Source organism: Peromyscus eremicus, chromosome 19 (genome assembly GCF_949786415.1).
Source record: "Peromyscus eremicus chromosome 19, PerEre_H2_v1, whole genome shotgun sequence".
NCBI classification, from domain to species: Eukaryota; Metazoa; Chordata; class Mammalia; order Rodentia; family Cricetidae; genus Peromyscus; species Peromyscus eremicus.
In genome coordinates, this window is record NC_081435.1 from 54,967,386 (window position 1) to 55,030,366 (window position 62,981).

At 48.2% G+C, this 62,981-nt stretch overlaps 1 protein-coding gene across 1 annotated transcript; it reads left to right on the plus strand.

Moving 5' to 3' along the window:
* Positions 1–19,097: 19,097 nt before the first annotated feature.
* Impa2 (inositol monophosphatase 2) lies at positions 19,098–51,746 on the plus strand. Its single transcript, XM_059246285.1, has 8 exons — positions 19,098–19,335; positions 31,726–31,859; positions 39,192–39,296; positions 41,748–41,793; positions 43,583–43,691; positions 48,777–48,885; positions 50,032–50,183; positions 51,562–51,746. Exons 1-8 carry the CDS (start codon positions 19,231–19,233, stop codon positions 51,675–51,677), a joined length of 876 nt encoding a protein of 291 aa, XP_059102268.1. The 5' UTR covers positions 19,098–19,230; the 3' UTR covers positions 51,678–51,746.
* The last annotated feature ends 11,235 nt before the right edge of the window (positions 51,747–62,981 follow it).

Below are 62,981 nucleotides of genomic sequence, written 5' to 3' on the forward strand. Positions count from 1 at the left end.
ACACTATGAGAAGAACATGACATCCTGGGGCAGATGGCTGTGCTAACTTACAGCCTCAGAACAAGACTGCTATTGGCTCAGGGCAGACTCAGAGTAAGGCCACCATTGGAAAGATAATCAGAACAAGCCCCAGCTCTAAGTGTCCCAGGGTACCGTGACACTGAAACACCACCTGGCTGTTCATATAGGAATTCCCCAGCTGTAAAAGCAGCCACTAAGAATGCTTCTGTGCACAGAGTTTCTCTCTCCTGCCTTTCCCACTGCTTCTGTACCACAAAGGATCTAAAACCTCTGCACGCTTGCCTTGCTCTACCATGGAAAATTTTTTAACATTGGCCTATTCCTGCTGTCTCACACCATAGAGAGAGAGGGAAGGAGGGAGAGAGGGGAGGAAGAAGGGGGAAATAACAGTTGTGAATAAACATGGATCTTGTGCTTTTCTGCTGGACCGTGCCCTACAGCTAATACGCTAATTCTCCAGTATCCCTAGAGAAGCATTATGAGCACTTCATGACCTGCGTCAATCTCACAGAAACACACAGTCTAATTCTAGACAGCCAAGTTTCCCCACCTGCCAAAGTGCCTTTCTGTTACCATGGAGACACCCAAAGCTCCTCATCCTTATTCCTTTCCTCCTCCCCTCTCACCTCATAGTACTCCTGACACTAGCTGACAGGTGTGTGGGAGGTGGGAGGGGACAGAGACACAGACATTCTCCCAACCCCAACCTGATCCTGTGATTTAAATAGCCCAGCTATCAGGGGATGTATAAACTTCAAGAATAAAGTCCCCATCTCCCAGGTGACTTTGAAGAAACAACTTTCGTCTGGGAAAACTAACTAGAGAGTGATAGGGTTTCCTGCAGCCCAGGATCATCTTGAACATACTTTGTGGCTGATAGTGACCTTAATCTTCTGATCCTCTTACCTCCAAGTGTTATGTTTGTAAGTATGTACCAACACACACACACACACACACACACACACACACACACACACACACACACACACTATATATATATATATAGTATATGTATATATGTGTATATATGTGTGTGTATATGTATATATGTGTGTATATATATATATAATTTTACATTCATTTATGTTTGTGCCTGCATTCATGTCTGTGTGAGAGTGTAACTCCTGGAGCTGGAGTTACAGACAGTTGTGAGCCACCATATGGGTGCTGGGAATTGAACCCAGGTCCCCTGGAGGAGCAGCCAGTACTCTTAACCACTGAGCCATTATCCCCAGCCCCCAAACTCAGGTCTTAAGGCTTGGTGACCAGCACCTCTTACCAGTTATACCATCTCACCAGCCAGTTTCTAGATCTCTAACTCCACCAATCTACTCAAACACAAATATGTATATTATAGCCTTCTGAGTTGTTGGCCCTTCTAAAGTACTCTCAACATCTTTATTATTTTATGTGTATGGGTATTTTGCCTGTATGTATGGCTGTGCACCCTGAGTGTGTGCAGTGCCCATGGAGGCCAGTTACATATTTTTAGTATCTTCAGCACTCCTGGGCTACAATATGAACTCCTGTCAAGAAAAAAAAGAGAGGGAAGGAAGGAAGGAAGGAAGGGAGGGAGGGAGGGAGGGAGGGAGGGAGGGAGGAAGGAAGGAAGGAAGGAAGGAAGGAAGGAAGGGTGGGTGGTGGCTTGAATGAAAATGGGCATAGGCCCACAAGGAGTGGCACTATTAGAAGGTGTGGCCTTGTTGGAGTAGGTATGTCTTCATTGGAGGAAGTGGGTCACTAGGGTATGAGCTTTGACGTCTCAGATGCTCAAGCCAGGCCCAGTGTCTCACTGTCTCTTCCTGCTGCCTGAGGATCCTGATGTAGACCTCTCAGCTGCCTCTCCAGCACCATGTCTGCCTGTGTGCTGCCATGCTTCCCACCATGATGATAATGGACTAAACCACTGAACTGTAAGCCAGCCCCAATTAAATGCTTCCCTTTATAGGCGTTGCTGTGGTCATAGTCTCTTCACAGCAGTAGAAACCCTAACTAAGACAGACAGACAGACAGGAAGGAATGACAATTAGATAGTTAAATGAGACACAACCAATAGAATGAAGCTACTACCCTCAGTACTTTACAATAAAATGAAGAAACTAAAGTTGAGAAGGGCATGTCACCTTCCCAAGGTCACACAGCTGGTAAGTGTGACAGCTGGGACTCCTTATGTTTCACTAAAATGCTATCTATTCGAGCTTTGCTTCAGTGTATATTAATGTAAAATGTCAGCCTCTGAAATCCTTAAAGAGAGACCTGTAAGCATGTAGAAGTCTTTGTTCCCTTCGCCATGCCCATCATTTCCTTCGCCACGCCCATCACTTCCTTCACCATGCCTATCACTTCCTTCGCCACGCCCGCATGTCCCTCACCAGGCCCATCCCTGGCTCATGAGAAAGCTCTCTGTGTTCTAACACTCCGATGCTGTAGATTGAGCTCAGAGTCTTTCATCCACTAAGCACAAACTCTACCACTGAGTGACTCCCCCCGTCCTGTTATTCACTTTGTTATGGTGATTACAATTTTTTTAAAATATAGAGTAATAGCCTACAGTCTTGGATCATCTGCATCTTGGATCAGGAAATGCACACACACTAACACACACATTCATACACGCATATACACATGCTCTCACATGCACAAGCCAAAGTGGAGGCTGCAACACTTGGCTCACACCACAGTAGGTGTAAGGAATGAAATCAAAGCCTCTGAGAATGTATGAACAATTTTTCTGCAGATAGAACCGGCTCCGTTGAAACCACTTCAAGTTGTCATAACTTGACGAAAGAACGTTAAGACAAACACTACTTTTTATACCGTGGAGATGTCCAAATACGAATGACCTCCTCCAGCTCTCCCGTCAGGCATAGGGCACATCCAGCCCCAACCCCCACATCGCTAACACCAGGAAACCGGAATAGAGCTTCCAGGCTGCTCAGCAACACACAACGCAGGGTGCCCTTCCCTTGCCTTACCTCACTCTCATTTCCAAAAGATCATTAGACATCATTCCTATGGAAAAGCAGGCTTAAGGAATTAGGTCCTTGCCTTTCCAGTTTGTATCAAACCAAGCAATTTCCTCAAGTCTCTGCAAGAGAAGTTCACTGGAGTCATAAATACAAACTGTTGTGACATCCAAAAGAAAAGCAGGAGTCTAGGCAAGCTGGCTCCGGTCGCAATCCAGCAGAGGCAGCTAAGGATCAGGGACTCAACTCATAGGGAGCCCTGCCCCAGAAGGTCACAGCTCAGTGTTCATCCAAACCTGGGACCCAAGGAATCCCAAACCAGGAACCCCAACAGGGGATACAGCTCCTCAGGCCATGGAGGCCCACACAGCTGAAAGCAGGAGATTAGTAATGTCGCCACTAGGTGGCGCAAACTGCCTTCTGCTGTGAGAAGACACTAACAGCATGGAAAATTTATTTGTATTTTTTTAGGTTGTTTTTTAACTTTCATATTAAAATCAGCTTCTCGAATGTGAGTTAAACAAGGTATTGATCTATGGGTATAGCAGTGCGTCATTAGGAGTCATTTTATTGCTATATTCCTTTAGGAGAATAATAGTAATCAGTGTCCCCCAGCCTGTGAGCTATTTACTCTCAGGTTATTGACCACTTTGGCAGTGGCAGGTATGGGCTCCATTTCATGGAGCAGACCTTAAGTCTAATCAAAAAGTGGGTGGTGACTCTCATAATAGTGGTGTCACTCTTGGACCGGAATCTTTTGTGGGCAGGTCAGTATTGTGTAGCTGGGCGATATTGGCGATTACCTTCCTCCTTGGTAGGTAGTGTGCATGGTACCTTCCAACACCAATGACCACTAGTCAGTGAGGGTGAAGCTTCTAGTTAGTCACTGGCTCAATATCTCTGTGTTGGATGCCATTAAATATTCTTTTCAAAGAGACATTAAATGTTATTTTCAAAGAGACAATCAGGCCTTACTGTTAGGTTGTGGAGAGTAACCAATAGTCTTGGGAAGAGCCTGTGATGTTTGGAAGCTTCTATAGGGCCCCTTTGGATAATGATTCAACACAATGTGAACCCATCCCAGGCACTGGAGGTTTTGCTTGGTAGCATTGTCTCCCTGATTATTTGGTGACACCATTTAGATTCCTTTCATATGTGTCTGTATTTTACAAAGCGTCTACAGTAGTAGACTTCCATATGGCTTTTCAAATGACATTGGTCTTCCTGGATCTGGGTTACCTCACTCAAGATGATTGTTTCTAGCTCTGTCCATTTATCTGCAGACCTTATCATTTCATTTTCCAGGAACGGCTGAATAATATTCCATTGTGTAAACGTACCACATTTTCATTACCCATACATCAGTTGATGGACATCTAGTCTGTTTCCAATTTCTGGCTGTTAGGAATAGAGCAGCAGTGAACATGGATGAGCAAGTGTCTCTGTAGTGGAATGGAAAGTCCTTTGGGTGTATGCCCAAGAGTGGTCCATCTGCATCTTGGGGTAGATTGGTTTTCAGATTTTGGAGGCACCTCCACACTGATTTCTATATGTCCATACCAGTTTGCACTCCCCCCAGCAATGAGTAAGTGTTCCCTTCCCCCACATCTTCGCCAGCATGAGCTGCCACTTGCTTCATTGATCTTGGCCCTTCTGGCTGGGCTAAGATGAAATCTCAAAGAAGGTTTTATTTGCTTTTCTATGATGGTTAAGGATGGTGAACATTTAAGTGTTTCTCAGCTGGGTGGTGGTGGTAGACAGCTTTAATCCCATCACTTAGGAGGCTGAGGCAGGCAGGTCTCTGTGAGTTCGAGGCCAGCCTGATCTACAGAGTGAGTTCCACGACAGCCAGGATTGTTACACAGAGAAACCTTGTCTCCGGTTGTTTACATGATGTGCAGATTTTTTTGTTTAGTTTTATGTATAAGTGTGTGTATGTATATTAGATGTTAAACCTCTATCAGATATGTAATTGGTAAAAATTCCTTTCCCATTCTGTAGGCTATTGTTTTGTCCAAATGATGATATCCTTTGCCATGCAGAAGCTTTTTCATTTCATGAGGTCTTTTTGTTATTGTTGTTTTGTTTTGTTTTTCAAGACAGGATTTCTCTGTGTAGCCCTCCCTGGCTGTCCTGGAACTTGCTTTGTAGACCAGGCTGGCCTTGAACTCACAGAAATCTGCCTGCCTCTGCCTTTCAACTGCTGGGATTAAAAGCATGCGCCACTACAGCCTGGCTAGTTTTAAAACCACAACAAAGAAATAACAAAGAGATAACATAGGACACAGAAATTCACAACTTAGACCATGGGCTTCTGCCAGACATGCTCAATTGTAAAAGCTTGCCATGTCAAGGTTAGCATGTGGAGATCAGGAGCTCAGTGGCCTTTGGTGGGATCTAATGGGTATAGCCACTCTGGAAAAGCACGTGACATGGCCCACAACAGTCGAATACATACACCTGCACTGTGACACAGAATTCCTCTCCAAAGACGTACCTACAAATGTACACATCTTTGAATCAAAATTAATGTGCAAAGTACTGGAAGCAGCATGGTATGCAATAGCCAAAGTCTACCCACAGTATCTTAGGGTTTCTACTGCTGAAATGAAACACCAAGATCAAAAAATAATTTGGGGAGGAAAGGGTTTATTTGGCTTACACTTCCACATTGCTGTTCATTATTGAAGGAAGTCAGGACAGGAACTCAAACAGACCAGGATCCTAGATGCAGAGGCCATGGAGAAGTGCTGCTTACTGGCTTGCTCATCCTGCTTTCTTATAGAACCCAGGACCACCAGCCCATGGATGGCACCACCCACCATGGGCTGGGCCCTCCTGCATTGATCACTAATTGAGAAAATGCCTTACAGCTGGACCTCATGGAGGCATTTCTTCAGCTAAGGCTCCTTCCTCTGATTATTCTAGCTTGTGTCAAGTTGACACACAAAACCAGCCAGTACAGTAAGTAAGTAGGTAAAGAATGCTTACACAGTGGAGTACAATACAGTCATGAAGATTAATGAAACCATAGCTATCGAAAGTGTATCACTGAGTCTCACTAAGTGAATCAAAGAAGCTGAATTTTTAAAAAGAATTAATATCAAGTGTTTCTATAGTCAAGGTCCATAGAAAGGATAGAAACCGCTCCTGGTATCCCAGTGCAGAGTGTAATATGAGCAATCATTAAGTAGACATATATTAACAAAATAACTTAAAATTTTTTTAAAGATAGTACCTACAGGGTCCTACTATACTGCCAGATGAGGAATGAAATAAAACAGTTGGGATTACTAAAACGTCATGTAAGCGTGAGGAGGGGGCCACTGTCATGGTATACTGAGGCTAATAGGTTCTGCTAATACTGGAAAAACCACCCAGGAAACTTCAACTGTTGGGGCAAGAAGAGGTTGCCCTGCAGGGGGCAGCCGAATGCGTTGGGTGGAAAGGGGGAAGCGTGCCTCCCTTCTGCGGCTTCTAGAACTGCTGTTCCCCACCATAGACATCTGGTGGCGCCGAGGACGGGGAATGGGCTGGCGCTGGCCGAGAGAGAAGTGCGTGTGTGGTGATAGCCTGATAGCTAGCACAGGGTGTTTAAGTGATGCTCAAATGAAAGCGGATGGCTGGTGTCACTGCGGGGATAAAGGATACCTGGGCAAAGGGAGACCGGAGAGGCTGCAGCGGGAGCCAGGTGTCGGTGATCGCTTATGAGCGACGGGCCGAGGATGTGCGAACACAGCCTTGAGCTAACACCTCACCTTCTGGGGTCTGCTCTGCTGACTGACCCAGCTAGCACACAGGGACCCTCCACTAAGCACCGGGGCAGGCAGGCCTCTCTGCTGCTCGTCCCAGATTATGTCCTCCCTCCCTCTCCCACCTCCCGAGGCTTAGACAGAAGCCTCCAGTGGATGCTGAACTAGTTCTACCAATAAGGCTTTGGCACAGAACCCCAGGGTTCTCTCAGACCCCCCAAAGTAGCGTAGCTGGAGGCTGGCACTGATGGTGCCGGTGAATATGTTATCTGATGGCGAGCTTCAGGCGGGAGTTAACTAGCCTCTCACCCTCCCCACAAACCACCGCCAGCAGATAACCAGGAACTTGGGAGAAAGAGCGCCCTTGGGGCTATTGCCTGGAGGAAGGCCGGAGGATGACGCAGGGCAGATCACCTGATTGTAAACCCAGCGCTGAGACCTCTAGGAAAAGCCTTGGGTGGACACTGAAGTGGAGCCTGGAGAGGAGCTGCAAGGCCCAGCACTCCGTGAGACCTTTGCCCTACTTGTCATGACCTGATTGGCAGCCTATGTAGACCGGGCCATTTGGGGACCTGTTCGCTCAGTTCTCACGCTTGAACTTGAACACGCACTCATCACTCACCAAATGGCCCTTTCTAGAGCTCCTCAACGCTTCTGCCAGACTATTTTAATCTGCTCCTGGAAGTTCCCAAACTGAAGCCCCCGAAGTCTCGGGGACCCGCCGGTCTCCCCCAGGCCCTGAGAAGCCGCTCCCACAAGGGGCGCGGGGCTCCAGACTGCAGCGGGCCCCTGCCCAGGACAGAAAGATGGCTCAGCTGGTTTGTCGCCAAGTCTGCTGACCAGAGTTCCATCTCCAGGACTTAAGTTATGGTAAAAAACTGACACCTAACATTTATTCTCTGACCTACCCCCTCCCCAACACACTAAATGAATAATGCAGTAAAAATTATCATAGTATTTTTATTAATTCTTTGACAACTTCATACATGCATAAAATGTATTTTTATCAGATTCACTCCCCCTTATGCAACTTTATAAATCCCTTACTTAACTATATGGAATATTAACTCAAATCAAAGGTCTATGACCATATAACTATCAGAAGAAAATAAAGCACAAAACTTTCATAGCACTGGATTCATCAATGATATTTTTAAACATTCTTTTTTGTTTGTTTGTTTTGTTTTTTATACTTTTTTTCATCAATGATTCTTATAACACTAGTAACAGGAAACAAAAGAAACATGAAAATTTAAATATCTAGAGCCAGGAAAAAGGTTCAGTGAATGAAGGTGCTTGGAATGCAAGCATGACACCTGAGTATAATCTTCAGGACCTGAATAAAGGTGGAGGAAGAGTCTGCAAGGTTACCCTGTGACCTCCAGTTTCATAAATATTGTGCCGTTTAGCAGCTGGCATCCCTTTTAGGGAAGTGTAAGGGAAGATGTAAGGGAAGATGACCTTTGACTTTTCGTTATTGATGGTTCTGGGCATTGAACCCAGGTCCTCATCTGAGCTAAGCAGATCGACTGTTGAGTGACATCTCCAGGCCAGCCCTTGTTTTTAAACACGCCCAGACTCAAGCTCTGGGTTGCCGTGTTGGTGACATGGACAGCGCTGTAGGATTTCCCAAAGGCATCGTCCAGCAGTTGGTGGCACACTGGTGATAAGGGATCTACAGTATAAATCCAACCCTTTGGGTACTCCCTTGTCTCAGAGTAGTTAGGAATATTGTCACCCAACTTGCTTTGTGCCGACTCTGTTTCTTAGTGCTGTGCCTTGTCAGGAGGCCTGAGCTAGTGTCTGTCACATCTGCCTCTGTGCAGGCAGCAGCTTAGTGAATGTGTCGTGAAGCCTCCTGCTCCGTGAGAGAGGTTGTGTCATGGTAGCTGGTGACATTAGATGGTACTTGTAGGTCATTGGGAAGAGAGGGAAATGTCCACGACTGCATTGATTCATTTGGGCTGCCTTTACAGAGGGGTAGATCTTTGGGAGGAGGGTTTAAGTAACTAAGTGGTCACCTCAAGTTCTGAGGCCACCACACCTGGTTTATGTGGTGCTGGGGGCTGAATCTTCGGTTTTGTGCATGTTAGGACAACACTGCCATCTGAGTTACATCCCCAGCCCTGCACACACTTTTTTCTTTTTTCAAGACAGGCTTTCTCTATGTAGCCTTGGTTGTCCTGGAATTCATTCTGTAGATCAGGCTGGCCTCGAACTCACAGAGATCTGCCTGCCTCTGCCTCCGGAGTGCTGGGATTAAAGGCGCGTGCCACCACCACCCAGCTCTGAGCACACTTTTTACCTTTGATGAGGACTCGAGAATTTGCTTGCATGAGTTTAAACCCACCCTTTGTTCATTCACACGTATCTCATGGCAACAAATTACCCAACAAGTTACTTAAGCTGGGGTTTCCTCCTAAGATGGATGTAATAGTAGCAATCTAATGGGGTTTAGAGATACTCTGTATATTTCCTGAGGTCATTGTAGGCAGGTGCTTTGGAGCCTCTTAGCTGCTGCCTCTGTGTGCTAATATCTTTCCTCTAGTGTTTTATGCAGTAACTGATGCATCGGCCAGTCAGTCGTCTCCTTAGGTCCTTAGTCCCGTGTGAAGCTGTGCATGTCTTGCTGACAGCATGCAGTGGTGCATGCTGGACATGCTGCTCTCTGTTTATGACAGACACACAATCAGCAGCCCCACCACCCACCCCTCCCACCCACCCCCGGGAAACGCTGGGGCAAGAAAGAAAGAAGATTCTCACTGGTGGCCCAGGTTCCACAAGGTTTGTTTATTGATTTATTTAGTCTTTAATAAGTGTTGTGCTTTGCATGTTCCTTCATCTATGTTCTGTGTGGCACATAATTTGATCCAAAACCATTTGGTTGACAACTTGATTGAAAACAGTATTTGACACCACAAATCATGTATGAACAAATGTATCTTCTACTACCTTTTCTTAAAATTTTCTCACTTGATGTGCTGGAAAAAGAGATGGTTTAGCAGTTAAGAACACTGGCTGTTCTCCCAGAGGACCTAGGTTCAATTCCCAGGATTCACATGGCAGCTCACAAGTTCCAGGGGGTTCTGACATCCTCTTCTGGCCTCATTGAGCACTACATGCATGTAGTATACAGATAAAAGAGCAGACAGACCACCCATACACATAAAATAAAAGTAATTGAATCTTTTTAAAAATTTAGCCTGATGATGGTGGTACACACCTTTAATCTCAGCACTTGGGAGGCAGAAGCAAGCAGATCTCTGCAAGTTTGAAGCTAGCCTGGTCAACAGAGGCCACACAGTGAAACCCTGTTTCAAAAAACAAACAAAAAATTAAAAAATATGTTTCACTTGACTTTTTAAAATTCATTTAGATCAGATTGGACTTGAACTCACAGAAATCTACTTGTCTCTTGCCTCTGCCTTATGACTGTTGGGATTGAAGACATGCACCACCGTACCCACCTTGATTACATTCCTTAACTTTAAATGCAAGGCTGGAGATGTAGCCCAGAGAAAGAGTGCTCACCCAGCATGGAAGGGAACTCCAGTAACGCAGCAAAAGGGCTAGGATTTCGGCGCTGGGATTTTGGCGCTGGTCTGTCTGTAAGAAGCTTCAATGTGCTGGCTTCTACCAACTGCACACAGATAACTCCTTCACTGGGAGCTGTGCGCAGTATGAGTTTCTCTTCTGTATTTTTTTTTTTTTTTTTTTTAGGCAGAACTTGCAGGAGGGCAGCGCCTGACACAGGCTTGCTCTACCACCAAGCTGCATCCACCAGAAAGTGAGGTTCCTGCCCCCTGCCTTTGAATATAGGATTCTGCCTTCTTCTTGTACTCTGTTGCCTCTCGGTGACATGATGGAGCCCACCCCCAGTGACACACTTCCTTCTAATTCTTCTCAAACAGCGCCACTCTCTGGTGAGTTAACATTCAAATACAAGACCCTATGGGGCCCGGTTTTATTCAAACCACCACAGACCCACGCCCTCACCTTGGTGCTGCCTTTGTCTAGTCTTCTTAAGTCAAGGGCTCAGTCAGATGTCTGCCTCAGATGCAGCGCAGACCAGGCCCTCTTCCTCTCAGATGCTAATTACTTTGAAGCACTTTTGTGTGGACCCAACACACAAACTCTCCAGGGCTAATGAAGATCATTTTCTCTTCTTTTTTTTTTTTTCTTCTTCTTTTTTGGGTTTTTCGAGACAGGGTTTCTCTGTGTAACTGGCTGTCCCTGCAACTTGCTTTGTGGACCAGGCTGGCTTTGAACTCACAGAGATCCTCCTATCTCTGCCTCCCAAGTGCTAGGATTAAAGGCATACACCACCACTGCCCGGCTCATTTTCTATTTTCTCCTCTTACCTGTAGGAAAATATACCCAAATTGAATAGAGTCCCGTAACAGTCTTTTTTTTTTTTTTTTTTTTTTTGGTTTAAAAAAAAAAACAACTTTCATGCATACAAATGGAACATAACCTTTCAGTTAAAAAAATACAAAAGAAAAAAATTCAGAGAAGTATCGCCCAAGAGCAATCTGGTTTTAAAATGCAGAAGAATTTTGTGAGTCCACTTGTTGGAAACCAGCGGCTTCAGCAACTCAGCTCCAGCAGTGACGTCATCACCAGCCGCCAAATGCAGCATGTGTCCCCTAAAAAGGTCCCTGCCACCGCAGACCACTCTCCCTCCGTCTGTCTGTCTCAGTCTCTCTCTTGTCCCCGCTCCGAGACAGCCTCTCGCTCCCCCGTCCCCCCATAAATCTCTGAGGTATTCCTTGGCTCCGATCTGCCAAGGTACCCTGTCGCCTAAACCCTAACATTCCATCCCTGTTCATTCTCATCCCTGACTCCAGTCTTTCCCATGTGGGCAGAAATCTGAGGGTTCTCTAGAGTTCCAGAACACCGAAAAACCACCCGGACTCTATCAATAGATTTTAATCAGCCCTTGGTCGGATTTGGGACTGCTGCCCCTGGCTGGAGCCAAGTGTGGGGGCGAGTGTTAAAGGCAAAAGTCACAATTCATCGCTGGGGACGTGCGCTTCTGCGGACGCAATTCCTGGGGACATGCACCCTGGCTCTTTTGCATTCCTGGAATTCCTGAAATGTTGTAACTGACTCAAGTTGCTGACCAGCCAGTCTCAGACCTCTAGAATGGTTGCTTTAGCCAAAAATGGAGTCACTTTAGCTGCTACTATATATTATATTAAAAGGGGATTTATTAGAACGGCTTACAGGCTGTGGTCCAGCTAGTCCAACAATGACTGTCTACCAGCAGAAAGTCCAAGAAACCAGTTGTTCAGTCCACAGAACTAAATGTCTCAGCTGCTCTTCAGTATGTGTTAGCATCCCAAAGAAGTAGGCTCTAATACCAGGAAAGGAATGCTTCAGCAGCAGGATAGATGAACTTACCAGCAAGAGTGAGGGCAAGCAGGAAAAAACCAAAAGCTTCCTTCTTCCCTGTCCTTTTGTGAGGCTGCCATCAGAAGGTGTGGCCCCAATTTAGGGTGGGTCTTCCGACCTCAAACGAGCCAATCAAGAAAATTCCTCACAGGCACGCCCAGCTGCTTAAGTTTTGGTTGGCTGCAGATGTGGTCAAGTTGACAAGCAGGATTAACCATCTTACCTACCCTGCAAGGATGGGGCTGGCATTGGTTGGAGGAAGAACTCAAAGCAAAACCGTGCCCTATGGTATAATGCTGATAAAGAAAATAAAACAATCTGACGAAGATAAGAGGCTGCGTGGGAAAGTATATGGGAGCTCTCTGAACCTTCCTCTTCAGTTTGCTGTAGACCTAAAGCTGCTCTTAAAAAAAAAAATATATGGGCTGGAGAGATGGCTCAGAGGTTAAGAGCAGAAGTACCTTTACAAGAAATTAAAAAAAAAAAAAATAGTGCCGGGTAGCAATGGTGCCTTTAATCCCAGCACTCGGGAGGCAGAGCCAGGCAGATCTCTGTGAGTTTGAGGCCAGCCTGGTCTACAGAGCGAGCTCCAGGACAGGCACCAAAACTACACAGAGAAATCCTGTCTCAAAAAAATCAAATAATAGTAATAATTATTTATTATTATTAATTAATTGAAAAAAACAGTGGGAAAGCCTCTGCCTTGCACACATGGGACCCTGGCTTTGGTTCCCAGCACCACAGGAAATTAAAACATATCTTATAGTAAAGACAAACTAGGCTCACTTCTATTTATGATTAAACCTCTGTTTCTCAAGGATTGGGCTATGCCCCACCTGTAACCTTAACTACAAGTGGTTCTGTACTGACTGTGCCAAGAATGGCAATCAGGTGTTCGTTTCAAAAAGCTAACAACCATCTTGCAACTTTTGTTTCCAAAGGGTTGTTATGACTACCTGCTGTATGCCCACCTTGCAACCATGTCTTTGTTTCTGAAGGTCATTAGGACTAATTGTTATGATGTTCTGCTTCTGTAACCCTGCCTATTTTGCCCCCAAATCCCCCATCTGGAGACCCCTTAACCCCTGAGCTATAATATAAACCCTTGTTTTCCTCACATCCAGTGCTGACCTCTCAAAGTCTGCCTTAAGGGGAGGCAGTCTGTCTACATGAATTTTTAAAAAGCTAGCTTTAATCAATTGCTTACTTTCATTAATTTGGCCATGATGATTTGGGTCAGTGGTCTTTCTCCACCCATCTTTGGGGTTAACAGAGGAAGATGTACTGACACAGTCCATCCTCTCCTCCAGTGGACCAGAGTCAGGAGAGGTAGCCACAGGGCCACCATGAAGCCAGAGAGGCTGAAGACCAATAGGTGAAGGGTGATTGAACTGCAGGATAACATTTCTGGAAATATTTAGGTCTTGGGAGTCTGTTTATGATACCATGGAAGCAAGCTTCTGGTTTCCTTTAACAGGATACCAACATGAGAAGGGTGAACAGCAAAATGGAACATCCCATCCAAAAAGTGTGGCAGGAATCCCAGGCACTTGAAGGGTGGATCAAGGGACCAGAATCACATAGATCAGTGGTTCTCAACCTTCCTAATGCTGTGACTCTTTAGTACAATTCCTCATGTTGTGGTGACCCCCAACTGCAAAATTATTCCCATTACAACTTCATAACTGTAAATTTGCTACTGTCATGAATCATAACGTATATATCTGTTTTCCAATGGTCTTAGGTGACCTCCGTGAAAGGGTCATTCATCGAGACTCATAGGTCGACAACTACTGCTCTAGAGAACCTTGACTAATACACACATCCATCATCAATCAAGGAAACACCTCACGGATTTGCCTGCAGGCCAATCACATGGGGGCATTTTCCAACTGAGGTTCTATCCTTCCAGAAGACTCCAGGTTATGTCAAGCTGACAAAAAATTAACAGCCTACCAGGGTAGCTTGAACCTGTGTTCTTGTGTCAAGTCACTCATATTTAGCCAGAATTAACTACTTTCTATTTTTCCTTTAAAACAGAGTCCTTGCTTTCTATTAACAAGATTGAGTTTTCTGAGAGCAAACAGTTTGTTTTCATCCTACCAGGAGGAAGGCAGGCAAGAAAGTGAACTTCAGCTTGGGGAAATAAAGAGAGCTACATGCCATACAACTGAGTCCGTGGAGTGCAGAATGCAATACACTATGAGAGCGTTGTTAATTTCCGTTAACGTCATCATGAACAATTACAGGTGTACAGGACTGAAAATGTAGAGGACTAAGGCCTTGTAGTTCACTTTAATAGAACGCAGTAGTGGCAATAATTGAAGGGCCATTTCAGAACATCTGGGATCTACAAATTTAGGAGACCGAGGAGTGACTACAGAGCAAAGCAAACACAAAAGACAAGTCCAGGAAAGGTCTGCACTGAGTTCTCAGGGAGAATCTGGAACAATTTTACACTCAGCAGGAAGGAGACTGAAAGCCATGTTAACCCCTCTTCCACAAGGGGGCAAAAAGTGCTATGGGAAATTTTCCCAGAAGAAGAAAAGTATCTATAGTTTTCCAGTGGAAGTAAATGAGAAAAGGACTAACCAATTCGGGAGAATTCTTTAACAAATGACTCTTCTAGAGGAGAGATACAAAGGGGTTTCCAAAACTGTTCCTGTTGCAGACCCACGCACAGTGTGAGTAGTGTGTTCCTGCACAGCATTTGTTGGCAACCATCTGACTTAATTTAGTAAAACCTCAGAAACCAATTAGTTCAAATAACCAAGTGACTCTGGGCTCTTGGGCCAGGTGATGGTAGGCAGGGGTCTGGCTCTCCATTGCAAGACTTCTCAGGGGGCAAGAATTCCTTATAACCTGTCGTGTGAGTGCCCAGGGCACACCGCCTTAATTCCGTATGTCAGTCAGTTTGGGCTGCCATACCAAGTGCCATAGCCTGGGAGGCTTGCGTATTTGTGATAATAGGGTGGAAGCCAGGACCTAGTGCATACTAGGCGGACACTCCACCACTGAGCTACATCCCCAACTAGGAGGCTTAGACACCACAAATACTATTTTCTTGATCTTCTGGAGGCTGCTTGTCCATGATCAAGGTGTGGACAGAGTTAATTTTTCCTGAAGTGTCTCTACTTGGATTATGGGTGGCTGCCTTTCTCTATATACAAATTCCCACATTGTATAAGAACTCCAACCAGTCCCTGGCCAGCTCCAGTTCAATTTAACTACCTCTTTAAAGCTCTGTCTTCAAACAGTCATATTCTTGGATTAAGATTTCAGCAAATGAATTTATTTATTTATTTATTTATTTATTTATTTATTTATTTATTTATGATGGGCAGGTTGGGGGACACAATCAACATACAATTCAGCCCCAAAGAGCTTTTTACATATAAAGTTACAAATGGTCAGACAGTATCAGGAGTCCACTTCGAAGGATGTGATAATAAGATGAGTTCAGCCAGGCTGTGCTGGCACACGCCTTTAATCTCAGCACTCAGGAGGCAGAGGCAGGCAGATCTCTGAGTTTGAGGCCACCCTGGTCTACAGAGCGAGTTCCAGGACAGCCAGAGAGCTACACGGAGAAACCCTGTCTCAAACAAACAAACAAATAAATAGATGAGACCAACCAAGAAGTGGATACAATGTCCAGGCCAGTTTCTTGGACTTCTTTGGCCCTGGAGGATAATATCTAATTTCAAAGCATCCAGTCGGAGAAGCACATAGAAGAAACCTTTGCCTGGCATTTTGTTTCTTTAGCCTTTACTCTGCTCCAGGAAGGACAGAAGGACAGTCCTTGCACACTGCCCTCTTCTGGCTTTTGGGCTCCTGCCCACACACTTTGCATGAGGCCTCCTGGTGACCAAGGCACACATGGAGGGGGTACCCTGGGGACATCAAAGGAAGGGGAAGTTGAGAAAGAGTTTTTAAGGCAGAGCACATGGTGGTTTGCTGGTTAGCATGGCTTCCAGCCTCTGAATGTGGTAACATGTGGACCGGAGGCAGGCTGGGTGAAAAGCTGTCTCACACGTCCACTGAGACTTGCCATTTACACATGGAAGGGGTGTGTTATCCATCATAAAAGGCTGATTTCAGTATTCAGTGAGTAACAGATCTATTAATTTATTTAATTTTTTGTAATGTCAGGGATTGAATTTAGGGCTTCAAGCATTCAAGGCAAGTAACTTAGGCTTATTTAATAAGTCTATATATCAGTTATATGGTATATTAATCTCTTGAGGCTATGTTGGTGCATGAGTGAGCAGATTTTGTTTGTTTGTTTTGGTGCTGAGGACAGGACTCAGGACACAGGTTAAGCATGAGTTCTGCCACTAAGCTACCTGTTATAGGGTATGGCTGGCATACCCTGCCCTCTACTCTGAACTCTCCAGCCCAGGGGCTGGGCTGCAAATGCATGAGCATCAAGCACAGAAATATTAACTCATAAAATAGTCACAAAGACCATTCTGTACTTGAATGGCGGTAAGACAAAAGAGAAACTTGGCTGGCTTCAATCTTCATACCTGTCAAAAAACACACTATTCTGCATTAAGGGATTTGTCAGTTAGACAAGGAAGTTATCAATACTTTCCTCAGATGGGTTTAGGTCTGTAATAAAAGTTTTATGCCATGTTATAACTGAGCCTCCAGATTAGATCACAGAAGGGGAGGTGAGGGGGGTGGATATGTTCAGAAAGGGGAGCTAGAAAGGGCCAAAGTTAAGTCTTCTTTTTTTTTTTCTCCCAAGTCAGGGTTTCTCTGTGTAGCCCTGGCTGTTCTAGAACTCACTCTGTAGACCAGGCTGGGCTCGAATTCAGAAATCCACCTGCCTCTGCATCCCTAGTGCTGGGATTAAAGGTGTGCACCACCACCAGCTTGCCAAAGTCAAATCCTATCCTAACTTTAATCACTAATGAAAATCAGCAACGAAACACAGGCCACTTTTTTTTTTTAAAGACTAACACTTTAAAAAAATTATTTTATGTACATTAGTGTTTTTTTGCCTGCATGTTTCTGTGTGAGGGTATCAGATCTTGGAGTTATAGACAGTTGGTAAGCTGACGTGTGAGTGCTGGGAATTGAACCTGGGTACTCTGGAAGAGCAGTTAGTGCTCTTAACTGCTGAGCCATCTCTCCAGCCCCCTTGTAGGCCACTTTTTAATTTTTCTGTCAGATCTCAAAGAAAACCTGGACAAGTCGCAGCACCTGTGACTCCTCTCAGTATTCTCCTCCCTCCCCCTACCAAAAACGTCTCCCTCCCAGGGGCTGGGCTTCTGCCCCCCTCCCAGTTTCTCTTCATATGTAACTCAGCCATTTGGGATACACACCCTCTTTGGTTCTCTTGGCTCCTGGCTGGCCCGGCTCCTGGGTCGCTCTTGGTCTGCTTGCCCTCATCTCTCGCCACCCCCATCCCGACTCCGTGGCCTGGGTCAGTCTGCTAGCCATGTTCAGTCCGGACTCTTCAGAGGTCTGACTGTGCACTCCCTCATTCCTACAATAAACCTCCTCAACTATGTCTTGGAGTGGTCATGTCCTCATTTTTCATCCATTTTAAACATCACATGTACTTATTTCTGCACACGCCTGTGTACGTGCGCGCGCGCGCGCGCATGTGGTCAGAGGACAATTTTCGGGAGTGGGTTCTCTCCTTCCACCATGTAGGGGTTCTAGGGATCCAGCTCAGCTTGGAGACACCTGCTGAGCCGTCTTCGCCTGGCTCACATTTCATTTGTAAAAGAAGCATTCAGAGCAGTTCCAGGCGTTTTTCTGACGCCCTACACGCAATCTTGAAGTGAAAAAACATGAACAAAGATGGAGCATAGCGACTCCATGCTGACTTAGGCAATCCTTGGTCCCCTTTTCTGTGCCATGGGATGAGCTAGGTGAGTCAGAGTCCTTAAGAGCTGACCCTAGCTAAAAAGGTTTACTGCCATCTTTAGGTTAACTTAAAAAAAAAAAAAAAGTCCCGTCAGTGTTTTTACACAAACTCCCATTCTCCCAGACTGAGAAGCGGCACTCCATAATTTCATGTGGGTCGTTTTGTTTTTTGTTTGTTTGTTTTGTTTTTTTTGTTTTTCGAGACAGGGTTTCTCTGCTTAGCTTTGGCGCCTTTCCTGGAACTCACTCTGTAGCCCAGGCTGGCCTCGAACTCACAGAGATCCGCCTGCCTCTGCCTCCCGAGTGCTGGGATTAAAGGCGTGTGCCACTACCACCCGGCGATGGGTCGATTTTTATATAAGTGGTGGGTAGAGGGACTCAGGAAGTTAAACTCTTGGACACTCAGGAAATGCCTTCCTAGTATTTGTATTTTCCTAATAGGCGTGGACCAGCTTTCAGCGTCCAAGGTTAAAACGGTCACTCCTCGCTATAGAAATTCTAATCACAGTCACAGCTAGGGCTCCAAACAAGTTTTGAGTTTAAACAGTTTACGATCCCGAGCGACAGTCTCGGTGTTTGGCTTGCGGCTCCCCCCCACCTCCCACCTGGGAACCCCGTGGCTCTACGTGCCCTCGGGAATGAGTTCCAGACGCCGCCCATCAGCAGCCGCCAGGGGCTGGAAGTGCCCACCTTGCAGTCCCTGCAGCTGCCTGGCCGGGACAGGCTGAGAAGTGGGCCGGGCTTGGCGCGTGGCTGGGCGGGGCGAGCACCGGGTGGAGAGCGAGGTGGGGGCGGGGAGAGGGCGGAGCGAGCTCTGCACGGGGCGGGGCTAAGGTGAGGGGGTGGGACGCAGAGTAAGGGGCGGGGGCTGTTGTGGGGAGGCGGGGCTAATGATGAGACGCAGGGCCTGGGATGGGAAGGCGGGGCAAAGCCTTGAATTGGGAGGCGTGGGCGTGGGCGGGGCAAACGAGGCGGGGCGAACGGGGCGGGGCAAATGGGACGGGGCAAATGGGGCGGGGCCACGAGGCGCTCCTACTTGGGCTGCAACTCCTGGCCGGCCTTCCTGCTGCACGGCGCGCGGGCGGGGGCACGGCTTGGCGGGAAGGCGAGAAGAGCGTGCGGAGCCTCCGGTGCTGGCGGCGGCAACGAGTGGGAGCCCGGGTCCGCCTGCAGCACGCGGAACTGAGCTGAAGGTGGCGGGGCCCGGCGGAGCCGCGATGAAGCCGAGCAGCGAGGAGGAGGAGGAGGAGGCGGTCCGGGGCGTGGGCCCCTGGGACGAGTGCTTCGAAGTGGCGGTGCAGTTGGCGCTGCGAGCGGGACAGGTGAGCACGGTGGCCGCGTCCGGCCCCGAGGCACACCCGAGATGGACAGCGTGGGCGCGCTGCAGGCGCGTGGGCGGGAGCGGGGCGCGTTGCAAGGACAGGGCCTGTGTTGTTTCTGGGGCGCACCTTTCTCTGGCCCTTCACCCCTTGCAGCCGGGGGAGGCGAGCGTGGGGAGCAGGGAGTCACCACCGTGGGGAAAAGAAGGGCGCAGCCTTCAGGAAAGCGTGAGGGACGCGCTCCTCTTTTGGCGATGGAATGGCCAACTGCTGGGTACTTGACCTTGGCGTTTGAGTCACCTGGAAAGCAAACCTCCCTCCCAGGCTAGAATACTGCAGTTGTTTCTTTTTAAGGACCAATCCTGCAGCCAGGTTGTCGGTGCCCCCTGTTTCGACCCCCGGCGCGTGGCGCTCTGTCTGGGTTGCAGATGATTGTCCTTCTCCGGGCATCCTGAGCCCAGGCAGCCTAGGCTCACAGCCTGAGAGCGCCTCCAGGGAGTGACTGGCACAGACCCGAGTTCAGGAGGAACTCGTTAGACTGCCGGAAGGATGCAGCGCAAAGCTGAAGAAAACCAGACTGGGTTTGAAAACTAACTGTGGCGCCTCTGTTTTCCATTTTTTGTGTTCTCACCCTAACTGTTCCTCAGTCTCTTCAGCATCGCCGAACTTATAATATTGGTGGAATGAATATGCAGTGGCTCCCTAGGACGTCAGAACAGGCCTTGTTTCAGGCTCCATGCTCTGCTCCTTAAAACGTGGTTGCGCACCGCTGACACGGGGGACAGGAGTTACCGTAGTGCTGTTCACAGAAAGCCTTATATCCAAAAAAAAAAAAAAAAAGCATTATTTTCAGGTGTATCTGAAAATACTCTAAAGGGGGTGTCTGTATTTAAAAGTGTTGCCATGGTGCTGGGGAATGCAGCCCAGTGGTACAGTGCATGCGCAAAGCCATCCCAACATAGCAACAACCGGAAGAGCAAATACTTTGAAACGACCCTTTGCAATTATGCAGTAAAAAGGAGAATCCGGCCCTTCTCAGACAACTGATAAAGCTTGTAGCTCAGAGCAAACCCTCTTCCTAGAAAATAGATTCTCTGTGAGCAGGAACTAGCAGCCCTCTCTACCATCTCCTCGCTTCTGTTCCAACAAGAGCATCCTTCCAGAGACAGCGATGTCAGCGTATGTAGGAACCTTAAGACTCCTTTTTTTTCCTGATGACTTTGAAAATCAACTTTAGGACTCAGGCACTGCTGTGTAAAAGCTGGTGAGTGGGAGCTGTAGGTTCTGTGGCCTTTCAGGTTTAAATCTTTCAAGAATAGAGGCTTAAGTAGTTTTTAATATTCAACGGTGCTCATCGGAAGTTTGCAGTACCACAGGCACAGTTCTTAAAGGTTCTGTAAATTTTAACGTAAAGAGATTGGTGCTTTTGCAATTTCCCAACAGCAAAAAAAGCTTGAAAAAAAAAAAAAGCGGTGTAATAAAGATTCTGACATTAGGAGTCTGGTCAGGGAGCTCAGGACTCTGGGCTTCCTCTTGGGAATTATGCAGCTTCCTGCCTGCCTGGCATTGAGTGAGGGAAAGGCTGAGAGAAACAGATGGCGCACAAGGTCGTGGTAGCTAACCTGTGAAAAGAGGGAACGATTTTCTAAAAGATCTGTAGTAATTGGGTATTGACAGTCCATAGCATTGCAGCCCGGTGAGACAGGAAAGACATCTTTGAGGTCCCCTCAGCTACAGGCTCCACCTGTGCCAATGCTCTATTTTATCGTGGGTTCCTCTCAGTTACCAGCTGAGGGGCTGGGTGCTGTATGCTAAAAGGCCAGGGCCTCAAAGGGAGGGAGCTCCCAAGCTGTATGTCCAGTGTCCCCAGATTACACTAACTCCTCCCAAGTTCCTTTGCTCCATCCTGAGAGAACTTCCTGCCCAGAGATGCCTCCTCACCTTCCTGTCTCCCACCACTCCCCTCAACTCCTTTGAGCTCCACCCGTTTATCCTTAGCCTACTGGAGTCATTCCTGCCTTTCACAAGGCACTCACTTGCTAAAGAGGCCTCAAGTGCATGTGCGTCTGTGTTTTTCAGGGGACCCCAGCCAGGGCCTCTAGCACATGCTCTACCACTGAGCCACACCCCCAGCCCTTCCAGTATTTTCTCTCTCTGTCCTTCTGTTCTTTCCTTTCCTCCTTCCTGACAGTCTCCATATTTAGCCCAGGTTAGCCTCATGATCCCCCTAGCTCTGCCTCCCAAGTACTGGGGCTGTAGGTGTGCACTATAATGACATCTCATTGTAGTTTCCCGTGAGGGACTAGAAAGATAAACAGCTTTTCCTGTTGCAAAATTGAATTTATTATGGATAGTTTAGAAAAATTATGATAGTACAATTTAAAATTTTACAGTTATCAGCTGAGAACTTTAAGCTTTCTTTAGTGCCGCCATGTTTCATGTATTACTTGTACTGTGGAGAAGAGTGTTGGACAGGCCTGATCCCAGCTGCAAGCCTTCAAAACCTCCCTATCCAGTCAGCACCTCTCTGATGCCGGCTGCCCCATAGAGGTCTACTCCTCTCTCTGTACAGAGGAACAGTGACAGCAGGCCCGGCCAGTTGGTTTGGCCAACAGGAAGAGCATTTCTGAAAGCCGTCCCTTTACTGGCTGGCTAACAATAACTTACAGACAGATAATGCCTGAACATCCCACAGACAGGTCTCATCAAACCTAAGTACGTCTACTTAGACCTCCTTCTTGCCTGAACTGACCACACCCTCTTCAGTACCAGCCGATGCCAGGTCTAAAAGGGAGTTGGTAGTGGATGAAAGGGACAGTCCGAATCTAGCTGACTTCTGCCCCTTGCAAAAGGTGATCTGGGGAGCTGAGACTATGTTTCACTTTAAATGTCTTTTGTATGTTTATTTACTTCTTTGATACTATGTGTTTTAAAACTGTGGCACTAAAACACCGAAGTTCATTCACCAGGCAACATGTGTTGAGCAACTCCAGAACTTCAGCCTCTATATTCATTATGGGATGTGAGCTATTGTGAGAGTCCTGTGTCAGACTCAACAGCCGGAGCCCACCTGGATCCCACATGTCTATGACCGAGCTGTGTAAAGAGGGATGAGAAATGATTTGATTTTTGAAGGCTGAGGTGACAGTTTGGATTGGGCGTAGGTCATGAGGGAAAGAGGTGCTAGGATGACAGGATGACGTCAGGGATTTGGGCCTGAAAAGCAGGTTGCATGACGGATTTGCAATGTCCTGAGACAGGGAGCTGCAGGTGGAGCAAGTGGGGGGGGGGGTCCCGAGCTTGTGGCACATGGTTGGTCAGTGGATTTCTCAGCTGAGAGACTGACTGGATTCCGATGGCAGGAGAGAAGGGAGATGTGACTGGGGGGAGGTTGGTCAGCTGGCTGCCCACAGGATGCCATCACCCCGGGCTGGGCTCCTGTGTTCTCTTTGGGAGAGTCCCAAGTGCCCCTGTATGAAGACTTCCCTCTAGTGGCTCCTTTCTCCTGCCTGGGCTGAGACATCTGTCACTGAAGGAAGTGAGGAGAAAGAGGGTGGTGACTTTACATCTCCACAGTCTCCCTGCCTGCTTCAGTCCCTGCCTCACGTGCCCCTGTTCCCCGAGGAGCCAGCCTGGAGGAAAACGCTGGAACTCTGAGCCGGCATTTAGTTCTCTCTCTACCCGCTGCCCTAGTGCTGGGGATGAACCCCAGGGTTTCCGGCAAGTGTTCCACCACAGAGCCGTACACTGAGCCTTCCGTCAGGGCAGAGTCCCTGTGAGGCAACAGCTCACACATGTACTCAGGAGCTGTGCTGCTTTTCCAGGATCCTGACCCCACCCAAGAAGCCAACTCTTGTTCTCCTTACACAAAATTATGATGAAAGGGTTGTATTTCTTTCCTTGATTTTTTTTTTTTAAATAATTTACTTTGGGCTGGAGAGATGGCTCAGAGGTTGAGAACATTGACTGTTCTTCCAGGGGTCCTGAGTTCAATTCCCAGCACCCACATGGTGGCTCACAACCATCCATAATGGGATCTGATGCCCTCTTCTGGCTGGTAGGCATATATGCAGACAGAACACTATATGCATAATAAATAAATCTTTTTTAAAAAATAATTTATTTTATGTGTCTTGGTGTGAAGGTGTTGGATCCCCTGGAACTGGAGTTACAGACAGTTGTGAGCTGCCATGTGGGTGCTGGGAATTGAACCCAGGTCCTCTGGAAGAGCAGTCTGTGCTCTTAACTGCTGAGCCATCTCTCCATCCACTGGTTTGTTTTTTGTTTTTTGTTTTGTTTGTTTGTTTGGTTTGGTTTTGAGGCAAGATCTTCCTATGTAGCCCAGGCTGGCCTTTACCTCGGGTTCCTCCTCCCTTGGCCTCCTGATTCCTGAGCTTAGAGGTGTATGCCACCAAGCACAGCTGCCAGTGTCTTGCTGTTATTTCTCCTCATCTTCCTCTTTGTTTTCCTTTATCCATATTTTTCTTTAAATGATAAAAATAAGCATTGTGTGTGTGCATTTGAGGACCAAGGTTGATGCTGGATGTCTTCCTCAGTGGCTTCCCCCTGTAGTTTTTGAAGATTTTTCTTTTTTGTGTATTGCTGGTTTTGCCTGCATGTTGATGTCTGTGCACCACGTGAGTGCAGTGCTCAATAAGACCAGAAGAGGGCATTGGATCCCCTGGACCCGGAGTTGCGGTGGTTAACTGTCATGGAGACACTGGGAACTGAACCTGAGTCCCATGCAAGAGCAACAGTTAGTGCTGTAAACCACTGAGCCATCTCTCCATCTCCACCTCTGTATTTTTTGAGGCAGAGTTTCTTTCTCGTAGAATCTAAGCTAGACTGACTGGCCAGGAAGCCTCAGGCATCCTCCCTGTCTCTGCTTCTCTGCCTCTTGGATCACAGGTGTGTGCCACCAGGCTTGGCTTTTTATATTGGCCCTGGGAATCCCAAACTCAAGTTCTCACACCTGCATGACAAACACTTCACTGACTGAGCCTTCGCCCCAGCTTCCACGTTTTATTTAACTTTAGTTTTGTGTTTGTCCCCCATGGGAACAGGCTCAGGAACTTTGGGTCTTCCTCTTTGTATTTCTCACACTTCATTTTGCTAACGAAAGTGGTCTGAAAAAAACGGGAATGGAGAGCCTTTCCCACAGAGGAAAAACTTGCACCTTTCCTTCCTGGCAAGTAGGGAGTCTGGTGGGATGCCTCTTTGGTCTCACCTGAGGAAAAACTAGCGGAGAGCCAGTCCTGGTCTCTGAGGCCCTGAGGTGGTCCTTTGCTAACCCAAAGGAAGTTCTACCTAGTGGTGATAAGTCCTTGGCGCCGGGGGAGGACAAGGCTGAAATCGTGTAGCCAGAAGAGTGAGAGTTGGTAATCCGTTCCAGGAATTCCCCTTCCATGCCCACCCAGCACTGAGGTAGGTAGAAACTGAGTAAAGCACCTGGGTGCTGGGAACAAAGTAGGGTGCAGAAGAGAGGGCATCCTGGCCGGCCCTCACGGCCAGCCTCAGCTGGCCAGAGCCTTAGGCTGGCCTGGTCTGCTGCTGCCTTCTCTTGGGAGTTGAGAGGAGGCTTTGGTTTCCCCAGGCTGAGCCAGTCTTGGGATCCCAGTTTTGCTGTCTCTGCTTGCTCCTAGCCACTGGTGCGTGCTGCCAGATGTTTCTTTGCAGTGGATGGAGACGAGTCATAGAAGCATGCCAAAGGACCACAAAGGGGGTCATAAGAGGACCCGAGAGGTGGGGACAGCTTCCTGAAAGATGTCACAGTTACTTTGTGTCTCCAAGAAGACTAGGTGATGGGTTCCGGAGGGTGGAGGGGAAGACAAAGGGTCAAGGCAGACGTGCATATGAAGATGGCGTGGCTGAAATGGAGTACAGAATCCAGGAGCTGTGAGAGCCTCGGCCTGAGCCTGAGATGAGACCTGGAGGGTCAGCCACTGGGCATGAAAAAGAGAGATGATGCACACTTAACTAGAAGAGACACTTGGCTTAGGTTGTCTGATATTAAAGGAGATGCATACCTTTCTTTTTTGAGTTTGGGATTCAGGCTCCAGTGACTTACCTCCACATTTTTTATGTTAAACATTAACGGAGGGCTCTTTGGAGAGGGGCAGGAAGTCATGCCAGGAGGTCTGGAAAGCACATGCCGTAGATAGTAACTGTAACAATTTTGTTTAAAGCACACACTCACTGGTAGAATGATTAGAATCTCTTAAGAATGAAGGGAAAAGAGTCATGGAAAAGGGCTTAATAACAGTCCACATTAACTTCTTGTTGGTAGAATGATTAGAATCCCTAAGATTAAGGGGCAGGAGTCACGGGAAATGGCTTTCGCTGGTACTCAGGATACACCCCCATCTCCCACCACAACTTAGCCACGCTACAGAGCACGGTGGCAGGGTTTCGAATCTTAGCACTTGATTGAAAACATTCTATCACCTTCCCTCTCGGTGTGGGAGGATTTAGGAGTGAAAGTTTCTTTTGCATGCTTCCTTTTTTTGTTTGTTTGGTTTTGTTTTGTTTTACATACAGAGCCAGCCCCAGAAACCAAACTTTTCGTGACCTCAGCTATTTTTAGGCTCCTGTTTGACGTTTGCATGTGATATGTGTGAAATAGGTTTCTGGCCTGGTTACAAGCCATTACATCTTGTCAGGTCCCTGTTCTTACAAAAACCAGAGTGGTGGGGGAGTCTGGGAGTGTGTCGGTCAGCATGGGCACCTGGCCTGTACTCTTAAAACAACTCTGTGGCTCAGATGCCCCTGTTGCTGCAGACAAGGATGCTGTGGCTCGGGATCCCAAGTAGCTGTTGAACTCAGGCTCAGGTCGTTAAAAGTAGCTTGTCCTCTCTACTCCGTCAGCGAGAGGAGAATGGTACCAACAAGATGGATGAGGTAAGTGCGTTTGTGGAGCTTCCCCGTGTGTGGGTCGCCTGGGCAGGTACCATCCCGGACATGCTGCCTGCGGAGGCTGAGCTTGTCCTGAAGCTGCTCAGGGCAAAGGCTTGCTGCCTTGAGAAGCACACAGTCCGGGAAGCGACAGTCAGTGCCCGCCCCCCAGTAGCCCAATGCTATGGGTACCAACCACTGGCCCAGGAGAAGGGGCCTCAGCCAGGACCTAGATGTGCTGAGGTGAGACTGAGAGAGTAGGCCAGGGTTGAGGGATGGCTAGGGATGTCATTGTAACTAAAAGGGACATTGTGTCCAGAGAGACAGAGGTGGGAGGAGGCATGCAGGAGGAGAACCAGAGAGGGACTGAGCCTGGCGTGGGCTAGTCCCAGGATGGCCTCAAGGTCAAGTGCCGTTCAGGCTGGGTATGAAGGGCCTGCCACACAAGATACCAAAGGCTAGTTACCTCACGGTATTCATGTAATCCCCACACTTTAGAAGTTGAGGCAGAAGGAGTACCAGTTCAGTGCTGGCCTGACCTGCATAGCAAGACCCTGTCTCCAAAAACAAGGGTGGGGCAGAGAGAAGGCTTAGTATGAGACCAGGACCTGACAGAGGGCATGAGCTAGGTAAGGGGAACACACCTGTCCCCACTGTTGGAGGATGCATTCTGTCCCTGTGTCAGCTACAACAAAGCAAAGAAAAACAAACAGTTTGTTTAAAAGACCACGATACATGTCACCCCCAATCTATGCTGCTCCCCATTGTAGAATCTGTAGTGAGGTGAGGCCTGGTGTGGATGGAAGCTTTTGGGTCTTAGTGACCAGCCCCAAGCTGCCTTCAGAGCCCCTGAGCTCCATACTCAGGCCTTTTGGAACGAGAAAACCAAGCTTGTAAGTGTCCCTGAGGTTAGACATGGTGTCACAAGAGCACTTACTAAAGTTTTCCAGTGTGGCTAGAGGGCAGCTCAGTATACAACAGCAAGACGTCTTTATCTGCTCCGTCAGCAAGTGTTCACAGTGGCCCCTCAGGTGTGGCAACCCATGCAGAGGCTCACACTTGCTTGTAGGAGGTGGACACAGAAGGGAGGGGGCCTCTGAGTGCCCTGGAGAGCCTGCAGGTTGCATTGTGTGCTGCAGTCCTGTGGAATAAATGCTGGTCTCTGTGGGAGGTCTCTTGTGGTGGAGGGGGTGACTTTCTGGCTGAGTCAGAGGGAAGAAGAAGTCTCAGTCACTGTTCTGTTGCTGTGAAGAGACACTGTGGTAGTTTGAATGTAATTGGCCATCATAATCCCATAAGCACTATTAGGTATGGACTTGTGGAGTAGGTGTGGTCTTGTTGGAGGAAGTGTGTCACTGTGGAGGCGGGCTTTGAGGTCTCATGCGTTCAAGGTACCACCCAGTGTTATAGTCTACTTCCTGTTGCCTGTGTATCAACATGTAGCAGCTTTTTCTCCAGCATCATGTCTGCCAGTGATGATAATGGACTAAACCCCTGAGCATGTAAACCACCCCAATGTAATGTTTTTCTTTTATAAGAGTTGCCGTGGTCATGTGGGGCTGAGGTTGCGCATGCCTTTAATCCCAGCACTCGAGAGGCAGAGGCAGGCGGATCTCTATGAGTTTGAGGTCAGCCTGATCTACAGAGCAAGATCCAGGACAGCCAAAGCTGTTACATAGAAAAACCCTGTCTCGAAAAATCAATAAAATAAGAGTTGCTGTGGTTATGGTGTCTTTGTCACAGCAATAGAAACCCTAACTAAGACAGACACCATGGCCAAGGCAACTCTTATAAAAGAAAGCATTTCATTGGCAGCTTGCTTACAGTTTCAGAGGCTTAGTCCATTATCATGGTGGAAGCATGGCAGCATGCGTGGCCCTGGAGCAGTAGTTGAGAGCTACATCCTGATCCAGAGGCGGGGAGGGGGGAGGGGGCAGGGACAATAGCCTGGCAGGGATTTTCAGAACCCACCTATTCCAACAAGGCCACGCCTCCTAATCCCTGGAATCCTTTCAAACATTTCAACTCCTTGGTGACCAAGCATTCAAGTGTATGAGCCTATGGGGCCATTCTCATTCAAACCACCACAAACTGAAAGCCTCCTAGAAGGATGCCACCCTTAGAGCGGGAGCATGGGAAGGAGGCCTATGGACATGAGAGACAGGGCCCTACAGGCCTTTACGAAGTGCAGTTAGTGTATGGCCCAGAGAGGGGCCCTGCTTGTGGGACCCCTGGGAACTGAGGTTCTTCCTCCTGTGCCGAGTGCCTCTTCTTGTGACTGCCCTTGTTGTCATTAGCGAGGGTCACAAACTCCTGGAAGGGAGAAACACACTGAAGGAAGGCACAGTGTCTTTTTGAGGCTATGGCTCTGAAGGTGCAGGGGCGTCTCCATCCACACCCTCTAAGCAGAGCTCACCAAGCCCAGCAGCACAAGAGGGAAGTCAGGGGAATCTTGCAGCTCTTCCTGAAACATGGGGGTCTGTTCCTAAGAGAAAAAGAGGAGATAGATGTCGAGGCCAAGTCCCGAAAGCTGCCACACTCCTCCCTCGGGACCTTGGGCATCCAGAGTAGTGAGAGCCGTCTGCACTTTGTGGGGAGATGCGTGGCTAAGGAGGTACAGCTGGCTGGTTATGGTGGGGGCGGGTACCTAAGGCAGACTGAGTTTGGCTTTGAAAGCAGGATAGTAGATGAGGCCATGTTTTAGGAAGGCCCAGAGCACAGTCGGCCCCAGGCACATTGGAACCTTTGTTAGCACAACCAGAGAAAGAGCCAAGAGAACAGACGCTGGGGTGGCCAGTGTTTGCACAGACATCCGTGGTTCTGTTGGAAGGAACGTGGTAGGAACCGCTCCAGGAGTCCATGTGCCTTTCTTTCATTCCCACGGCTCTGGAGGGGAAAACAAGCGGCTAGACAAACATGTCAGGGAACCTCTGCTGTCATGGAGCTCATGTTGCAATGAGAACAGCGTAGCGAACTATACCTACGAGACAGCCACAGGTGGGGAGGAGGGCTAGCTAGAGGACCAGACTGTAAAGGCCCTCGGTAGGAGGGATCAGCAGGGAAGTCGGACACAGATGGAGGAGAGCAACTTGGTATGGTAGCCTGTGGAAGATGAGGTGACAGGCTGGCAAGGGTCTGGCCGTGTAGCATTCGGGGCCCTCTGGCAGCAGTAGCAAAACTCCCCAATGGGGGAGTTTTCAGATCTTTGTCTTAAATCCTCCATCCAGCTTTTACATGGAGGGCGTGTAATTGGGCTGACTGGTCTCATGGCTGCTTCCTCTTTAAGCAGGTCCCAGGAGGCACTGGTTCAAAATGGAGTTATCTTTTTGCACACACACCACTGCCCAGTGAGACTGTCCCAGCCTCCTGGTGACCCTCCTTGCTCCGAGGTATGAAAACTGCCCCGGCTCCTTACCATGATGGATCTTTCCGGAACTGTTGATCTCAGACCCCAACCCTGACCAATGAACCAGTCTTCTTCCAGCAGGATCCCAGAAGCTCTGGTGCTGTGTTGTGGTCCTGTTAGATTCTTGAGATGGGTCTCTCTCCCCTGATCTTACTTTCTCCTGCCTCCCCCCACCACAGCAGACACATTACCCAGATACCTTCGCTGCACCCACACACTAACCCTCCCCGCCTGTATAAGGTATACACACAGTGCCGAGTGGCCTGCCTGGACTGGCCCAGAGTTTGGGATTCCTGGACGGTGTCAGGTTCTGCATGAGCTAGACACTGAAGAGGGTTGAATTTATGAGTACCCGTGGAGGAGATTGGTTTGGTGAGAGATGCTGTGTGTAAATCGGTGTTGTAAGCGAATTAGCCTGGTGGTAATAGGCAGGATATTGCAAATTTGAGACAGGAAGCCCTGCAGTGCAGGATGTGAACGGTGGGAGCTGACATTAATGGATTTCAAATCTTTCATCATACATATCTGTTATTTTTGCAGCCCAGATTAAAAAACAGCATCGCCTTGGTAGGCTTATTATGGGATGGGTCAATTATGAGACAGAGAGTAGGGACCACTGGATGTCATGTTTCTGTTGGTTCTTTAAAATTCCATTTGTGGGCCAGATAGATGAGTCAGCGGGTAGAGGTACCTGCCGCCAAGCCTGAGGACCTGAGTTTGATATCTGGGACATGCCAACTCCTACAGATTTTCCTCTGACCTCCCCATGTACACTGTGGCTCATGTGGCTCATCACACAGATGGCCAGACACACACAAAACACAGAAGGGAAATGTAACTTAAAAGATTCTAATTACGACCCTCCTCCCCGCGGAAGACCTCTCCACCTTGGCATCATTAGTACATAGAAGTGTGGGCTCCACGTTGGCATCATTAGTACATAGTGTGGGCCAGGTAGTGCTTGTCAGATGCTACGGGCTAAGTGTCACACTGGGCACAGGGTGTCAAGTCTGAGTAGCCAATCTGAGTAGTACTTTTTTATTAATTTATTATGTATGTGTGTATGAGGGGGTCATATATACCATGATGCACATGTGGATGCACAGCTTTGTGCCTGACTTCTCTCCTTCCACCTGGAGATTGGATTCAAGTCGTCAGGCCTGCATGGCAATCATTTTACCCCTTGAGCCAACTTGCCAGTCCTTGATGGCACTTTCAAGAGAAATAAATGGTTTGGGGAGGTAGCTGGTCGTGGAGGGAATAGGTCAGGTCTATTTAGGTTTCCTGATTTCACCACTTTTATCCAGTTTTAGACAGACTTGGAGAAAACAGCCCCAGATAGAACTGGAGGTGGCGTTTTCTTCCACAAGCTGGAATTGATCCTCCTGAAGCATTCCGCGATGGACCTACCGCTCTGACTTCCTGTTTGGGTCTCTAGGGGTTCCGGGGACTACCCCAGGCCAGCAGAAATGGCCTTATAGTGGGTTCAATCCAGATGTGCTGGCAGCTTGCCCAGCTGTAGAGCCTGTGTTTGTGGTCCCTTAGCAGCCTCCAGTATCTTTGACGTGCCCCTAGGGGCGGCTGGTGCTGTTCTGCACACAGCGGCAAGAGCCGTCCTCGGTTCCTGTGATACAGATCGGCTCTCGTGGGGAGGTTTGTAGCCTGCCTTCACAGGCACGCCACATGTTCGTGTGATTCATAAAGTGAATCAGAGAAAGTTTTTACACACACATCTTGCAAATTTGAAATCACGGGATTCAAGGAGGCAAACCTGTGACATGCCATCTTCTTTGGGGAGTTCCCGTTGATGCTCCAGCCTTTTCCAAAACCTTTTCTTCCAGAGAGAACTTGTTTCAAAGGTAGAGTTTCAGATGGAATTTGAATGTAGAATCTCAGGTCTGTCTTGGGAACAGAGTAAGGGCCAGTGGTTAAGGTTCCTGGAGGCCCTGGGAGCCGGGCGTGATATGTTGAGTCAAGTGACGGAAGGGGTAACTGCAGGCCCTGGCCAAAGCCAGCCAGTCCCCAAAGAACAGAGGGCTGGGGGCTAGGGAGGAGGAGGCCCACGGTCCTCACTGCCTCCTGTGCTCTTATTTCAGATCATCAGAAAAGCCCTCACTGAGGAAAAGCAGGTCTCGACAAAAACTTCCGCGGCAGATCTTGTGACGGAGACAGATCACCGTGTAGAAGACTTAATAGTTTCTGAGTTGCGAAAGCGGTTTCCTTCACACAGGTGAGTGCTCTCTTCAGGAGGTACGGACGCCCCAGTAACTCTATCATGGTCCAGCTGAGGGGGCTGCCACTTGTCACTGAGGGGCACATGGGAAACCCCAAGTTGCCAAGTCCAGGCCCTGGTCCCTAATTTTTAGGGAAGAAAACTGATTGCTTCTGTTCTCTTCACAGTTTTCTTGACAACAATCCAGTCCTTATGTCTCTTTAGGAATATGGAAGAGCTTCTGCTTTTTTACATGTACATTAAAAATAATTTATTAGACTATTTTGTAGGTTTCCTTTCCAGGAATACTTAACATGAACAATCAATAAGTATGAGACTTTTGAACTAGTCATTTATTTTACATTGTACTTTATCTGTTGGCTTTAAAATATATTATAGTTCCTTTTCCAGACATAAGAGAACTTTTGGGTTTTGTTTGTTTGGGTTTTGGTTGGTTTCTGTTAGTTTTTCATTAGCATATATATAGCAGTGGGTTTCATTATAACATTTTCATACATGTTTGTAATATATTTTGATCATATTCACTCCTCATTACCCTCTCTTATCCCCTTCCACCTCCTGGTGCTTCTCTTCCAGCTAGTGTCCTGGCCCTCCTCCTTCTGTGTCTGTCTGTCTGTCCATCCCCCTTTCCCTCTCTCTCTGAACCAGTGAGTTTTACAAGAGTTATTATAGAGTGAGGGGCTATTGACCAAAGCCCGGGCAACTCTCCAGTGGTTACATCTGATAAAAATGCCTCTCCTTCCCTGGAAACCGTTAACTACCTATAGATCTTCAGGAAGGGGCTGGGTCTCAGGAGCTCTTCCCCATTCTGATCTATGGACTTAAACGTCAATATTTAAAAGGCAATTCGACAGGCACAGCATGTCCATTTAGCAAAACAAAAGTAACTTCTCTGCTAGGATCTACGCTGTCCCCAGCCTCAACTTTCCATGATACCGTCCACGGTACCCTTCCTTCCTATAAAATGGGCCTCAAATCCAGTCAGAAAGTGGGCAGGCACGCTTTGCCTGGCAGTTGATAATACACACGCACACGCACACACACGCACACGCATGCACGCACGCCCGCACGCACACATGCAGTGTCCACACAGCAGGAGACCATTGGTGTCATTTCCCCCTCCGAAGCCTTCCTAGAACCTTCCAGCACTGTGAAAGCTAGTTAGCAGAGAGGCAGCTTCCCGCTCAGTTCCGGTCTGTTTTCTCTTAAGTTCTCCAACCAGAGCACGTGGTGTCTTCAGCCTTAGGGGTTTGTTGCCGAGTTCTGGTGGGCAACCAGCAACAGTGTGATAGCCAGTACTGTTCGGGGGGCTTCAGGGACCTCCCTGGCCAACAACACCTCGAAAAGAGGTAGCCCACCCTGGCACTGGGTTTTCACTTAATAAACGTAGAGCTCTGGGGAAAGCTTTATCTCAAACTTAAATTTTTTTTTTTAGTTTTTTTTTTACAACTTTGTGCGAGTATATATATATATATATATATATATATATATATATATATATATATATATATATATATATATACATGTATGTATGTATGTATGTGTATGTATATGTATATGTATATATGTATGTTGGAGGTTCTGGTTCCAACAATACATGCTCAGAAACACTCCCTGACTCTGACTCCAGAGGGTTCTGTAAAAGTATGTCCTACTTCTGGAACTCAGACAGTGGTGACTCCCTGGCCACCCAGGGACGTCTCTTTAGAGCACAGGGTAAAACGTCAGCTGGGTAAGACTCCGTCTGCTGCCCGTGTTCAGTGGCACAGGCACCCCTTGCTGGGGACAATGTCCGTGGTGAGACACAGGCCTTCACACGGATGCCCTCCAAAGGCCAGAGTTCTTCATCTTCTTGGGCCATCCTCTTTCCCTTAGAATAATTAAAATATCTACTCAGCATTTGCACACAGCTCTAGAAGAGCCATGGGCTCTAGAGTAAGAAGACTATAGAGGAGCCCCTTCCTGGCCCCTGGTTTCTGCAGGACAGATCTTGAAAACAAGGGCCTTGGATTCAGGGCCTCCCTTTCCTTCCTCATGTGACATCTCGTAAAGATGCTGAACTTGTAAAACTGGGTCCTGCTGTGGGCCGCAGGAATATATCATAAGAACTCAGCTGGTTATGACAAAGTCACTACCTGGAGGGATCAGGGAATTCCTCCAGAGGAAGCCAAATTCCAAGGAGTTTTTGGTGTTACTTGGCTTGATATATATCAGCTGTATTCTGTTATGAAAATCATGTGTGCCTTCATAGTTTTAATTGACTTTTCCCTAAGAAGGGCTAATAGTGTGGACTGATGACTCTCTGGACATACACATTCCAGGTATTTGGAGAGCAGCCTCAGGAAAGGCTTTCTCTGGAATCAGATATCTCCCTTGGCCACTTTCAAGGACTAACAGTGATATGCTAACCCGTCATTAGCTCTCAGTTGACCTTCTCTTTTACCACTCCCATTTTGGATTGTTAAAGAAAGCCTGGTGGTCACTGCTGGAGGAAAAGTTCTTACCTGCCTTTATGACCCTGTAGAATTCAAGCCTGGTGACCTTGCTCAACCAGAGACTTGATATAACTGGATTTCGGGGAGACTTAGGTAACGTGGAGAACAGAGTACAGAGAAGAGAAAAGAGAATGGAAGAACTAGATGGGTAAGAACTTGAGAGGAACAAACTGAGATGGGGAAGAACTAGATTGAAGGGCTAGAAGAGAGTACTAGAGGAACGAGATGGAAGATGAGGAAGAGTCAGATGGGAAAGTCCTAGCTGGGTAAGAACAAGGTGAAAAGGACCTAGATGAGGCAGAATTAAGACGAGAGAATTAAGATAGAACTTAAGAGGGAGCAGTAGATAAACAGAGAGAAATCAGGCAAGATAGGAGCTAGTCATGAGAACAGAACTGAAGCTGTGTATGTAGGATGTTATGCCAGAGGAATTAAAGCAAGTGGACTATAGAGCTCGGTGTGCTGAGATTTTATTTCCTGAAAATAGTCCTCGCCGTTAGTAGTTCTCTCTCCTGAGCCCCTGGGATGTATGATATTAAGGCTGGTCCCGCTACTATTATATAAGAGGGATCGTGGCTCCTGGAGTTCTGGGTGTTGATTTTTCTGGTCTGGCTGTGTATCTGTGCAGCCATGGGTGACAAAAATATATATGGTAGCCTCCTCAGAGTCTGTTTGGGACATGATAGGCGTCACCCCTTTTTTTTTTTTTTTTTATTCCTGTGGATAAATGAATGAATTAATGAACACGTTTTGGTTCAAATACATACATTCTTTCACTGCTTTTTAGTGTTCTCTTTGGGGAGGTGCATCAAGTTGCATTGAGCCCATGGCCTGAGCATGCTACACAAGTTTCCAACCACTGAGCTAAACCCCCAGTCCCCAATTTGAGCTTTTTAAAGTCTATTTGTAATTCAAGAACGTGAAAAGAATTTATCACTAGTTTGCTTTACTTTGAGAAGAAAAGGTGCTACAACAATCAATCAGCTGTGAAGAGACACCGTGACCACAGCAACTCTTATAAAAGAAAACATTTAATTGGGGCTGGTTTATACTTTCAGGGGTTTAGACCATCATTATGGCAGGGAGCATGGCGGCATGTAGGCCGGCATAATGCTGGAGAAGGAGCTGAGAGTTCTACATAGGGATCTGTAGGCAACAGGGAGAGAGACACTAGGCCTGGCTTGAGCTTTTGAAACCCCAAAGCCTACCCCAGTGTCACACTTCCTCCAACAAGGCCACACCCACTAATCCTTCTAAATAGTGCCACTCCCTGTAGATGTAACCAACCTTCTTATTAAATAAGAAACACAGAACCAATGCAAAGAAGAAAGCCAAGAGGTCAGAGCTAAGAGCTAAAACCTTACCCTTCCTCCTGCGGTGGTCCTACCTCTCCGAACCAGAGCTACTTTCTGTGTTAAAGTCCTTATATAGAATTTCTGTTCTGCCTTCTCATTGGTTGTAAACCCAACCACATGACCGCCTCGTCACGGCCTGTCTGTATAGACCTCCAGGTTTTCCATGATTGGTATTGAGATTAAAGGCATGTGTATCCAATACTGGCTGTATCCCTGAACACACAGAGACTTACCTGGCTTTGCCTACCAAGTGCTGGGATTACAAGCGTACACCACCACTGCCCTCCTTTCCTATGGTTTGCTAATAGCTCTGACCCCCGGGCAACTTTATTTATTAACATACAAATAACATTTTAATACAAATAAAATATCACCATAACTCCCTGATGACTAAGCATTCAAATATATGAGCCCATGGGGACCGTTCTCATTCAGACCACCACAGAGTTTATTGGCTCCAGAGTTTCTCTGGTGGAGTCCACAGGATCTTTTCTGCATAGAATCGTATCATCTACAGATAGGGCTACCTTGATTTCTTCATTCCCGTTTTTAGCCTTTATATCTTTCCCTTGTCTTACTGCTCGACCTATGACTGAACACTTCATCGAGTAAGAATGGAGACAGTGGCGACTCCTCCCTTGACGTGTTCCAGGATTTAGAGGAAAAGCTCAGTTTTCAGTATTGAGCGTAACTCTGCATATACGTTTGTCATATGCACTTTTCATTTTTGAGGTATGTGTCATCTATTCCTAGTTTCTTCAGGACTTTTATCGTGAACTCATGATGGAAGTGAACTTTGTCAAATGCCTTTTTTGCGTCTACCAAGCTGGTTTCCATCCTTAAGTCTGTCTGTATGATGCATTACACTTCTGTCCTGAAGTCTGGTCATATGGAGTCTTCCATGACTTGCAGTGCTGAACCAGCTTTGTGTCCTTAGGAAGAAGCCGGCTGAGCTGTGATGTAGGATCTTCTTAGTGTGTTCTTGAGTCATTTGCAAGTACTTTGTTGTGCGTTTTTGCATCTCGTTGTCCTTGTGTTTTCAGTCTTTATCCAGTTTGGGTATTATTTAGATAATACTGTGTTCATTTGTTTAGACAATACTGACTTGGTAGATTGGTGCTGTTCTCTCTCTGCTTCGTAGAACAGTTGAGAACTGTCGTCATTAGCTCTTCCTTAAAGGTGTAGTAGAGTTCAGTCATGGATCCATCTGCTCCTGGACTTTTATTTGTGGGAGGACTTTAAGTTTCTGCTTTAGTCCCATTGCTTGTGATAGCCTGTGTACCTTGTTTGTATCTTCTGGTTTTAATTTCGGTGAGTTTATATTTAGAAAATGTGTGCATTTCTTTTAGATCTAAACTGGAGTGTTCTGTGATCTGGATTTCACTGGAGTCTGTTCAACAGCTCCTTTTTCATCATCTCTAATTTTATTAATTTCCTCTGTATGTTCGGATAGGGACTTGTCAGTTTGTTAATCTCTTAAAGAAATGAGCTGTTTGTTTGATTCCGTGTTTTGGTCTCTTCATCTCTCATTCATGGTAGTGACCTGTCACTGATACAAACCCTGTAGTCATCTGTGGCCTCTTGAGTGACGCATCCAAGATAGTGAGGTTCTCTCGAGCTGGAGGAGAGAATGGTGGCTTGGACAGTTGCTCAGTGTCCCTGCTGCCTTCTGCCCCCTTAGGTCGTTGTAACCTGGTGCCCTGTGGTGTACCCAGCACACAGCAATAGCTGCTGAATGCATAAGTCAACCAGAACATAAGCAAGGTCCTTGACAGAGGAAAAGCCCATTCCCGCCACCAAAGCTGGACATTTGTGCCCAGTCGTCTTCCCAGTGCGCTTTCCCCTGGACTCCCCTCTGAGCCAGCTGGTGGACACAGGGCTGCAGCTTGGGGAGACAGGACCAAATAGCATCAGTCAGCTCCTTTGTGGGCTGCAGAGACAGTCCTGACCTACTCGACTCAACTACATGTAAGTAGTTGGAAAAGAAGAAAGTCTCAGAAGCAGACAGCTGTCAGGATGATGATGGAGAGCTTGTTACAGCTCTGGACTCAGGCACATCTTTTCACCACTTGTGTCCACCTGGTGCTGCATTCATGGGCTTTGGCACCTGTTCCTTGGATGTGTTTTTAAGAGTATAGTATGTTTTCTGAGAAATGGCTCAGCGGTTAAGAGCACTGACTGCTCTTCCGGAGGACCCAGGTTCAATTCTCAGCACCCTCATGGAGCTCACAACTGTCTGTAACTCCAGTTCCAGGGGATCCAACACCTTCACACAGACATACATGCAGGCAAAACACCAATGCACATAAAATAAAATTAAAAGAAAAAACACATTGTATACACGCACACACACACACATATATATATATATAAAGAGTACGGGATGTTTTCTTTAGAAACATAACTCTAAGACACTTTAGATAAAGTCAGGTAACTACAGAGGACAGTCCCGAAAATGATGTGACTCCTTAACTCTTTGACCAAGAAAAGTGGCAGACACAATGCCACATTCAGTGTCACCTCAGTGGGCCGGTTCTGTCCAAGCCCACGTGTGGGTAGAAAACAAGGGGTAGCTGCTTCCCTGCCTTTGGCCCATGCAGCTAGGGCTTGCTGGCCCCGTTTCTTTTAAAGTCTGGCATTCCCTTCCGCACAGGTTCAGCTTGAGATGTTGGTTCTGGCTCCCAGTAGGACAGAACACACTTGTGGCTGGCCGGGTGCGGTGGCGCACGCCTTTAATCCCAGCACTCGGGAGGCAAAGGCAGGCGATCACTGTGAGTTCAAGGCCAGCCTGGTCTACAGAGCAGATGCTAGGACTGTTACACAGAGAAACCCTGTCTGGGAAAAAAGAAAAGAGAAGGAGCACACTTGTGAGGGTAGTTACGGGAGCCTTATTAACAGAGGGCCTTGTTACAAAGGGGCCAGCCCAGAACCCCCTGCCAAGAACCTCTCAGCTGGAGACAAGCCAGTGTGGCCCTAAAGGAGCATGTCAAAGAGGCCACCATGAGGACAAGAACCTGCTTCAACACTCAGGACAGGAAGGACATGAAGCATCCTGATAAGCACACTGCTCCCTACTCCGTCCCTTATTTTCTCCCAAAGGGAAGCAGAGACCAGGGAGGGAAGGGTAGAGGGTCACCTGTGGTGAAGGGAAATGTAGGAGACAGTTACTCTTCCATGGTCCGGGTTCTGCTCTGTTCGCCAGCATGACCTCTTGGGCCTCTGCTGCTGACTTGGGAACCAAGTTTGTTTGTTTTTTTGCTTGCCTCTGCGCTCATTCAGGTGCTCTGCTCTCCTGCATCTCTGCCCGGCCTGCTCCATTTCCCTGTGTGCCTCCAAAGCTGTCACAGTGAAAGTCCCTCTGGTTTCGGGGGAGAGGGTGTTTTGGAACTGGGACTGGAACCCAGAGCCTTGTGCCTGCTACAGGCACACTCCTGCTGACTGTTACACATTGACTCAGGCTGAGCCCCCTGTCCCAGCAGGTTCATTGCAGAAGAGGCCACAGCCTCAGGGGCCAAGTGTGTGCTCACCCACAGCCCAACCTGGATCATCGACCCCATCGACGGCACCTGCAACTTCGTCCACAGGTAAGGAGGAGCTGGGAGCTTGCGGGCCTGGGGCTCCGTGGGGCCTCTCGGTTTCCTTCTCAATAACCTAAGTTCTGAAGACATACATGTATAGTAGGTGTCTGGTCTTGTAAAAGAAAATCAAATCTTGACATTTTAAAAAGGTTTTCCGCTAGGCGATGATGGCACACACCTTTGATCCCAGCATTCGGAGAGGCAGAGGCAGGCGAATCTCTGAGTTCAGGGCCAACCTGGTCTACAGTGTAAGTTCTAGGACAGCCAGAGCTGCACATAAATACCCTCTCTTGGTGGTGGTGGAGGTTCCATTTGTGACTCTAAAGAATACGGAAGAAAATTTCATTTTAAAAATATTTTTTGCCAAGCATGTAAATAGGTAAGTTCTGTGAGTTCCAGTCCAGCCAGGGCCATATAGTAAGACTCTGTCTCGTGTGTGTGTGTGTGTGTGTGTGTGTGTGTGTGTGTGTGTGTGTGTGTAGGTATGGTAGCATATACCTGTAATCTCAACACTTGAGAGGCAGAGACAGAGGAGAGTCAGAAGTGCAAGGCCAGACTGAGCTACATTGAAACACCACCTCCCCCGTTTTGTTTGTTTGTTTGTTTGTTTGTTTTTTAAGTATTTTTTGCTAGTACAGGCCTATAATCCAAAGGTCGAGATGGGATCACAAGTTTGAGAGATGCTTTTCCCTATACTTAAATATTAATTGCCTATAGATGAAGCTCATTTAGAAGATTGTTTACAGTTATAAGACATTGACTTGGATTGAAGAACAGCTGCTTTGAGAAGTTGCCCCTAGAAAAGATGTGGAGTTAGGAAAGGAAGCCTGTGGCTGAGGGATGGAACCAGGATGTGCCAATGAGATTGGAGAGTCACTCTGGGAGGAGCCAAGCCTGTGACTGCAGCAGACAGGGCTTGTGGGAGTGAGGCTGAAGGCTACCTAGAGGTCCCTGGCAGTGACAGGTATGGGAGCTGTGTATCCTTGTCCACAGCCGTGTAGGAGGAGCCAAAGACCCAGAGGTACTTTCAAAGGTGGCGTGGCTTTCCAAAGAGGGCAGGTATTGTAACTTACCATTCCCTGGAGACACTTCTGTGTGGCCAACGCTTCCCCACTCCCAGACCCGCACTCACAGGTTATGCACACACTATGTTGAGTAAGTAAGGTGAGCAGAGCCAGGGGCGGGCTGCCTAGCTCTCTGGCCCTTGTTAGCCTCCTTGCTGTGCTTACATGCAAAGCAGTTCCAAGTGCACATGAAGTATGACCACTGTGTGGTGACTGTTACCTTGAAAACTCAGCCATGCATGAACAAGGGGACCCTTTCAATGCTGTGGAGCAGTGCCATCTGCTGCCACCAGGCTGGCACTCCACTGAAGCCTACCCCTCCTCTCAGTCTGTTTTGCGGAGGGGGGCACCTCTCACTTCTGGTTTGTCATCCGAGGGACTCATCCCAGGGACGCAGCGTCTATAGCACGTTCCAGCTGAAGGCCACATGTTCATGTTAAGGTCTTCCGTGGCTCTGGTGTCCTTGGGGTCTCTAGTACTTCCTGATCTGCAGCCCTCAGGGGGAATCGGGCTGGAAAGAGTGTCCTCTGAGAAATAGGCTCTGATATTGACCCGGAAGTCCCAGTATGTGACGGCCACAGCTGCAGCCTGTGACCTGAGCCATCAGAAAGCTTGTAGTGCTGGGCCCATAGCCAACCTGGCTGAGGGAAAGCTCTGAGGAGCCTGCCTAGGAAGCAAGGAGGCTTGGCCTTGCCTTTCGGGGTTTCTGCACAGGATTCTGTTAGCGGTCTGGGTTGGTGTTTTTCCCTGTGAGTTAACAGTGCTTGGTTCTGTTGCCTTCTTCCTGTTTGTCAGCTCCTGTGATCTTTACAGAAAGGAGAGATTATTTTGAGACCCAGGAACAAGCTGACAGAACTAAAGCCACAGTCCTAAAACATTCCCTCTACCACTGGCTCACCCTGCTGTTGCCTGCCGGGAGCTCAAGCAGGAGACAGGATGGGGGTGGGAGATGTTAGCACTGCTGAAAGGCTGCATCTGTGTGGCGGCTGCAGTCCAGGGGTCTGTGACGTCATCTCCTGGGTCCGCCACATACATCCTCAGACAGGGATTGGCCTTCGTCAAAGTCTCTACCTGCTTAGGTTGCTGAGAGCCAGGAGTGTGGTTGTTAAAATCATCCCTAATTAGTATTGTGTGGTCATTGTTACATTGTATCAGTCTTACCACGGCTTCCAGAGCCCTGCTGTTGCTTTAAGTTAACAGCGCGGCTAGCTAAGTCTGTTTATATTGGAAGCCGTGAGTGAAACTGGAAGGTCATTTTGAAAGTCAAACCCAACCAGAGTGCAGAAAGGTCCCTGTGTGCTGGAGGGGAGCCTTCGCACAGCCACACACACGGCTTCTGAGAACTAGTATCCCTACGTCATGTGTAACCCATTCCGTCCGTCTTGCCTTGCAGATTCCCTACTGTGGCAGTCAGCATCGGATTTGCTGTTCACCAGGAGGTAATGTGACCCTCCTTGCTTGGTTTCAGCCCCTGCATTACTCTTTACATGTGCCTTAACCATGACTAGTACATCCAAGTATGTGCTTCTCAAATCCAAGAAAGTAAAGAACTGCAGACGGAATGTTGTAGGGATGTGGGTTGGGGGCTTATCTCCCAGGCTGGGCTGCCTCTTGTTTATTGCTATGGTCTAGTCATAGCTGCTATGGAAAGTGATGTTCTGAGCAGATGGTCAGAATGAGTCTCCATCTGACCCCGAGAGCGTGTGATCTAGTCACAAACAAGGGAGCTCCTATTTTGGGATGACATGTTTTTATCTCAATATTCTATTCTTCTTTCCCTCCTGGCTATTAGTATGAGAACGTGGCCCCGTCAGGATTCCCAGAGACTTTCTGAACTAAGCCATAGCATAAGACCTGAAGGAAAGGCGGGGGGTGGAGGCTTATGTAGGAAGATGGCCAGAGCCTTAATTTCTTGTAATAGTATGAGCAGAGTTGGGGCTCCATGTCTTCTACAACTGGCCCCTTTCAGAACAGCATAGCATTGCCATCCTCAGTATCAACATACATCCCCCTCATGGGAACAAGAGTTTGCACACACCTCAAAGCACTTTGGTGTAGATCAATAAAAATTTAATATTGCCAGTTGGGTAAGGAATTGATGAGCCATTGGTTTCTCTGTTCGATGTTGTCACGGAGACCAGCGAGCATGAATTTTCTCCTGATCACCGGCTTATTGTAATAGGAGTCAGGGCTGCCAGGAAAGAAGACTGGGGGCCACAAAGGTCAGCCAGTCCTCACCATTATGCCCTGTGTGTGTTTCTAGTTACAGAGCACAGGAATACTTCCTTTAGTCGTGGGCCAACCTAGGAAGCAACTCTTGCCTTCTACCTGCCCACAGGACATTTCCCTCGAGCTGGGGCCTCGTCACAGGTGGCCAAGACCCACACAGTTCTGGTACCTAGATTTGGGTGTCTTCTTGTAGCCAGAGTCCTGGGGGTGAGGGGTGGGGGCGGCAAGTAAGTCTTGCGAGAGAGCCGCACACTGTTGGGAAGTCGCCTCTGGAAAGAAAGCCTGTTCTATGGGCTGGGTACCCATTTCTGGGTGGCTAAGCTTACCTCAGGGCTACCTAAGACTCTGCTGAGGCATCCTGACGTCCCTAAAGATGGGCACGCGGCACCTGATACCACGCACGGGGCGTGTTAACTCCAGGTGGTGGAAAGCAGGCAGAAGAAGAGGAAACCGCAGTGCTGGGTGGGAGGCTTGTCCCTTCCATGGTGGCCTCTACTTGTTAGGAGGCTTTGTCTTTTGTCGCTGGTGATTCTGCTGCACGGGGACCCTCTCTGGGCAGTAGCCACGCTCCGTAGGGCTGTTCATGGGTTCCTGGGTCTGTTGGCTCTATGGGTGTATGCTCAGATCTTCTCACACTGGCAACCTGGAAAAAGCTTAAGGTGTTTTTTCAGTCGGTTAGTCTTTTTGCCAGAGCGAGCGGGGGAGGGGAGAGAGAGTGGCCATTCTAAAGAATGAAACTTTCACTACTTTATTATGATAACTTTAATATAGTTTTATTGGTGTTAATACAGTTTTAATATGTTCACCTAAGAAACGGCTGGCTTTCATGTCCAGGTGTAGTTTGAAGTTGGCTCTTCTCCATTCCTTTTTGGAAGGCAGTTTCTGTCCCCTTGTCAGGGGACTGGTTCCAGCTCTAAGAGGAGCCTTCATTGGGTTTAGATCGCTGTTACTTGTGGGTCGAGGAGTGACGTGCGTTCGCTTTCTTCCTGCCCCTTATAGCTGGAATTCGGAGTGATTCACCACTGCACAGAGGAACGACTGTACACCGGCAGGCGGGGCCAGGGCGCCTTTTGCAATGGCCAGCGGCTCCAGGTCTCCAGGGAGACAGGTGGGGTTCATTCAGCTCATCTCAGGTGGTTTCAGGTAGAGATAGGTGAATGGGAAATGCCCAGTGTCACAGATAGGGGCAGCGATCAAGAGGTCTAGTTCTTTTTTGGGGATGCCACGTCCCTAGGGGAAATGGACACAGCTGATTCTGTGTAGTGGCGATGCCTGAGTGGTCAGGAGCTTTGAATGCGTTGTTATGTCCTCTTGTATCTGTCTTTAAAGTGGCAGTTAGTGGTTACAGTTTGGTCTGGTGGGACTAAGAGAACGGCCAAGGCCGAGGGCCTGCAGAGCATCCCAGCACAGCTCCGTGGTACCCATGGCCACAGCCATTCGAATTTGGTCTCTGACCTGGGTGTTAGAAGGGTAAGCGTGGTGGGGATGAGCTAGGTAGAGAAGCAGTGTTTGCACGTGCTCAGTCCTACCACCAAGATTATGGCTGTCAGTGTACAGGTTCAAGGACATTCGTTGACTTGTGGGAGCTAACCTGTGGAACTGCCCTCCACTAACAGTGTGCCAGCTGGGGGTTCTCCCGCCTCCCTTTGTCCCACAGTGGCTAAACTCATATCGTTTGTTTGCATATAGGACAGGTAGGGCGAGCAACAGAGAAAGGCCAGGATTTTTGTGTATGTTGGCGAGGTGGAGACATGGCAGTGTGCAGATTCAGAGGAGAAGAGAAAGGAGGGAGTCTAGAAGAGAGGCAGCTGTGGGAGAGGAAGACTTTAAAAGACCCTGCGCGGCCACGTAGTTGAGTTTGGAAAGGTAGTGGGAGCTGGGGATGGAGTGCCTGCCCTGCATGCCTCCCTCGCTCCACAGCACTGGGCAGGACATGGGTGACAATCCTCTGCTCTCATCTGACTTGGTGTCAGAGGCTGCACGTCATAAAGTGTCTCAGAGTCAGTCCTGGCTTTCTGTTTGCTGATCCCGGCATCCGTCCCCAGGTGACAGCACTTGGCTCCCGGCCTGTCTGCCGCCTCTTCTCTGTGTCCGCTGCGGGTTTATCTTTGCACGGTTCCTTCCCATGTACCCCTTCCTCCCTGTTTCCCACTGTTCCATCCTCCCTAGTTAACGCTGGTGTCCCTAGCCAGCCTCGTCACCATCAAGGGCAGCACGAGCCAGCTGCCCTACTGTGTGAAGGCACTGTGTGTGGATGTGCTCTTAGGCCTTTGGAGAGGAAAAGTTAAGAGAACTGTGCATGGACCCAGAACAGAGGGAGTGGAACTCACGGGGACCCTGTGAGGCAGGACGATTGGCCAGTCAGTTCTCTGACCCCAGAGTGGGCAGGAAAGAGTCCCTTGCCCCATGTCTCCCTCTGCCCCGGTTTAGTTTGGCTGTGGAGTGGTTTTAGTGCCAGCCATGCTGGCAGATGGCACCCAGCCAAGCCTCGCTGGGAAAGGCAGGGCGAGAAAGCCAGCCATTAAACATGCTCGGGTGAACTTTGCTCCAGATTTCATTTGATATAACCCGAACTATTCACACACCCGCTTCCTGGTTGGCTGCCTTCACAGTTCATCCGGTGGTGACTGTAGGCTCGGGTAGATCCACCCACCTCTGCTCTGGCACCTCCTAACCGCACAAGGGTGAGACTTAGTCAGACTTTCACATTACTGGGCCCCAGAAAGTACTGGGCACCGGGTACAAAGAAGCCACTGCCCCTAAAGCTTCTGTCCCTAAAGGCCACCCACCTTCCTTCTGCACACTGCCACACTGTCCTCACCTTGCCAAAGTACATTTGTGACTCTAAGTCCAATGTGCTGTTCTCCGCTCTGGTCACAGATGTCAGTGTTCTGGGCAGGCTGCAGACGAGCCCCAGGTCCCCATTCTGACTCCTGAGGTGATACATCGAGCAAGTCAAGTGACCTCTCAGAATTCAAGCTGGCATGCTCAAAAGCAGCTTCAGGTGGAAGATAGAGTGAGTTGTGGAGGCTGAATGGGTTTTAATCCCAGTCCTTTCAGGGGATGGGGCAGAAGCAGGTGGATCTGTGTGAGTTCAAGACCATCCTGGTCTGCATGGCCAATTACAGGACTACCAGAGCTACATAATAGGGAGAACCCATCTTTAAAATGATAAAATAAAGCTGTGATTGTAGGTAGCAGGGCTGTGGTGGTATGTGTCTGTGATCCAGCACTTGGGAGGTACAGCAGGAGGTCTGAAGTCTTTAACTGTTGGGAAAGATACAAGTTTTCCAAAGTTCTCTTCTTTTGTTTTGATGTTTGAAACCGGCTCTCAGTGATGTCGACCAGACCTGCCTTAAACTCGCCTCACCTCTGGCTGCTCAGTGCTGGATCACAGGCATGCACTACCACCCCAACACAAGTGCTCCCGAATTCCAAGCCCTACTTGAATTTATATCTGGTGATGCTGGTAATTGGTGGGCTCACTTTTTCTCTTCCAAATACTCAAGTCATAATAGTTTTAGTTTATCAAAATCCTCTGGCAGCTGGGTGTGGAGGTGTCCACCTTTAATCCCAGCACTCCGGAGGCAGAGCCAGGCAGATCTCAGAGTTCGAGACCAGCCTGATCTACAGAGTGAGTTCCACGATAGCCAGGACTACACAGAGAAAAAAAAAAAAAAAAAAAAACAGAGCAAAAACTGTGTTCTTATGGGGGCTGGAGAGATGGCTCAGTGGTTAAGAGCACTGAGTGCTTTTCCAAGGTCAGGTTCAATTCCCAGCACCCACATGGCAGCTCACAACTGTCTTAGCTCCGGTTCTAGGGGATCTGATTCTCTCATACGTCATACATACAGGCAAAACACCAATGCAAATGAAATAATATTTTCTTTAAATCTTAAAAAAAAATTCTACTGCTCAGCCTTTAATCCCAGCACTCAGGAGGCAGAGCCAGGTGGATCTCTGTGAGTTTGAGGCCATCTTGGTCTACAGAGCGAGTTCCAGGACAGGCACCAAAGCTACACAGAGAAACCCTGTCTCGAAAAAAAAAAAAAATCCTCTGGCTGCTTGCCTCCTTACTGTAAAGGTTATTCCCAAAGAAAAAATCTACTTATAGTTCAAGGTCTAATGCATTTGATAATATTCACAGCTTCATAATTATGAAGGACACCTGTCGTTTTCCTGCTGTGTGGGACAGGAGAACTTCATGTCTCTTCCCGCCAGCTGGGATGGTGAGTCCGTGGACCACTTTGGTGGGGACCCCACCTCCCATGCTTGCCGTTGTCCGCTGAGTGCGCAGGGCAGTGTAGTGAAGAGGAGAACCGTATCCCGATGTGATGGGGGAGATGCTCATGGAGCAGCCGTTGGAAAATGACGAGAACCAGGCTCTGAGAGCAACGTCCTAGTTGACCCCTCAGGATGGGTTCATGAGAACAGTGTCCTCTGACTTCCTTGTGTTCGTTACAGCTTATCATTGGCCTTTTGCTTGTAAGTTTGTTTATCTAGCCATAAGATCCAAGGCTCGCCTCTTCTGTGTCGAATGTCTAACACGTCCCCGTTGTGCGCTGGCAGACAGTGTTGGTGAAAGTGAACAGTTCAAAACCGGATTTCTTTTTAAGACAGGGTCGGTCGCACTGTGTAACGTAGACTGGGAACTCAGCCTTCCTGCCTCTCCCTTCTGAATGCTGGGGTTACAGAAGTGCCATCATATCTGGTGACAATTTCATTTTCCTCCACTTGTAAAGGATGTCGGTTTTCTTCCTGGATGCACCTTTTGGTGTTCGGTTGTTTTAGAGAGGTTTGTGAGGTGTTTTCTGTGTTTTGTCTCTAGACCGCCCTAATTTTCTTGAGGTAGACTTCAGAGCCCAGTCAGCTCTCCTGGGGACATGGTTCTTTGAGTATTTCATATCTCTTTTTACTTCAAAAGTATTCTTGAATTATAATTGCCAGTAATTTTTTTTTCTTAACTCTATTGTTTGTGCTCTGTCTTTGGGGACATCGATTATAGGATGTCCTTTCCTTACAAATCTGTTACATGCAGATGTCCTCATGGTCCAGAAGAGGAGGGTATCTTGTCTCCTGAAGCTACAAGCGGTTTCCAGCCATCCATTGTGGGTGCTGGGAACCAAACTGTGGTCCTCTGGAAGAGAAAGAAGTTTAACCACCGAGCTAGCCCTCTAGCTCCTAGTTTATGTTCTCTTTATTCACTATCTGAAATATCTTCAATTTTCCCCCTAAGCTCTGTGCCCTGTAATTTTGAATTTTGCTGTTTTTTGTGCTATTTCTATTTTATGGGCTATTTTGGGACTGTTGAGATGGTACCCTGTTCTCGTTTACCCTTTCGTAGTTGTGTGTAGGATTCACCGTGGTTTATTGTAGTATTAACAAGAGCTTGACTGTATAGAAAGGAGCAAGGGAGTCAGGGATGTGGAAGACTGCTTTGGAGGTGTTACACACACAGACAGAATAAGGCCTGCCAAGGAAAATAACAAGGTCGAGGCTGTTTGCCGCTAGTCATGGGGTAGCTGAGGTTTCTACCAGAGCACCTCTAGGTTGCTTCTATCCTGTCTGCCGTGGGGCCTGCTGAGGGAGGACCAGTTTGGCATAAAAGGACAGATTGCTCCTGACTTCCTCTACAGTGAGTCTCAGTCATGTTCCTGACCCACAAGCCAGGCTCTCAGCTCAGGTACTGCCACCCCATCGCATATCTGGGCCCTGGGTGTGAGCGCTTATACGGCCCTAGAGTGAAAGTGGCCGTGAGTTTCCAGGTGCCAGCCCCTCTGTGTCCAGATCACACCACAGATCCATAGGAAGAGATCCACTCCTGTGATCAGAGCAGAGAAAGGTCTGAAACCCTCTTAGAAAGATGTATTTGATGAGATGCTCTTTCATCCTCAGACATAGACGTGTGGGGTCATTTGATGGCCATCTTTACAAGCCACTGGGTTCTCCTGAGGTCCGTGTGCTCCTCCTCACAATGGTGGGGTGTCCCTGAGAGGAGACTGGGGAGTCTCCTCAGCCATCAGTACCAAACAGCTCTGCAAGGCAGTGGCAACTTGAATTAGCACAGCTTAGTTTCACCTTCTGCCCATCACAGTGGAGAGACACATGGAACCGGCCACTCTTGAGGGAGCCCAGATGACTCTGTCAGAACCTGGACTGGGTGTTTGTGTTGATGGGAAATTCTTTCTTGCAGATCTCGCAAAGGCCTTGGTTCTGACAGAAATTGGGCCCAAACGTGACCCCGATACTCTGAAAGTTTTCCTGAGCAACATGGAGCGGCTGCTGCACGCCAAGGCTCATGGGTACAGGTCCTCAGTCCCGTAGCCAGTGGGTTGAAAACCAAAGGTGCTCTTGGCTAAACACTCCCAGGGGATGTGAAGAGGAGGCGCTGTGAGAGGCTGAGGACACCAGGCTAGAGAGGCACACTGTGCGCCATCATCCACGGAACACTGGCTGCCAGGTGTTAGGGAACAGGGGGCCCTGTGTCCTCTAATCTGTGCTTGAAAGCCAAGTAACTAAGCTTGGGGTCCCTCAACCAATGAGTCTTAAGTGTCTTTAGAGTTTCTCAGCGGCCTAGCTTTTGGACCAGAGGTGTCCAAAGTTACTTTTCTGTTGCTGTGATCAGATACTATGACCAAGGCAACTTATAGAAGGCTTTATTGGGGGCTTACAGTTTCAGAGGGTGAGTCTGTGGCCATCAGGATAGGGAGTATGGCAGCAGGCAGGCACGGTGCTGGAGCAGGAGCTGAGAAATCAAATCTTGAGACAACAACCACAAGGCAAAGAGAGATAACTAGGAATGGTGTGTGGGGGCTTTTGAAACCTCGCCGCTAGTGAGAACACTTCCTCCAACAAGGCCACACCTCCCAATCTTTTCCAAACAGTTCCACCAGCTGGGGACCAATTACTGAAATATATGTGCCATATGCACCTAGGGGGGCCATCCTCGCTCCCAACACCACGGTGTCCAACCATTTAATGTTCTGTTATGGTGTCATATTTATAAACAGGTTGGGTCACATTTGTACCTAGACTAGGACAAATGTGGTCTGCGGGCCACAGGTTGGGCATACCTGCTAGATAAACTGTTGGTTACTTATTTCTCACATGTCCTTAAGTCGAAATTACTTCATCCTTGCCTCCCCCTCATCTGTGTGGTAACCACCAGCCACTTGAAGGCCCTCCCATGTAACCTTCCAATGTTGAGTAGAGTAAGAACTTTAGGCCTCAGGCTGCCCTGGCCACAGTTCACACTCAGGAGCCCCTGGTGACCAGCCTTAGTGCAGCACCCGAACGTCATTGTGGGAAAGTCGTCTACCCATGCCTGCCCTCCGTGTCCTTAGCTTGCTGGCAGAATCCCTAGAAAGGGGCGAGGGGATAAGCATCAAGCATGCCATGACAGGTGCCCTCTTACTCACCCACATCTGCCTTCCCTCCCTTCCCTCCAGGGTCCGAGTGATTGGAAGCTCCACCTTGGCACTCTGTTACCTGGCCTCAGGTGCCGCCGATGCCTATTACCAGTTTGGCCTTCACTGCTGGGACCTGGCAGCTGCCACAGTCATCATTAGAGAAGCAGGTGGCATTGTGATCGACACCTCAGGTAGGCTCTACGGCCCTTGGCAACCCTCCTCACCCAGTAGCAGACACTAAAGGAGGCGATACTGGATAGAGCACACCCGAGTTCCACACCACATCGGATTCCTCCACTTCCTCTGAATTCTGCAGATGAGGCTACACCAGGGTGCATGGCAAGCAGTGGCCAGCCATAGAGGGCTTTGGTCCTGCCCTTCCTCGCACATAAGCTAAGGTCTCTTGGCTGGTAACAGAATCAGCAGCATTCCATATTCTCACATCACTGACAGTTTCCCATGGCTTCCGAAACGATCCAGTTGGTATATGGAGCAGACTCTTCCCCGAGATCTGCAGCCCAGAGCTGGGGCAACCCAGGACCCAGGGGTTGTCCTGTTCCTCTGCTTTTGTGTCACTGAGTCCCAGTCACTGGTCACTCATAGAGCATTCCTGAGCCCCATACAAATCTCCCCAACCACTTAGTGGCCAAAGCCCCCTTCCCTGAATTCTGGCAAATCTTGTTAGACCCATTTTTCCCCTCTTGATTTTAGGTTAGAGTTTGTTAGCGAAAACGCAGTGGCCCACTTTTAACTGCTGGGTGTAGAAAGTGGATCTTCTGTACTCTGGTTTCCACCTTTGTCTGTCTGTCTTTTGAGAGGCTTGGATCTCCTAGCAATGTATAAAAGTAAAGTTGGCTGGCCTTTGGCAGTCAGTGTACAGGACAGTCTCACACTAAAAAGCATCTCACTCTGAGGTTTATCCTTCGAGCACCTTGAGGCCTCAATCTGTGTGTGTCAGTGTGTCATCACTGGGTGAGATGACTCTTAGATTGAGCACCCAAGAAGGTACATGGAGGCAGGTCTGGCCCTCTCAGCCACAGCAGCCTGCTGTGTGGTGAGATACAGGACATCCCACTCCCATCCTGGTCTCACCTAGTTTTACATTTCCCAGTAGAACTATCCTATCATAACTCCAAGATGCGACAGCCTTGGCCTCATTCCTACGAGGGGCAGAGTAGGTAACAAGAGTCAGCGTGCCTTCCACACAGCCAGGTTAGCCAGGTTCAATTTTTTTTTTTTTTTTTTGTTTTGTTTTGTTTTGTTTTGTTTTTCGGGACAGGGTTTCTCTGTGTAGCTTTGCGCCTTTCCTGGGACTCACTTGGTAGCCCAGGCTGGCCTCGAACTCACAGAGATCCGCCTGGCTCTGCCTCCCGAGTGCTGGGATTAAAGGCGTGCGCCACCACCGCCCGGCCCAGGTTCATTTCTTAGCGGCTTGGTGGATGCCGGCCCTGGGACTCCATCTCGGGCCCGTGAGCTAGTTTTCTCTGCACACACACGTGAGAAGTTGCTGTTCCAGACGGTTGGGCAGGCTCCCACAACTCAGACGTCGGCTCTCCTCTCCGTCCACAGGTGGACCCCTTGACCTCATGTCTTGTAGAGTCGTGGCCGCTGGCACCAGAGAAATGGCCGCGCTCATCGCCCAGGCCTTACAAACGATTAACTACGGACGGGACGATGAGAAGTGAGCCGCACGCAGGAGGCGGCGCGGAGGAGGCTGACGTCCAGCAGCTCCCGGGGAAAGAGCTGTCCCCGTGGCGAGGCTCTCGCCGGGACCCGGTGCTCAGCTGGTTTCTCTCTAATCTCACGTAGCCTTTTTCAGGCCGGTACATGTTCTTTCATCAGAGCCAAACCCAAATCTCTTGTGAGGTGTGTATTAGTCATTCAGTCTTGATTGTTTTTCCAGAACGTAAATCTCAGGTAATAAAGCTTTAGAAGTTGCTCTCAGGCCCTCCCCGCGCCCATGGTGAGACAGAATGCAATAAATCAGAATTACAGTTCAGCAGCTAGTTCCCTCCAGCCTCGGGTTCTCAGGCTGCCTGAACCCCCACGCTGTGCGGGCAAGTCTGTCACTGACATCACCCCACAGGTCGCCGCTGCCGTGGCTCGCCTTGTATGTGTGGCGCCCCAACCATGGCAACAATGAAAACATTTCCCCTAATATCAGTCCCCTGATATTAAGGCTATATTTAATTGTGAATATAGATCACCTTCCATTTTTTTTTTTATACTGCCTTTAGTTGGACCTTCAGAGAATAAGTGTGCTGTATAAATTAAAATGATGTATACGGAACCTTTATTAAAGCCTGCGTGTATCGAAAGGAGGAAAATGAGAAACTGAAAAACAATACTAAAATATTTTGTGACAAACATTCTTTTAAACAAAATCTCTGGGGAGTTGAAACTTTTTAAATGACGGGAGTTTGGTTTTGATTTTGTTGGGGGGGTGGTGGTGCTGGGATAGAGCTCAGGACCTCATGCACATAAGACAAGCTTAATACCTCTGAGCTACATCCCAACCCTAAAGACCGGAATTCTGGGTCTGTGGATCTAGACTGTGGAGACGAGGCCCAGATGGCTCTGAAGTATCTGTAATTTGTCTCAGGGCCTTTTTCCCGGCCACTGCCACACATGCCATGCCGTAGCTGCCGTGGGAGAGAGACGGCGCTTTCCTTCTGTGCTAGAAAATACCTTGTTCGTTTTGTTGTTTTTGGAGACCGGGTTTTTTCTGTGTTGCCCTACAGGTCACTCTGTAGACCAGGCTGGCCTCAAACTCAGAGATCCCTCAGCCTCTGCCTCCTGAGTGCTGGGATTAAAAGCATGCACCACCACTGTCCGGCACCTTGTTCTTAATTAGTGGGAAATTTGCATATTTCCCTTGTTTGACTATAAAATGAGCTCTGTGCCTTTATCAAGTACTCTTTCTCTTTGAGGAAATTGTCCGTCACATGTGGCTATACTAGCAAAAAAAAAAAAAAAAAAGCAAGGCTCGCCATCCAGTGTCTTCCTGGGACCAATTGTCCTGGCCTTTTCAAGCTCCTGAATACTTCCAAAAGTAGTTAAGCCATTTTGAGATGGCTTTGGGGTTCTTTGTGCTTTTTTTCATCTCCAGAAGTTGCTTTATCTGCATGATTGTTTCATACACATTTATTCTAGTAGCACTTTTCCATAGGTGGACTGTTTCATTTCTTTGAGGCAGGATCTCCTGAATCCCAGGCTGGCCTAGAACTTTCTATATAGCCAAGAATGGCCTTGAACTCCTGATTCTCCAGCCTCTACCTCCCCACTGCTGGTATTACAGGCATACGCCACCATGCCTGGCAATAAGATATTTTCTGATTTGTTCCTTTATATTTTCTCAGAATAACCTCAAAACAGTACCTAGCACATAAGCAGATGCACAGGAAACTCGTCAGACTCAATGTGCATTTTGAGATGTAGTACTTAGTTATGAAGATCTCCTGGACGGAATAATTACCGGGGTGATCTTCAAATAAATGGCTCTGCAGAACAGCCTCTCCTCAGTGAGATGCGGACGGAGCCTGAGTCTAACACTGACTCCGAGCTGTGAGCCTGACAGAATCCTACTGCTCCAAGAGAAACAGAGCTCCGAGGAACAGGGAAGCCCCAAGGCTGGGTCAGGCAGGGACCCTGCTGGCTCACTCATTCCTTGAGGGATCTGTCAGGAATGCAGCTGGCCAGTTGCTTCTGTGGTGTTCCAAGTCAGCAAAATCCCCATCCTCCCTCCCACACGGGGCCTTTCTACTTCTGTTCCAAACAGCATCCATCTTGTCTGCTGCTCAGTCAGTCCATTCCTTCAGAGTCTCTCATCAGCTTCCACACACTCCCCGCAACTCCATCTTTATTTCAACAGCTTTGCCAGTAGCATCCTGTAGAAGGGTGATTCTCGACCTGTGGATTGTGACCCCTTTGGAAGGGTGGAACGGCTCTCTCACACTTGGAAAACACAGATATTTACGTAATGATTCATAACAGTAGCAAAATTACAGTTATGAAGTAGCAACAAAATAATGTTATGGTTGCGGGGCACCACCACATGAGGAACTGTGTTAAAGGGTCACAGCAGTAGAGGAAAGACTTTTCTGGGCCTACCTTTATCAGTTAACCAAATGATAAAAGCCCTGCCGTCAGCAGCAGGGGGTCAGTCAGGTGTGGGTTGTTGGTGTTCTGGTTGGTGCTGCCTCAGGTAAGCCGCTGGGTGCCTGCTCCTGACCTGCCCTTCCCTCAGAACTGTCGAGGGACATCATTGGGCATCCTGGGAAAAGCCAGCAAGTGCAAAGCATGGGTGGATTTCTGCTGTTGTTACCGAGTTCATCTCCATCACTCTTCACTCAAGGACAGGATGTTGTTCTGCTCAGATTCTTCCCTGTGCTTCTCGGTTGTCACTGTGGTGTGCCCTGGCAGAGTGACCAGATTCTACCTCATGAAGCGGAGAGGGAAGCGGCTGGTGTCCAGGCAGGCAGCTGGTTAGTCTGTGGTAAAGAACAGGGTGGCATCAGTATGTCAGCATTTATCAAAGAGTTAGCCCCTCACTGTCTTGTCCGTCCTTTTAAAAAATAATTCAATGCATAAAAATGTAAAGATTATATATATTTATGAGACACATGTGATACGTCAATGTATGCGCTTTATATGATGTTTAAATCAGTAAAGAACATTAGTGATTTGCCATTTCTTTTATGAGAAAACATTCAAATGCTTTGTTCTAGTATTTTAAAATCTATAATACTAATCATTCTACAGGCACTTTACTGTGCACAATTAATTACTTTTTTTTTTTTTGCTTTTGCTATTTAAAAGGTCAAACATTATAACATCTTCCATAGCTCACTAGGATGGCTCACCTATTAGAGAAACCAGAAGTGGCTGCCCCTTAACTTAGACAGGTTTTGTCTGATTGAAAAGCCATTTACAGAGCCAGGCGGTGGTGGTACATGCCTTAGATGGCAGCACTCAGGAGGCAGAGGCAGGAGGATCTCTGAGTTGGAGGCCAGCCTGGTCTACATAGTTCCAGGACAGCCAGGGCTCCATAGCAAGACCTGTCTTGAAAGACCAAAAAGAAAAAAAGGGGGGCGGGATGTCCTACAGCACACAGTGTTCAAGCCTAGATGCAGGACAGACACCCCAGAGCCCATGAGGCAGCCCATGAATAGTGCCTGAACCTGAGGGTCAGAGGACATGGGTCTGCAGAAGAGGGGAGATGGAACGGATGCAGCTCACAGTGGAGAGGTTTGAGGTGCTGAGGCCCTTAGGGACCCTTCTGTTGGTGGGAGCTTCTGCTTGTGACTGCTGATGTGTATATACCAACCTCTCATGGGCCTGTGCCCCAAGAGCCCACTGAGTCTGCATCAGGTGCAGGGCGGGAGCTGCACAAGGACCAGCGTCGGGCTGCATGGTGACAGTGTGAGTGACCTCGGCATAGTGGGTGGGATTGGGTGAGAAGCCAGAGCAGGCCATCATATGGTGAGGAAGCAAGCATGTGTGTGTATGGGGGGGGGGGGGTTATACACTTTTAAGAGAAGTTCCCAGGTAGCAAGTCAATGCCATTTAGGGAGAATGCTATCAATCATGTGATAGACATGCCCCTCTGGCCGAACGACCTTATATATCAATACGTGGAGTGAGTGAAGCTCTCACAATGTCTCAGAGTAAATAAGGAAATAAGATGGGCCCTGTCTTAGGGCATCTGTTGCTGTGAAGAGACACCATGACCACGGCAACTCTTAAGGAAAACATTTCATTGGGGTGGCTCGCTTACAGTTTCAGAGGTTCAGTCCATTATCCTCATGGTGGGGAGCATGGTGGCGGGCAGGCAGACGTGATGCTGGAGAAGGAGCTGAGAGTCCTACATCTTGACCCTAGGCAAGAGGAAGTAGTCTGAGACACTGGTATCTTGAGCATATCTGAGACCTTAAAGCCCGCCCCCACAATGACACACTTCCTCCCACAAGGACACACCTCCTAATAGTGCCCCTCCCTTTGGGGGCCATTTTCTTTAAAACCACCACAGACCCTTCAGGTTAACCCAGTTCTCCCAGTGCCATTGGGCAGAGTGTGCTGCAGATATATAGACACAAGCAGCACCGGGCAAGCTAATTGGTAGACTAATCCCTGGATGTTTGGGGGAGAGAGGCAAGGCTGTGGGTCACTCAGGTCAAGCACAGCATCTTCCAACCACCAGCTGAGACTGGGCCATCAACAGGAAGGAGCATGGCTTAGTCTCAGCAAGACACATCCTTCTCTCTGTCCAGCCTCGGCTGGGTGCTGTCTGCAGCCAGTTCTGGGACTTCACCGAAACCGTGCCAAAAGAGCCAGAATGGAGCAGGTGTGGTGGCGCACGCCTTTAATCCCAACACTCAGGAGACAGAGGCAGGCGGATCTCTGTGACTTTCTACAGCCTGGTCTACAGAGTGAGTTTCACGACGGCCAAGGCCACATAGAGATCTTGTCTCAAAAAACAAAACAACCAACAGGTCAGGGTGCTGCGAAGCCCTCTGCCCACCTGTGGGTTTCACGCCAACTGCTGGTGACTGCAAGAGTCCACATCTCCCCATGAGATGTCATTAAGGTGCCACAGCGACTCCTATCCCTCTGGAGCTGAAGGGGTTGCTGGGCAGAGTCAAGTCTACCAGTCCACCCCACCTTTAAGAGTTTATCTCAACAGGGCATTAGTTACTGAGGGTCACGTGGACGCACACATGAAGTATCCCTGCCTGGAGCTAAGGGTGTTTGTTTTTCAGTTTTCAACAAGGACTGACTTAAAGCCTTTAATAGGTACAGTTATTAAAATGTGTCTCTGTGTCCCAGCTCTGTAGTAGTGTGGGTTTGGTTTTTTGTTTTTTGAGACAGGGTTTCTCTGTGTAGCCCTGACTGTGCTGGAACTTACCCCGCAGACCAGACTGGCCTCAAACTCACAGAGATCTGCCTGCCTTTGCCTCATGAATACTGGGGTTAAAGATGTGTGCCACCACTGCCTGGCTTGTTTTGTTTTTTTTTTTTTTTCCATTTATTTTTCTATTTTCACTTGACTTTCCAGAGATTGTAACAAAATTAACATCCATAGGGGAAAGTTTACTCACGTCTGCACACCGATTCCCTTGGAGGCAGAGGTATGTCTGGACTGTATTGGGGAAATGACTCCTTGCTAGTGGACCAGGTCTGATCCAGGAGGGACTCTAAGCAGACCAGTCTGAAGAGGTGGCAGTCACATTAGGAGCACCTAGGAACTGTGACAAGATGTACCGGCTGCGGCAGTTTACAGTGGAGGACTCCAGGCCTCCTGGGAGGTCTCTGTAAGGGCTACCGGGCCACAGGAACCGGGCATGCCTAAAGATGCGGGCGAGAGGGGTCCAAACAAGACGCCGGGCAGAGGGACAGACTGCCTGGGGCTCTTGGTTTTATCTATGCTGCATTGGTCAGCTTTATTCTTAGATCCTATTTCAGGCCAGCACCAAGGGAGGCAGGTGGGAGACGAGAGGCAGGCAGGTTTTACAGGCCCTTCGGCAGCCTCCTAAACCAAACAGAGGTGTTGCCCTTTGCGGTCAGCTTCTCCGGAGAGAAGCAGAGAAGCCAACTCAATCTCAGGACCCCATGCACTATAATGCTAAAGTAAATAATAGCAAGCAGCTTCCAGCGTCCCCAGGGTGGGGCTGTCATATCGCTACATGGGACCACACTATAACTTCTGGCAAGCCAAAGCTTTCTATGCTGGGACGGGGAGATGGGAAGCAGTTTGCCAAGCTGCAAGGTGATCGCACAATTCCACATTGCTGGGTCCTAGGAGATGCAACCAGGCCCAGACCAAGCGATTGCCTGAAAGTTATATGCACCTTAAGTCTCTGCAACCTGTTGTCCAGAAAGCCCTTGGCCTTGCTGGCATCCTGGTCCAGAGATCTTCTTCCTAAGGGTAGCGCGCCCTCTGTTGTCCGTGCTGGCGAACTGCACCATGTCCTGGACAGTGAGGATATGAGGTTGTGGGTCCCTGGAAGTGGGGAAATTTTAGCAGCAGTGATCCCCTGTATCTATGATTATATGGCACAAGGCGACAGTATTATGACAGATTACATCCCGTTTCGTGACGTGTGATAGATCTCTGAAAAACCAAAAAGTAGGAGCCATGTCAAAAATGTGTGAAATAAAAATTCAAGTCTGATTAGAAATATAAAACTTGATTGTTCAGAGTCTACTTAAGGGGACTGGAGAGATGGCTCAGCAGTTAAGAGTACTGGCTGCTCTTCCAGAGGTCCTGAGTTCAATTCCCAGCAACCACATGGTGACTCACAGCCATCTTTGGTGGGATCTGGTGCCCTCTTCTGGCATAAAGTCATAGAGCACCCATATACATAAAATAAATAAATACAGAGTTCACTTAAGGTTTTTGTTGGTGGTGGTGGTGGTTTTGTTTTCGCTGTTGTTTGGTGATTTGTTTCTGAGACAGAGTCTCTTAGGTAGCCCTGTCTGGACTGGAACTTGCTGTATAGACCGGGCCAGTTTCTAACTCAGAGATCCACCTGCCTCTGACTCCTGAGTGCTGGGAGTAAAGGTGTGCACCACCACCGCCCAGCTTAACAGTCTCATCCAACTGTGAGCCCTATGAGCTACGATAATGAGTGTCCCAGCAAGATGTGCCCATGATGCGATAGTGGCATAAATATGGGGGTAACCAGCTGTTTGTGATTGGATTTAAAGTCTACTCCACACGGGGCAAATGCATGCCTGGTAGTATAAATCTGACCAAGAACCCATGGCTGGGAACTGGTAGGTGCCATGGTTGAACCTACTGCTATTATTTTGTTAAATGGATGTTTAGATTAGTGCAATACAAACTGGACTTGGTGGGTTATTTTTAAAAGTATATGAAGTCTAAAGAGGGTGGAGGTGAATCTGTGTAGTTATAGGGAAGAGCGGGAATAAATGTGATCAAAATACATTGTAGCATGCATGAAAGTGCCCAAGAGGTACTTTTTAAATTTCCATTATAAACATAAAACAAGGCCGGGGCAGTGGTGGCCCACGCCTTTAATCCTAGCACTCGGGAGGCAGAGCCAGGAGGATCTCCGTGAGTTCGAGGCCAGCCTGGTCTGCAGAGCAAGATCCAAGACAGACACCAAAACTACACAGAGAAACCCTGCCTCAGAAAAACAAAAACAAAAACAAAACCATAAAACAAGTTAAGAACACTGGCTGCCCTTGCAGAGGACACAGGTTCAGTCCCTAGCACCCACATGGTGGCTCACAACCACCTGCAACTCCAATTCCCGGGGAGCCAATACCCTCTTCTGATCTCCAACACACTATACACATGTAGTTCACATACGTGTGGACAAAACCCCACACACATACAATAAAATGTAAACACACACACACAGGAAAGGAGTAAGCAGGGACTCTTCTTACAACTGTCGACTCTAGCTTGTGTCCCACTCAAAACCCTTATGCCAAGGTGGTGTATTTGGGGATGGCATATTTGGAACCTGTAAAATGCTGTGCCAGCACTACTCCTGGCCTGGATTTACCATAGTTACATCCCTGTTCGTTCTTCAACAGCTTCATGCGTGAACATAATGAATTTTAATCATTCCCACAACCCCATTACCCTCTCACCCCTCTCACTAAAATCTTGGGTATTTTGTTGTTGTTGTTGTTGTTGTTGTTGTTGTTTCAAGACAAGGTTTCTCTGTATAACCCTGGCTGTCCTGAAACTGGCTTTGTAGACCAGGCTGGCCTCGAACTCACAATGATCTGCCTGCCTCTGCTTCCCAAGTGCTGGGATTAAAGGCTTGCTCCACCATCAACCGGCTGAAATCTTGTTCTTGCCCATAGCACCCCTCTACGTTCATAGTGTTCTTTTTGTGTGTGACCCGCTGAGTTAAACAGGGTCCCTTGCATGAATGTGAATGGGGCGTTGTTTACTAGAGCATGGGCAACACGATTGAAAAAACTGGACCTCGCTTCCCCAGAAACTATTACCTGCCAATAGTCCTTCATGGAGAGGGGACTCAGAAACCCCTTTTCCATCCATACTGGCACGTTAGCAGGCTCCATCTTGTACCCACAGGTACTGTGAGTTCATGAGTGCGGTGGACTCGTCCTATCTAGAAGACATCTTTTCACAGCATATATTCCCTGAGCCTCCAAAGGGGTGATATAGACGTCCTGTGTAAGGCCAAGCATAAAACAATTACTTACTCTCCTTAGTCGGACAGATTGCAAGTCCACTGTTTAAGAAAAAGCTTCTCGAACCAACACCGAATGTAGCACAAATCTATGGGTATAAATTTAAGTATTTATAATGCAGTCTGACACCACGCTGACTAGTTTCATGTCAACTTGCCACAAGCTAAGTTATCTGAAAGGGAGAAACTCAACTGAAAATGACTCCATAAGATCCATCTGTAGGGCATTTTCTTAATTAGTGACTGATGGGGTGTGTTGTGACTATTTTAATTGGGCAAAGATGTGTTACATTTGTTCATGCTGCATTTGTTTAATGGTATAAGGATGTGTGGTTAATTATGTAAAGATGTGTTGCATTTGTTTCACCTTGCCTGCCTAAGGCACCTGATTGGTCTAATAAAGAGCTGAACAGCCAATAGCACGAGGCAGAGAAAGGACAGGTGGGGCTGGCAGCAGAGAGAATAAAGAGGAGGAGAAAAGGAGGAGGAGGAAGGGGGAGACATGCCTGGGGCAAGAAGCCAGGTAGCTGCCAGACAGACAGACAGACAGACAGACTCTAAAAGCTGTGAAAGTAATATATACAGAATAAAGGAAAAGTAAAAAGCCCAGAGGCAAAAGGTAGAGTAAGAGAAGCGGGTTAATTTAAAAGAGCTAGCCAGAACCGTGCCTAAGCTAGGCCCTCACCCTGGGCTCTGGAACCGTTTCACAGTACCAGGCATAGTTTGTCTATCGTGGGGTGGCCCTCACGTCAATTAGAAAGCAGCTGCTCACCCTGTCATGTAGCCGTGCCCACGCTACTGTGCCACAACCTTGTTTGTAGGTCGCCATTGTCGTCCGCAGTGCTCACAGCTTTTCTCCCACAGGAGCTGCAACTCTAGACTCTGACCTAAGAGCCGGTCACCTATAGCACACATTGTTGCTCTCTTCTAGAAGCTTCCAGGTGAAAGCAGAAGGAGACAAGCTTGCATGCAAACAGGTGGACAAGGTTATTGTATCCGCTAGCTCTTCACTGTTGTACGTAAACACCTGAGGCCGGCCCCTTGTTGAAAAGAGTTTCAGTTAGCTTACAGTTTTGGAGGCTGGAAATCCAACCAGCCTGGCACAGATACTGGCAACGACAGACCCAGGAGATCCAACATCCTCTTCTGGTCTCCTTGGGCATTTCACACACAGTGCGGTGGCCAGACATATATGCAGCCAAAATACCCACACACATAAAATAATTTTTTTTTTAATTAAAGACTTGTGGCTTAGTTCAGAAATCCTGAGAAGCAAAAGGCGCTGCAGGAAGCCGGTGTCTTTGGAACCGATCCCTCCCTGTGCCTGTCCATGTGAGTGTAGGGGCTCTGAGTATTGCTTCCTGTTCCCAGGATATCGAGGGAAAGATTAACCAGGGGGTGTGGCAAAAGGAAGTATGCAGTGGGGAGATGTGTGGTCTCCCTCTGGTCCTGAAGGTACAGGAATGAAAATAGAAACAGATGCTGGAAACTTCCTGAGCCAAGCAGAGTGGATGCACACTCAGGGATGAGCTTCATTTCACTCCAGCTGGCTCCCAAGCTGGGTGCAGGCACCCTGCATGGAGACCTGTGTACAAGGCATGGGACAATGACTCATTGCTATGATCCACCCTGGAAAGCTTTGCTCGTGGAGTTTACACTAGCTCTAACTGCATCTTTTCTAGAGTGCTACAGAAAACACAGCTTGCAAACCACCAGAGGTGTTTGTGAGTCCCCAGGCCTCCCCAGAGGTGTCCCTAACTGACAGCTGTGGCCGCCGGTGTGTGCAGCACAGAATTCGAGGTGTTGGGTGGTGGTAGGATAGAGAGCAGGCCAGAGAAAACCCAGCAGGTCTCCCGAGGTGCTCAGCAAGCTACTTAATCAGCCCTGTGGTTAATACTACCAACCTACACCCAGGAAGGGTTAGGGTGTTGGCTGCAGGCAAGTTTCCCCAAGGGCTAGTCACGGGTCTGGTCAGCACCCTTTCCCTTGGCCCCCACTGTCCCACCCACCCCACCCCTCAAAGGGCAGAGGGTCACTTGAGGAGCCAACCGGGTCAGGAGTGAGTATTGTGTAAGGAGACCACAAGGTATTAGAGCTTCCACTCCACTCCATCCTTTGGGAAAGAATGAGGCTTTGCATGGCCAGGGTCATTGTCAAACCCGGTGCCAGCAGAGTGATCCGTCGGCTGCAAGGCCAGTGCCCAGAAGAAAGGAAAAAGTGACAAAAGACGAAAGTCTGTACCCCCTGGTTTCTTATTTGCACAATCACCTCCATGTTCCCAATAGCCAGGAGGAGGAATCGGCCCACTTATGGCTCAGCCCTAAAAATGGAGCACAGACTCACAGATGAGTGTTTATGGCATTGTGCTGAGGGAAATAAGCCAGCCTGTGGCATTCAGAGCTGTCAGATCCATAGAGACAGAAGGGTGGGGTAGAGCCAGAGGCTGGGTATGGAAATGGGGGCTGCTGTCCTGGGAACATAAAGATTTTGGCCACAATGCATAATGTGACTACTATACATGAGGTTGTACATCAAAGACAGTTGGTGGGCTGGGTGTAGCTCACCCGCAGACCACTTGCCTAGTATGAAGATGTCCCACGTTTGATCCCTAGAACTGTAGGGAAAGAAAAAAAGTTATAATGGCCAGCCTTAGATTATGTTTTGTTGTCATGATAAAATATTCTTTTTTAGCCGGGCGGTGGTGGCGCACGCCTTTAATCCCAGCACTCGGGAGGCAGAGGCAGGTGGATCTTTGTGAGTTTGAGGCCAGCCTGGTCTACAGAGCAAGATCCAGGA

Excerpts from the sequence above, each read along its gene's own strand:
- Impa2 (XM_059246285.1), top strand. The coding sequence starts at position 19,231 with ATGAAGCCGAGCAGCGAGGAGGAGGAGGAGGAGGCGGTCCGGGGCGTG. Across the intron at positions 19,336-31,725 it reads TGGCGCTGCGAGCGGGACAG|ATCATCAGAAAAGCCCTCAC; the intron begins GTGAGCACGGTG and ends CTCTTATTTCAG. Across the intron at positions 31,860-39,191 it reads AAGCGGTTTCCTTCACACAG|GTTCATTGCAGAAGAGGCCA; the intron begins GTGAGTGCTCTC and ends CTGTCCCAGCAG.